The sequence below is a fragment of the Haplochromis burtoni genome, unplaced genomic scaffold, assembly GCF_018398535.1.
Source record: "Haplochromis burtoni strain Fernald_Lab_line unplaced genomic scaffold, NCSU_Asbu1 Contig_31, whole genome shotgun sequence".
Taxonomy (NCBI): domain Eukaryota; kingdom Metazoa; phylum Chordata; class Actinopteri; order Cichliformes; family Cichlidae; genus Haplochromis; species Haplochromis burtoni.
In genome coordinates this window covers 3,238,271-3,299,095 of record NW_024582392.1, presented here as the reverse complement: position 1 = coordinate 3,299,095, position 60,825 = coordinate 3,238,271, and the positions used below count along the sequence as shown (strand labels likewise).

Genomic DNA, 60,825 nt, shown 5'->3' with positions numbered 1-60,825 from the left:
GGGGTAGGAACGCCAGGCCTCGAGTGCTGGTGTCCTGCAGGTTTTAGATGTGTCCTTGAACCAACACAGCTGATTCAAATGGCTAAATTACCTCCTCAACATGTCTTGAAGTTCTCCAGGGGGCTGGTAATGAACTAATCATTTGATTCAGGTGTGTTGACCCAGGGTGAGATCTAAAACCTGCAGGACACCGGCCCTCGAGGCCTGGCGTTGCCTACCCCTGATATAGACAGTGCTTGAAGCAGTTATGACCTTCTTGCCATATTGGCAGAATAAATGACCTGGAAGCTGTTGCACTGTCTGCACCTGTAAACTCCAGGACACGTTTACAAACAATTTTCGTTGTTATTTGCGCTGCAGCTGCAGGTTAGGGTGGAGTTACTGTGTGTGTGTTTACAAGTAGTTTTAAACCTTGTGATCCACAAAACAGCATAACAGTAAAAGAAGAATTGACTGCGTTACAGTCAGTGCGGGAGCGGCGGCTTTGCTCGTGCGCGATTCATTTGCAGTTTGGACGCACGTGAACATCTCCTGCCCTGATAGCGGCTGGAGGAGGACTATCCTCCGCCTGTGAGCGCTTTGGCACGAGCGAGGTGCCCACGGCAGCACCCGTTGCTTGTTGAGAGTAAGAGCAACAAGCGCTTTCACGTCAAAAGTCGTCATAAATAAGCCTCCAATAACACCAGAAAAAGCCGCCAGATTTGTCGCTAGTCGCTTTTTAGAAAAAAAAACGACGCTAAGGGGGGTTTGAAAACTCCCTAAATATAGCGACAAAATCGCTAACCTGGCAACACTGTTTGGACTGTTTTCAGGGTATTTAAAAAAATTCAAAACAAAACAAAACCGTGCATCACAATGGGTATTCTCTGAGCATGCGCAGAATTACGCACAGCTGTCATGTGATCCTGTGATCGAACAAAGGATCAAAGGCTCAAAGAGCGCTGACGTCAAATTCGCAGCCACAAAAGTCTATAAATACCCCCTCTTCACCTTTGCAAACACAGTTTTACTTGGAACATTTTCAGAAACAGCGAGTTGTGTTTAGCAAACCAGAAACCTTTCAGAAAGGGACTATTTTAAACTTAAACAATTAAGCAAACATTTTTTCTTGTCGACACTTTGCATTAAGAGTTTAAAGAAATGTCAAACGAAGCATTTAATAATTCACAGTCTGACGGAGAGATTCGAGAGGAATCACAAAGACTGTATGGGTCGATGGAGAGACAAATACCTGACCCTATGGAGCTTCAAATGAAAATTCAACAACTCCAGTTGGAGTTGAGCACCCTAAAGCTCAAAAAGAATTATTATAAAGATAATTTCCATGAGTCAAGAGATGAGCTAAACAAATTAAAAACAGCGAACACAACTCTCAAAAACTTTAGGAAATCTCGAGCAAATCCGGACAGGAAAAGACAACAAAAGTCTGATCACTGCAAATATTTTGGCTGGAAGAAAAAGTCAAAAAGCAAAATTTCAAGATTGTTCATAACGAAGATCTCATAGATGAACTTTATGAACATCTTAAAATGAAAAGAGAAATAATTAATAATCTTAAGGATCAGCTGAGAAGGGAGGAGGAAGAAGAAAATATTAGCTGCTGTTCACAACATCACTGGTGAACCTCTGCAGCTGGAGAATCTTGCTCCTGAACCCGAGGAGCTTGTTTCTCCCGTCTCAGAACCATCTCCTGATGTGGTCCGACACAGGAGAATTCTTGCTCCTGAACCTCGAGGAGCTTGTTTCTCCTTCTCAGAACCATCTCCTGAGTGGTCCCGACACAGGAGAATCTTGCTCCTGAACCCGAGGAGCTGTTCTCCTGTCTCAGAACCATCTCCTGATGTGGTGCCGACACAGGAGAATCTTGCTGGCGCGAACCTCGAGGAGCTTTTTCCTGGCCTGGGAAACCATGCTTCCTGATGTGGTGGCCGACACAGGAGAATCTTGCGCCGGAACCCAGAGCTTGTTCTCCTGTCTCAGAATCATCTGCCTGACATGGTCCGACTAGTGCGTTCAGGCGGCATGGTGGCTAAAACGCCACTTAAAAAAGGTGAGGGTTGCGCAGTGGCCGTATAGACCTGCAGCTTGACTGGGGGCTTGCAGATGCTTAACAGTGATTGCCTATTACGTCGGCAGGCCTCCTTGACTCACATTGCACCTTGGTGAACGATGAGCGCCTTTAAAGACTAGTAAGTGAGGACGTGCTTAGTCAGCCACAGTCCAGAAAACCATACGTGTCAGTTGAGGCCTCATGGTGTCTTTCTTTGTGGCCTCTCACCCCCCACCAGTCGCGACAAGAGCTGCCCCTCCGGAGCCTGGTGTCTGTCAAAGGTCTCCTGGTAAAGGGAGTTGTCCTGCCACCGGCCCGAGTGCTTGGCGCACAGAGGGATCATTTGATGTTGGGGTTAATTGTGAAAAAACATAACAAAAGGGAGAGGTCACATAATAGAGACACAACAAAAAAACTGACAAATTTAAAAAAATGTTGTAGGTGCAAATCAAAATAAAGACAACAGTGTCTGAAAAACAGCTCTGACGCTCTGGTATTGCGTAAATGAACACTTAGGATTGGGTGCAGAGTAAGAATAGACATTGTCACAGTATTTAATCATTAAATTGAGCCCTTCGCGCAATGAGATTAAACACAGACGGCTGCGCCCCGGCGACGGGAAAAGCCGTCTGCAACCGCCAAAGGAACCCAGGGTGGAGGAACGCGGCAGTCGCAAAAGGAACACAGCAAAATGCGGAAGAGCTGGGAAAAGGCCTTGAAATGACATGCTCCCTACCTGGCACGGGCGGGCAGGGGACCATATGTGGAGTGGGATGAGGGTGTGGTGCATAGATGGTCTAGCGCTGGTGGGGCGTGGGGAGAGAGTGGAGGAGCAGTGGAGTAGTAATCGATGAGTTAGCGGGGAGATGATGGCGAGGGTGGTCTCATGGGGGCTGGGAGGCAGGGTCTAGTCGCCGCGCGGTCCAGTCCGCGGTGCTAGTGAGGTGAGTGGCCGGTATGGAAGGAGCTATGCAGGTGGCCAGCGGCGAGCCCCGATCGTGAGCCCCAGATCGCTGCCCAGCTGTGTGCCCCGCCGGTGTCCATCCCGAGGACGTTCCCGGATATAGAGCCGCGGGGGCCCTGGCTTCCCAGGTGCGGCATCGGACGGTCGAGGATGCCTGTGTGGGTGACTGTGCAGGAGGTGGTGTGGCACGACCCGGGTTCAGTGCAGTTGGGAATCTCCAGCCAAGAAACAGCTTTGAGGTGGAGTTACAATGCTGTGGGGAGCCTGCAGTGTGGGCCGTCATGTCGCCTCCGCCCGCGAACACAGAGCCCGTGAGGAAAAGCAACTCGTACCGGGAACTCGCTCTCGGGTCGGCCTCGCCGCGGCAAATGAAGCCGACCAACCCCTTGACAGTGTAGAAATGGGAATATGCAAACCTGCACTGCAAGAGGTGGGCAGGACAGGAAGGCGAAGAGAACGAATATCTATCTCTCACGAAACCGGTGAGTAAAAATCGGCTACGGAGAAAGGACAGTGGGAGGTGCCGTGCGGCACCAGGCACTGTCGGGCACAAGGGGTGCTGGGGGGGCACCAGGGCTACAAGCATCAGGTGGAACAAGCAAAGAACCTGTATGGAGTGCCTACGCGTGTGAAACGGCACACGTAACTGACATGGCTATGGGGAAGGTGACCAGAGCAATGGGCAACTAGAAGTTATCATGAAACAAAAAAGGGGACAACGCGAAACCCCTACAGACAGCGACAGAGAATACAAAAGGAACAATCATAGTCCGTCTATCACAAACCACATCGCACACGGGACGGGTGGAGTGAATGTGCCGGTGCAGTGAAGGGCAGTCAAAAACAAAACCTTGTCAAACGTGGGGAGGATCAGAGCACTGCCGAAGTAGTGATAAGGCAGAGGTAGTCGAGGAAAAAAAACATAAGTAAGCAATGTAGCATTTCAAAGAAAAAATGAGCCGTGGACGGTCTGACAGCCGGTGGGCACCAAAGGCTGACAGAAAACCGGCTGGGACGAGGGCCGAAAGAGAAAGAAAGATTATCAGGGATGAAAATGTGGGACAGTAATGCACGCCCCCAATAATTACTACACACAGGGACCCCACACACTTATCACCCAAAGTGAAAGATTGGCCGAGAAAAGTGAAAGCCATGAAGTATACATATAATCTATCTATATAGCTGAAATGAACATCAGGAAGCAAGCATCAGGTGTCAGAGGTAGTGAGAAAGGAGAGTGGTGAAAAGAGTGGACAGAAATAGGCATGGACGGCAGGTGGGTCTCTCTAGGGGAACTGCGATGTAGTGCACAGAGTAAAACAAGTCAGCCTCCAGTGCGGAAATAAACCGAAAAGAAAAAAGCAATGAAGCAAGAGGAACACCCTGAGGAGCAAGCACGTGTTGGACAGGGAAAGAAAAACGCCCGGTAACAGGCAAAAACCGCCTGGCAAAACCAGGCGCAGAGAGGCGCAGCTGCGGTCACCGGGTGGGGAGAGAAGAACAGGAGTAAAACATCGGAAGAGATAATCAAGAGATGACAGATGAGGAGTGAATGCAGAGAGGTCGGGGGGATACCATAGTGAGGGAGAGAGAGACGAAGGAAAAAAGCAATCATCAACTCCCCACCTACAGCGAGGCAGCAAGTAACGAAGAGAAGGAGGCAGGGCACCTGGGTCCAGCCCTTAACGATTATGCTGACCAAAAAGAAAGTGTTAGAAGCCTGAAGCTGGAAAAGAGAGAGAGCTGGCTGGCGCCCGAAAGCCAAACTTGGAAGCGGGGCCATCAGAAAGGCCGGAAAAACGAAAGGCGGCCCCTGTCCCAGGCGACGGGAAATACTCTAGCAACAAAACAAGGAGGCCTGCAGAGCGAGATCGAAGTGCGCAATAGAGAGGGGGACAAGGCACGAAGAGATTGTAGGCCGGCATGATGCAAACCGGGGGGAGCGGAGCATGGCATGGGAACGGCAATGCTGACGTAAACAGGAAAGCCAATGAAGGCAACGCTCAAAACAGGAAAACTGAGGCGCGCTTCGCACCGGTCAGGACTCGGCCGCAGCATGGTGCGCATAGCTTTAAAGCGTAGCAGCGAGTGGGGGACAGCCTGTGAGAATGAAGGAAAGACAGTTAGTCCGAGCGGAAGTAATTAAATGGCAGAAACGAGGGGGGCCAGCAGCCACGCGGAGACAGATATGGCTTAAGGTGAGAGAGGTGGCGCAAAGGAAAGAAAGCAGTCACAGAAGGTGGTTAAATGGGCGGGGAAACATGGCCGGGTCAAAAATGACTCCAAGGCCTCACAGGGTACGTGGAGCAAGAATGTGCCAGCCAGAGAAAATGCGGTGAGAGACCAGTGTATGTCGAAATGGCAAGCGCCGAGGACAATAACCGTCATAGCGGAAAAACGCCAGAAAGTGACGGCCACCAGGCGAGCGGCGGAAGACATGCCTGCAGGTTAACTAAGTGGGTGGTGATCGCGTCAGGACAATAAGGGCACGCAAGCAGGGAAAATGTAAGCTAGGGCTCAAGATACTGCCGAAGGAAGCAGGAAATGGAAAACAGAAAGCGGCGAGCACGTGAACCGGGGGAACGCAAATGTAACCGCAGGGTGGAAAGAGGACGCGTCGCAGACATCGCACAAAGGGGAGTCTAGAGCAGAAAAGGAGACAAACCACGGCCAGCGCAGTACCGCTTGTAAAACCACAGACATGGTCGACGCGGATAGGAAGGTAGGGGCAACAGGATTTTGAATGCTGCACGAAGGCGTACAGGACAAGCAAACAGAAGGAGGTCCATGCAGAGCCCAGTAGAAGACAGTGGGAACCGCACTAAAAGGCGGGCGGGGTGCGGCGGAGCGCTGAAAAACCGACGGACAAACAGCGGTCAAAAGAGAACCATGCCGCTCCAGAGAGCTGGTAGCGGGGACAACACTCGGCAAGAGGGAGAGTGAAAGGCGCGTCAAGGATAGATGGGTCCGTAGAAGTGAGGCGAAAACTCGCTGCGGTGCGAGACCATGCGGGGTTGAGAAAGGGCGTGAACTAGCGTAGCCACTTTGGCAAGGCCGGGACATAGTTCCTCACTGAGGAAGATAAGAGGAGTCAGACGGAAGAGCGTGAAGAATAAAGTGAGAAAGGGCGCAGAAGCTGCTTGAGCAGGGTGGGAGAGTCAAGTGTCGGCGAACAAGACCACGTGGTGGAGGGGGAAGAAGTAAGTAGGGAAGTGAAAACGCAGATAAGATCAATGGGAAAAACAAGAGGCAACTACAGCATGTACTAAGAGAGCGGAAAGCCAGAATAAAGCGGAGGTAGAGTGGGAAGGGGTCCAAGGAGAAAAAAGTGGAGGGAAGAAGCAAGAAGGCAGAAGGAACGGGAAAGGAGCGGGGCGCAAAAGAGCGGAGTGGGGCAGCAGTGCTAACAGGACCGGTCCCTTTCCCAAGCAGAAAGCCGTGCACAGAGGAGCAAGCGCTAGAGGAAGAGGAGCAGAGAGGAGGGGAAGGGAGCGGCCGCCCGGAACCCGACCAGACCTGTGAGAAATGGCGAGACATACAGAGAGACCGGCGGAACCGGGCACCACCACCAAAAAGAGAACGAGGGAGACGGGAAGTGGTGACTGGTCTATATGATCTGGTCAGAGAGGCTGACTGCATCACCGCTGATGATGAGTACTAGCGGTTAGTGATGGCCAAATGAAGCTTTCCGAAGCACTGAAGCTTGTATTGAAAAACGGTTCATTACTCGAAGCTTTTCAACACAGTCCTCTCTGGTGACATCTGGTGGTGAAACTGTTGAAGAGCAGCTTGAATCTGCAAAATAAAACGGACTGCTCAATTATCACTGCTCACACAAGAGTAGAGTTCTCTCTGATATTGGGCCACCGTTCCGTTGCTTTGAACATGTAATTGGTTTTGTTTTCTCGATTGGGGGGGCTGAAAAAAATGTAATGCGTATTTGCGTAATACATTTTGATCAATAAACTTTCCCTATTTAAACATGCACTATGGTGTGGCCTTTCTTTGCTCATAACTCCTTGATGTTGGTAAATACAATAAGTGAGCAATATATATAATATACATATGAGAATGCACAGCACATTATGGAGTATGCCCCTGCTGTGGAGTCCTGCCTCCATCTTGTCATTTAATCACTGGACAGCTGGACAGGTTCATACAAAATATTAGATGAGGCCAATTGTCCTATACATATTTTTGACCTAGGGGTGGAATTGATTGTGAATTGGAAAGGGAAAATGCTTAGGGGGCTGAGTATGGCTGCATCGTTGTGAGTAAACAAAGGTCAGCGATTAGCTAATGAACCTTCTAACGATGGCGTCAGTGAGCAAACAGACATCAGGTGCACCTGAATGCACGTGATGTCCTCTGCTTTTGCGGGTTCACAGATGTTTCTGCAAAAAGCCTGGAAGACAAAACTGAGACATGAACACACTGCAGGTCCGCCTCAGATTTAGACCTGCAGCCGTGTGTGTGTTTTAAACCTGTGAATAAAGAGGACTGTTCTGAAGTCTGGTGTGAGTCTGTGGCTCTGTAAATATAATTTATCGTTCGTTCTGAGTTTCAGCAGCTTCACACTCTTCTGCAGTTTTGCTGTTTGTGCGTGGGAAATAAAACGTGCCTTAAATTTTATCTTTCCTGTACAAACATTTATATTTTGTGCTCTAACAATGAGAACATGTGTCTGCAAGTGTGGCTTAGAAATAAATAAATAAATCATCATGTTTCTATTTTTGTCACTGGCTGTCATTTATGGATTTCAAATATTATTATTGTTATTTTATTTTTTGTGTTCACAAGTTTCCCCGTACTCACACGGGGCGTGTGAGTGTGTGTACGACGTTGAAAAAATCAACTCACTCACAAAACGGTGTCTAATTTATACTATATTAGGGGGGAAAAGACAGTTTGGAAATTTATGACAAATATCTGTAAAATTCTTTTGGAAAGTCTAAACATTTTAAGTCAAGGAGTAAGATCTATGTATTTTATTTTCAAGGTTATAATGGAAAAATGTAGACATTTGAACTGCTAGTAGAAATAATTAGTAAATATAGTTTTATAGAACACCCACAAATTAAGGCTGACAACAAGCTACAAGCTCATCTGCTGCTCACTGCGAGAATAGTGTGCAGGGACCATCTACAAAGTGCAACACCCAAATATGTAAAACATGCATATTCAGCAATAACCATGGTGCCTTGTAGTGTTACCACTGCACTGGGGTTTTCAGACTAAAAAGTCTGAATTTTACCTCACTTTCCTTAGCCCGGCCGATGGCTTCAGCTGCAACATAAAAGTGACTGGGGAATTTCAAGACGTACATCATAGACCTTTCTTATGCTACAAACCGCAGGTCCTTCGAAAAGATGCCAAACGGCTCTTAAAGAATGAGGAAATTTTGAGAAAATGTCCTACAATCCTTTGGCATTCAGTAAATCCATATTTTAAAACACCCCTGTGGAAACGTTAAGAGTTCACAGATTGTCCAGCAGGGGGCACCGTTACATTTAAATGTGATTTAGAGCGCTTCACCAATCAAAACCTGCCCTTCTTCAAGAGATGTTTTATCTACAATTATAGCAATCTATAATTTTTTTCTTTTCCTTTTTAATGACATCGGACCCATGATTTTATACGAGCGATCTTTATGACGCACATTTCCACGAAATTAAAGTTAAGCTATATATGTCTAAGTAAGTGACTTGCGGTGGTCTTTAAAGCTCCAGAAGCCACTTATCAGTAAAATTATTCTTGGTTTGGGTGGTGCTCCTTCCCCGTGTTTTGTTTGTTTTGGAGGTAATCAGTTTAGTACACTTTATGGTTATTTTCTTTTAACCAGTTAAACCCTGCCCACTGCTCACATTTAGAGCAGTCTACAGACTCAACTTTTGATTCACAGAGATTAAGCCTATATACACCAGCCTCATTATGTAATACTTTGGACATGTTTAATACATGCATTCAATTCTCAAAGTACATGTGACGGTAAATAAAGAATAAAATGTCTTTTCAATGCTGCATCAACAGTACTGACAGGGACTAGAAAGAGAGAGCATATTTCTCCTATATTGGCTTCCCTTCATTGGCTCCCTGTTAAATCCAGAATTGGATTCAAAATCCTGCTCCTCACACACAAGGTCTTAAATAATCAGGTCCCATCTTATCTTAATGACCTTGTAGTACTATATCACCCCATTAGAGCACTTCGCTCTTGCCCTGCAGGCTAACTTGTTGTTCCTAGAGTATTTAAAAGTAGAATGGGAAGCAGAGCCTTCAGCCTTCAGGCCCCTCTTCTGTGGAACCAGCTTCCAACTTGGATTCAGGAGACAGACACTATTTCTGCTTTTAAGATTAGGCTTCAAACTTTCCTTTTTTGCTAAAGCATATAATTAGGGCTGGACCAGGTGACCCTGAATCCTTCTATAGTTATGCTGCAATAGATGTAGGCTGCTGGGGGATTTCCATGATGCACGAGTATTTATTTTTTAGTCACCTTTCTCACTCACTACATGTTTATACACCTCTTTGCACTGAATCACACTTGTTATTCATCTCTGGCTCTCTTCCACAGCATGTTTTTCTTCTCTCTCTCTCCCCCAACTGGTCGCAAGCCTGGTTCTGCCAGAGGGTTCTTCCTGTTAAACAGAGCTTTTCCTTCCCACTGTTGGAAAAGCTCATAGGGGGTCATATGATTGTTGGGTTTTTCTCTGTATGCATTACTGTAGGGTCTACCTTACAACATAAAGCGCCTTGAGGCGACTGTTGTTGTGATTTGGCACTGAAAAAATAAAATAGAATTGAATTTAATGTAACAGCAAAAACAATCTACAAATCAGTTTTCCAGTAACTGCTGTTAAAATATTTGATGCTTCCAGGTCTTGGTTTGTTTAAAAAACGAGAAGTTTAGAGGGAAGAGGTTTCTGTAGTGGATCAGCTAACACAACACACGTCTGAAACTTGAAAAGGAGTCCAACTAGACAGGGTACCCTTTTTGTTTTTTTCTGCATGAGGGAACAAAGGCAATGAAACTTCACTTTATTTAAATCACAGCTAATTCTGACAAATCCAGACAAAAAGCTGGAGGGACCAGATGTGATGTAATGTAGTTTTAGCTTATTGGTATTGACTAACTTCAGTGATCCATTGTGTTTGGAAATGCTCTCTGGTCACAGTTGCATTTGAATACATTTTTTCATACTTTAGCAGAACAAACTGTACTAAAACAGGAAAAGAAAAAATAGTTCTGCATTGAGATTTGTAAGAAATCATTTAAATTATTTTCCAGAAGTTACCTGGAAAATTAACAATGATAGCAGATTTCACAGAAGGATAGGGAAAAGACCAAACTAAAGTCATTGTTAGATGTAAATAGATTTCTCTGAACAGTCACAGAGTTTGGGTTATTCGATTTTAATCAAGATTGACAAGTATTCATGTACCGTAATTCCCGGACTACAGAGCGCACCTGATTAAAAGCCGCATGCTCTAATTTTAGAAAGAAAATCAATTTCATACTTGTACAGGCCGCACCGGATTTTAATTCACTTGTAATAAAAGATATTTACACAGAAATATTACATGTGAGGATTTTTAAAGTTTAATTTAATCCGTAAGGTAACATACAAAAATACATACTGCAAATGCTTTTTTTCCTCGAACAGCGCCTGTAACACGGCTACCTTTAAGTATACGTACGTATCAGTAACACACAAATTACGTTGCTTATGGTTTTTTTACGGAACAGTGCACAAACAACATTACAATGTCTCTTAACAACCGGTAAAAATATATACCGTATATATACTACTTATCAATTTGATTGGTCTACTGTTACCAGGCAAAATGTTTTTGGCCGCATGAAAAAAGAAAAATGCATTAGCCGCACGTCAGTATAAGCCGCAGTGTTCACAGTGTGGGGAAAAAGTAGCGGCTTATGACCCAAAAACTACGGTACATTTCCCACTTCCCGGTATAAAAAAAGCATCTTACACGCTCAGGATGCGTTCGTTTACAGCAACAAAAATCTTTTTTATTTAATGTTTCAAAAAGATAAAATACAAACCAATTTTTTCTGAAAATCTTTGACCTAAAAAGCCCAAATTTATTCATGACTAAAAATGATCAGTCACTGACTCAGTCTGTTTACAGATGCAGACATACCTGCATGAAAACTGTACACAAAGCAAACGAGTATAAAATGTGACACATCTGAAGAAAATAAGCAAGAGAATCTCCCGGTCACGGTGTTGCTCACAGCCCCATCACAGAGGGAAACACAGCAGCACCTGTGGAAGGAAGGAGAGTGCATTCAATCCATTCACAATGTCTCTCATTAACCCCTGTCATCTGAACTCACACGACGTCAAAATCAGTCTGCGTCTACTTCAGCGCAGTCTCGTACTTTTTGGGCTACCTTGACCATCTCCTGTGTCCGATTCCGGGACTTTCCAGTCCAGTTGGCGCCCTTTTTCATAGAGTCCCTTGAGGACCTTCCTCACTTCATCATTCCCGCCGCCATGACTCAGCTCCAGGTACTTCCTGTACAGCTGCAGGGCAGTGCGTGCATCCTCTATGCTGTCATGGGTTTCCCCCTGGATGTTGAGGTCTGTGGACATCAAGAAGAAAACAATCAGAAATGACTTAAGGTAAACTGTTATCTTCAGATTTCAGAAGAGAATTACATTTATTGATAACGAGTGAAATAAAATGATTATCTTTATACATTTTTAAGTGTTTCAGCTTGAAATGTGTCTATAACCTTGACAGAAAGGTCTCCGACACTCATACATCATCAGTCTACTGTAATCTGCTACCATCTGGGATTTTTTTACACTGTGTATGTTGGAAGTTGTGATTTTATTTATTAATTTATTTATTTTTTGATTGGTTGGTTTAAGACTTCAAGATTTAAAGGAAAACTCACACATATTTGAATTAGTTAATTTAATTAAATAAAAAGTACAGGATTATTTTTTGAGGCATTCATCTGTATGTCTGAAGATCATTGAATGCAAAGACTTTAATGCTGTATATAGACGCGAGTTGCAGGTAAGGCTCATGGGCTTCTGTAGAAAATGCTAATGTCAGCTGGTCCCTTGCACCACGGCATCGCCAAATGTGTTAACTACTAACCTTTGTTTTTTGTACATTTTTTGATTTGTTTGTTTTTACAGTAAGCTCTATATTTTAACCTTGACTTACCGAGAAAATACCAGGCAAGAAATCTAAGAGAAATCATCCTCTTGCGGGGCAAATGGAAGAGATGGACAGTATCAACAACTTGATCTTTTGGAACCTTAAAAAACAAAAGAAAAACCTTAAAAATCACATCTAATCACTCTAAGAGTTGTGAGATGACTGAATTTGACTTTACTGAGCTCTAAATTATACACACTAGTTTATAGAAACAACATACCAGTAAGTTGATGACACGAAAGTCTTTCTGTAGGCCGTGACCTACAAAGCGAACTCCTGTGTCAATGAGGAAGCGCAACTTTAGGTAGGTTGACTTCAGAGTGGTCAGATGCTTAGAGGATATTTTGGCATCCAGGTCTCCAGGTTTGATGCCAGAGTATTGTGTCAAATAGTCGACCACCTGGAAGAACAAATTGACCAGTTAGCAGGTGGATCCATGAAACATTATATACTCATACTCTCTGCAGCTTCTCACCTGCTCCTGAGTGGAGATGTAGTCATCGATGAAGGGGACCCCCTCGTTGGGCCCCTGACCCCTCACACAGGTGATCCTGGCCACAGACATTTGACTGGGCTTAATGGTTGATTTGGTGCCATCACTGCGTAGCTCTGCTTCTTCCTACAGACGCACACATTAAAGAGTTGAGTTTGTTTAATAACAACAAGATTACTTTAGAAAGACTCCAGGTTGCCAGTGGACTCGAACCCAGGACCTTTTCACGATAATACATCAGCTTTTTACAGCTTATGGGTAAAAAGCATTCCATTTAACACAGTCCAACCTAGGAGAGCACAGATTACTAACCTTATTAACTGGACACCTGGATTAGTTTCATGAGTTAACCATTATGACCAGTCTGTGTGACAGAGAGCTCCCTGTAAATGTCTATAATATTTTTTTTTATCATGAAAGATTATGTCTTCCCACCTTCTTCTTCAATCGGCAGGCTTTAGGGGTCACCTCCATCTCACCCTACCCATAACACTCACCATGTCTTCCTTCACTACATCCATAAACCACCTCTGTGGCCTTCCTCTTTTCCACCAGGCTGTCCAATATATCCACCATCCCTCCTCTGCACATGTCCAAACCACCTCAGTCTTGCCTGTCTAACTTTGTCGTGGCTGAGAAGCCCCTCTGATGAACTCATTTCTAATCCTATTCTTTCTGTAACACTTTTTCCTCATAACCAGGTCATCAGCTACAGGTAATACTTAATATTTAGTGTTATAGATTTCAACCTGGAAGCAATTTTTTTTAGTTATTTGGTTTAACATAAGAAGATACAAATCATGATTAAAAAGGGCCTGATGTCTCCAGGTCACTGTAAATTTCCATGTCATGGAGATTTGTGTAGACTTTATTGTCAGCTTTTCGCAGGTAAACAACTTCAAACAAAAACTTCAAAGAGTACACTGCGCTTTGAAGTCACACTGCTACAGAAAAAGCAGAAGTGGTTTAATCCCAAGGATTCCTCTTTATTATCAAAGTGTTTACACTAACCGCAAAACAATGTGACAAATATCTGGCAATTTCACTCCTTTGAAATCCCACACAATATATTATTTTCAGTTTCAAGTTAACACCAGTGCATTATGGTTAGAATAGTTCTCCTTTAAGATGGGGAATGTTGTAGTGGAGTGGGTGGATAAAACTTGAATGGGTTTTGAATTAAATTCATCCAAAATCAGAAAAAAAATTCAAAGCCACACAAAGCAGAAGTATGCGGAATTAAGAGGAAGGATCTTTTAATACGGTAAAGCAAGCAACGACAACCCGATTAATGTGGTTACAAGTGTTTTACAGGGTAATGTATTCACACAGTGGTATTGTGGTTAGAGTTACCTGATTGAGTGTTACAAACTCAGCGTCCAGCCCCACCAGATCACCAGCCTGCGGCATCTCACTGACCATGAGAGGGATAAAAGTGGCATGTGTCTTCCTCTGCTTCCGAGCCAGTGACGCCTCTGTGAGCAGCACGCTAGCATCTATGGGATTTTTAACTGAGGCAAACAGCAGAGCATGAGCAGTTCGATCAATAAAAAGAAAACCTTCAGATTTATTATGCTGAAACTTACTGCGGAGGTCGTATTTGGTGTGGTAGTTTCTCCTAGCGTAATACAGAATGGCTGGCACTTTCCAGCTCACATCAAACTGTGCAGCCTCAGTCTGAAAACAAAAACAATAAATCAACAGATAAAATAATAAATAGCTTTAGGTGACTGCACACGTTTACATTAGCAAAAATAAATCCTTACTTTATCAATCGGTTCAATGAGGAAGTCATTGAAAAGGTACCACTGCTGGTGTGTGACTCCCTGAAATAATAAAATCATTTTAAATGTTAAAAATGTAACTTTTCAAAGTGAGTTTATCTCAGACTGCAATTTCTTATCTAAGACTAACGCACCTCTTTTCTTTGATGGTAGGTCTCACCCACTTTAATGTGTGCAACCAGATTACCACCCGTGCGAGCATCCAGGATGTGCGGCACCGTGACCACCAAGTCATACAGAGAAGCTCCCTCCGCCTCTTCAGCAGCACTTAACTAGTAACAGATAAAGTAAGAGATAAAGAGAAGATAAACTTTTTTTTTAACCACATGCTGTTACAGCAGCCAAAACAGTACACCCAATTTAAGATAAATAACCGTTAAAATAGAATACCTCAGTAACTCAAACTCTAATCTTTCTGTTTTTGTTTAAAAAAAACAAAAACAGAAAGGAGCACAAATGAACAGAAAAAAATGAAGTAAAATAAATACAGGGGTTAGAGATCTAAAACTCTTAAGTTAAAGACAATAATGGTTTAAAATTATCTAAAAATTGAAATAAAATATAGCTAAATGCTATATATAAAAAATAATAATATGGCAGCAGGTTATTCCAGAGACTTTCCCCTAATACTCTCCAGTTACTCCTGAAGTCCCCAGATGGGAGAGCAGGCCAGATGAGATATATAATGTTTTCAATGGTTTCTGAGACATCCCGGACTACACCCATTCGCCTCAACTAACACTTTTGGTAATAACCATAGGTGACTTGGAGGTGCTTATACCAGCTGTTTCCCACTTGACTGCAAACCACACCAGTACATGCTAACAGTCTCACTCAGATGAAGCCCGCAGAACCAAAAAAAAGGGATGCTATTCTGAGCTTCCCAAAGCAGATACCCACCCCAGCTACATCTGCACTAATTCAGGTTTCTTCCACACCAGTGAGGGAACATTCCACATCCCAATGAACAGACAGTGATGCTTCGAGTCAACATATCTAAGCCCCTGTCTTTTCTTGATACCTTGATACCCAGGTCACACTGCACCTGAGCCCAGCGTCTCTCCCTGCATGTGGTGGGTCCATAGAGGGGCAGATCTGTTTACAGGTTTTGCCCCGCTCAGTGCCCGGCAATGTGGATTTTCTACATCTCTCTTAGTCTCTTATCCCTGCCCTGATAGCAGTTAGCCTTGGAACATGAAACAGATCCCTGGATCAAAGGGATGTGCAAATCCCTCTCTCATCAATAAGGTGTCAGTTTGTCAGGGGTTGTAAAAAAAACTATATAAAAAGTTACATAATATATAATATAATGAAGTGTGTGTGTAAAGTAAAACAAAATAAGAGATATAAATTTAACAAAGAAAGAATAAAGATGTCTTACTAAATGTAGATTTACTGCTCAGAGATACTGCAGTGAGTGGACAGGGAGGAAAATTACAGACTGAAATTATTTCAAATTATTGTTAGCTCAAGAAGCTCTAAAGGCCTCACCTCCTCGGTCTCAGACCACCTGCTGATCTCTAGTCCTTGACTTTTGCTGATGGACATCTTGAGAGTGGCGGGGATCCAGATGTGCCGCAGATCCTCTGTGCGAGTGTCAAAGGTGATGCCCTCCATACCGCAAATCTCCTCCCCACTGCACAAAGTTTAAAGTGTAAAGTTCAACAACATATTTAATCACAATTTAAGATAAAGTGCAATTTCAACAGCACATTTCAGTTTTTCTCCATGATCAATGTAGAAAATTACAGAAAAAGATCTGATAGCTCAGTGCCAAAAGACTGTCCCATATTTGATGTTTCTTTTTTTCCTACTGAAACTTTTCTGTCATTTAAATGTTTATCCAATCCTCACTACTTTGGTGTAGTATGAATGGACACAGGGGGAGGTCTTTATCGGGAGGAAAAACTATAACACAACAAACACAGTTAAAAGTCCAATAATTTATACCTACCTTCATTTTTCCAAAGTTGTCTACCGGACCAGATTGGAGTCTTTGTCAAGCTCATTCTGGCCCAACTAAGGCCTCCAAACCTTATGTTTGACACCCCTAAAGCTTCTCAAAGTGCTCCTTCCAATGTACAGCTGTGTGTGTGTGTGTGTGTGTGTGTGTGTGTGTGTGTGTGTGTGTGTATTTCTTTAAAATGAAAAGGGGTCTTACTCTACTTACTCTAAGCACCACTCAGTGGGCATGGGAGGTGGTTCTTTAGGTTTTGCTGGTTTCTCTTTCTGCTTGGCTTTATTGAAAGCATACTATAAAAAACATTCATGTAATTAATAACAAGTTGAAGAAAACCATCTTGGTTTTAATTTTTATCTTTCTAATGACAGAATCAATGTCGCTTACCTCGGCCTGAACCTTCCAGAATTCAGCCTCTTTAGCACTGTTCACCTCACAGTTTATCACCAAAACATCTGGTAGACATCGAATGTTTCGTGTCTGCACCTACAGTGTAACACAAACACACTATCACTCTGCAGCACGGCTAACAATCTGTTATGTATTGACAATATGAGTGAATAAAAGCTGTAACTCACTGTGGGCTGATACTTCTCACAGTTTTCACACCATGCCTGAGTGCTCTGCTCCAGGCAGATGCTTTTCTTCAGGATCTCAGCAAAGTCATACTCCTTTATTGTTTTTTCTGAAAAATATCAGAGTCAAATTAATATACTGGTAACAGATATAGCCTACTGCTCACTCAACATTAAAACTACCCATCTGTAATGGAGGACATTCAAATATTTAAAGCTACAAACACAGAACAATAAAATATAGTAGCTCTGGAAAAGGATATACAGAGGAAGATAATTAAATTTCTAAATACAGGATTAAAAAAACATATTGGAAACTGATAAGATAAAATTATCATTATTATTATTATTTTTAAATGCAAGCATATGATATATATACACACGTGTAAGAAAGAGGAGATATGAGTGTGAAATGCACACCTCAGTGCTCTCAAACTGACCTTGAGTGTTCTGCTCGGGGTAATGCATGGTGAAGAGCAGCGTGAGGGAGGAGCGGACCGTTTCTTTGCCACAGCGACACAAACTACTGTTCTCAACTTCACAACCAAACAGCTTTCCAATGACAGACTCACCAGAGGAGCCCAGACAACTGCAACACAAACAGAGCAGTCACATTTGTTACGCAGACGTTATCTTTTAAACGGTTTCTACTTTTATAAACAAACTTAATAAGACTGGAAATATGTTCAGTAAGACTGCAGGGCTTACTAGACTCAGAGCAGTTTTTGCTCTGTGAGTAAGAAATCCTGCAAATGATTCACTTTCTCTCAACAGAGGTACAAGTTCCTGTCAAGGTACCCGTCTGATCTTTTATACAGTCTCATGTAACAATAAACTGGACGTTAAATAAATCCAGGTGATATGAGGTGTTTTGTAATGTTACTGTCACTTAATTGTTAGATGTATGTAATTATGTCTGTAATTGTGATGCCTTTTTTGATGTGGTTGTCTTTATCGAACAATCACCACACTCAGAAAGAGAATTTCTCAAAGGATAATGACAACATAACAATTGAACTATTTCCAAGCATTGGTCCCCAGGCCTTGATTAATCCAAATTGTCACTAGGTGTGAATGTGCGAGTGAATGTGAGTGTGAATGGTTGTCTGTCCCTGTGTGTTGGCCCTGTGACAGACTGGCGACCTGTCCAGGGTGTACCCCGCCTTTCGCCCTATGACAGCTGGGATAGGCTCCAGCGCCCCCCGCGACCCTGAAAAGGATAAGCGGAAGCGAATGGATGGATGGATGGTCCCCAGGCACAACACCCATATGTGCTTTGGCCAAGGCCACAGTGACGGGAAGTGTAAAGTAACCATGTTAAGGATGGAAGAAACACCAACTCAGAGGAAACCCACAGACCCAGGGCTCTTTCTCTAAGCAGCCTAGAACACATCCAGACTGATGTATTATACCTGCTGCTAGCACCTCTGTAGGCTTGCGGACCCTCCTGCTCCTGTGTCTCCTGGTGAAGCTGGGTGAGGATGAAACGATTCCAACTTTGGATTAAGCGACCAAGCCTAGCCTTCCCTGTTTGCTCGTCCGAGTCTGAGAGGATCAGGCCCAACGCCGAGGCTTCAGGGATGGTTCGAAATGCTCTGAGGAAGTTACTGGCCTTGAGGAAGATGATAGGAGATGGTACTTTGGGAAAGCTACATAATAAATTATTGTCCAGTTGCAAAGAAATGAGGATTCAATTTAAGGGTTCTGTATTTCCCAAGAGGCTGAATCGTTATTTCAGAGAAATGAATGGAAAAAACTTACCTGACATGGATCTCCTCGTGACAAATCTAACATGTGAAAGAGGAAGCCAAGCTCACAGGCCAAACAAAACTCTTTCTGGCACAAATGATTCTGAACAAGGCAGCGAATCGGCTCCAGGAAATATAACACCTAAGACAAAAAACCAGAGAGCAACTCTTGATGATGTCTCATATCAAAAACTAAATTTTTACCAAACACATTGTAAATCTTCAGCTTCTTACCTGGATCATGCAGTTACAGTAGGCATTGGGAATGTGTGGCTCCAGGCCAGCAAACAAGGTCCTGTTGTAATGTTTGAAGTCAAAGTCCTCCAATCCAAGTTTAGAGTATTTAATTGTGACCTGAAGCAGAACAAAGACATCTTCATCACGTGTTTTGGAAATCTAAATTTACAGTAAAACTTTATAGATTGTGATACGTCAACAATAAATCTCATCTCTATATGAGAACGAGAATGAAATAAAGTCCAACCTTTCTATACTTTTTGGGCACCATGTAAAGATGTGGCTCTTCATCACGTCCTATTGGTGACTCAGGGACCTGGTTGTAATTATCATAATCAGGCTCCACATCTTTAATCTTATAAGGAACCTGAAACCAAAACAGGGACCACAAAAAAAAGTTACATTATGTTGAAAACCATGTGTTTAACTGGTTTTCAGCCTTAAAATAGAAAGATTGTTAGGATTTTGTGAAGAAGGACAATAAAAAAATATTTTTTCCCCATTTAAATTAGCATAACCAAGTTCTTCACATGCCTGGTTCCTGGGGCGGGTACGAGGATTTGCTGCGTAACCAATGAAGCCAACAGTTTTCATAGTGCGGAGGATTTCTGGGTCCACCGGAGGGGCTCGTCTGTTTAAAAAAAAAACAAAAAAAAACAAACACACGTTTTAGATTGTAAAGCAGTTAAGGGGAAAAGGGGGAAGGGGCAGCTACAAGCCATGCTTCTCATTCTGAAGTGCCTTTAATAGTGAAACAGGAGTAAATTAATATATTCGTTCAAAAAAAAAAAAAAAAACTGCATCACAAACTTTACAAAATCTGAACACGAAAAAAATCCAACCAATTTCAAGCCATAGTTTACATGTTTTAATTAGTGTCATAAAATATGGCGTGTCTCTGTCCCTTCACATAAAGTGTGTAACATATGGCTTCAAATACAGATGTCATCATTTCCATAGGTAATGTTATCAACTATGACTGCAGAGAAGAGAAATTAACCACTTCCAGATTGTCAAGTAATATGTTTATGGTATGAACAGTTATGTCATGCATGAGATCGTACATCTCCACTGATCCAGCTTCTCTTTCCTGGTTTGGTTTTACCATATAAATTCAGAAAAGCTTGAAAATGTTTGATATTTCTCCACACTGTTTAAAAACTTTTTTTCGGTAAAGAAAAACGATCCTTAAAAAACTGAAGTCAACAATGCTTTACTCTGTCTCTCAATTCTTTCCAACTTCCTTATTCTGTCTGTGGCATCCAGCCCCGAGCCCACAGGTTCCTGATGAAAATGTAAATTTCTTAAAAACACGTCATAAACCTATAGTTTAATTTTCCACCGAGGCTAAATAAATTCCTAAAACAGCTGGGAACTTAAAGTCTTGGCAATAGTGTATTTTTTGGAACCACTTTCTGCCTTTGATGTATTTCTTTGTATTTTGAGAAGTGTGACAGTGTAATGTGGAGTTCGTTTGAGATAAACTATAGTGACCCTGATGAACTTTTAAAGACAAAAACAGTTTGGTTTTCTATCCGAGTTACTTTCCAGAGTGTGTGTTTCAGTTCAGTTTTTGGTGACTTATTTGTTTTTAATTTTAGTTTTTAAGTACAACAGTTTTGTATATACTATTAATAATTGTGTTACCTGGGGCTGGGTGTAGCCAGGGCAGTGGGCCAGTCTGACAGCAGAGGCTCAGTGCTCGTCAGCGGCATGGGGATCAGAGAGAGGGGCAGTAGGTCGTGATTCCAGTCCAGCTGAGGCAGTGTGTCCACGAGGCAGGGCAGGGCAAATTCCGTCTCCCGTGAGTAGTCGTTGAATGAAACTTCTGGAGCATCGGACCAAAGGTGCACACATCCCCCTGAATCCCCAAAGGCTAAGGCTTGTTTGCTTGTTGACACGTCAAAACTCATGAGCAACTGGCCCACTGTGTTGACGTGAAAAATATCTGCCATGTTGGCAAGGCCGGTGGGCTCACAGAACTGGCACTGACCTGGAAAAAGAGAGAATACAGGCGGTTATAGTGAAGCTAAATGTACCATCCATCCACTCTCTTGCACTTTCAATTCAGGATCACGAGGCGGCGGGGCTGGAGCATATTCCAGCTATCATAGGACGACAGGCTGTCGGACTGTTGCAGGGCCAGAGAGACAGAGAGACATACAACCATTTGCACTCACATTCACACCTATGGTCAACTGAGAATCACCAGATAACCTAATGCCACTAACTGCATGTCTTTGAACTGCAGGAGGGAGCCACAGAGAATGCAAACTCTGGCCAGAAGGCGGATTCATACCCAGGACTAGCGCTAACCCCCACACAACCATGTTGCCCGGCTACATGTACCAGTTTTTGGAAGCATAAGAGACTGCGGTAAACTACTTATCAGATGTCAGTTTTGTTATTGACTTTCCTAATGATAATATATAAAAACTAAATGATGACTCCTATCATCAAAGTGTTCTGCTTTAGCTCTTAAAACCATACAAGACCAGAAAACTACAGTCATTGCATGAGGTCCTGTGCAACAGCTGGAAAGTGGAACAAACACATCAGGAATGCCACAACAGCTCTTGCTGGCCTCACTGTACAACATTAAAATGAAAATAATTGTGTACATTGCTTGTGTCATGAGCACACTCTTCTATAGCACTAAGAGCTGGACAACATACTCCAGGTGGGAAAAAGACTCAACCCCTTTTCAATTATGATACCATAGTTACAAAGAGAAAAAAATACATTTGACTGTAATGTCGAAATTTAATTCTTCTTGGTATTTCTTGGTATTTCACTTACAAACCAAGGAAACTAACAAGCAATCAGACTAAAGAACTCTAAAATTGACTAGACTCTTTAGTTCATACCTGTCTGTGAGAGGATTGCAAGCCGTGACGTGTAGGTAGGAATGAAGCGCAAGAAGAGGGGATCCACATGCACCTGAAGGGGGGTTACAGCACGCATCATGCGGAGGTCATACACCATGAGGAAACGGTCACATGCCAACCCATTCAGGCCTCGGCTGGAGAATCCACATGCAGCCAGAAGGTTTCCGTGAACATCAAAGTCTGACAAGCTGCCAGAAAATGCATCAAACTCATGCTCCATCTTAAAGGTACGCAAGTCACGAAGGGTCACCTGTTTTGAACGGAGGGTAAATGTGAGAGTCATGTAAAACAAACAAATATATTTTTTCAAAACTGATATAATCACATGAGACTTACTTTGCCAGAAGTGTGTCCACAGAAGAAGAAACGATTGGTCTGACGCATTATTGCCACTCCAGGTACCTCCACTGTGAACTGGAAGTACAACCAACACAGCAGACAGTCAGACACTCGCTGTGAAGTGCTATGTTGTGCCAGTGGTCTATGCTTATATCAGGCTTAATAAATGCAAGCCTGATGTCTTACTTTTTGAGTTTCTTGGACTGTATTCAGGTCAACTTCAGCCACATAGTTTTGCAATCCACCCATGAGCAGTGTGTTGTTATCAGTCATGAGGAGGCTGTGCATATCAGCTCCTTCCTCCATCCTGCAAAGCACCAAAAATGGCCATTAATTCCATAACCGTAAAAATATTTTCATATCTCCATGTCATAAACAATCAATATGAGCGCAAAAACATAGAGGAAAAACACATCCCTATTTAAGATAGGTAGGATTCACAATAATATCTACTGACAGTGTTTCTTCTGTATTTTTGCAGAAAACTTCACCAGGACACTTAATGTTGTATTTTCTCTAATTTCTCACCAATATTGTGCAACATATCAACAATCAATGTAAAAGTAACACTTACGGATAATCAAACATGACGAGACCTCCACGAGTGTAACATCTCAGGTTGCATTTAGAGAGGAACAGCACGCCTGTTTCCAAACTCTGAATATGTCGGATGTCATCGGTTGCGTGGACTTGGAAAGAAGAGTAGCGTGCCATTGTTGGTCCAAAGAATGATGTTACATGACCCTTAAAAGAACACAAAAAAGGAATATTACAAAGTGTAACGGCTGACGAAACGATCTGTCCTCCAATATAACTCTGGTTCTCACTCTGTGGTTTCCCATCCAGAGCATTTCCTCCTGCAGGTCAAAATGTGTTGCAGTGACAGGGATGCCAACTTCTGAAACTACACTGTGCAGCTCAGAAAAGATCCCCTCCATCAGGTGTACAGGCTCCGGGACGGTCACAGCCTGTCCCTCTGGGTATAGCTCCACACCCTGGAGTAGTTTTGGGTTTAGGTGTGGGTCCATGGAGGGTTCCAGGCCTGCATCTAGAGTTCCATGAAGGCTGGCTGAGTATTCACCCATCCCAGGGTCAAGACCGTCAAAGTTCATCATGGATTCAGTTAAATCAACCTAAAGAGAAACGCCAACGCATGTTAATAGGGACACCGGGGTCATGTTAAGGTGTTGGATTGGAACCAGTCTGTCTTTGTATTTTTGTTGCTGGGTCTGAAGTGCTCTAATGTTAGGATGTTAGGCTTGGAGAAGGTTCTTTCGAGTTTTTCCTTTTCCAAGACGGTAGTCTTGTTTTATTTCTTTTTGGTTAAAATTTGGGGTTGTTTCTTTGACTTAACACTGACTTAATATACTTTTAGAGTTGGAGAAGGAATTCGGATGAGAGGTGAAACATCTTAAAAAACCTAAGAAGAAGTCCAGTAGTCCTAAAAGCAGGCGCTACTACAATGACCTGGATTACTGAGAATCTGCAAAAACATCCTGCAGCTTTGATGCTAGCTTTGACGTAGCTTTAGAGTTCGCGTTTGTAAGCTAACAGGGGGAAAGACCCGAAAGACGATTCTCTGGTATCCATTTCTAAAACATAAATAGGGTAGATAATCTAAAAAGTAAAATAAAATATCTCACACACAAGAGTATTGTCTAATTCAGCCGTGTTTGAACGCTGTTTGTGTCCTGTATCTAAATTAGCTAATGTTAGCAGCGTTGTGGCTAACCTGAATTGTTCATGCTAAACTGTACGATACCTGTGATTACTAAACAGGCCCACCCATTTCTTAAACTTAAAAATATACCGATTTAAGGTCATCACCTACCTAAGCCTGAACTGCAAAGGTGTCCATGCTCACACTTCATTCACAACAACAAACACACGGATACTGGAAAACGTTTCCGGGGCACCTCTGGTGCGTTTAGGAACCGCGCTGGAGCGTAGGCTTCCGTTGTTATGCCAAACGCACATTTCATTTTAAGAGTACAGTAGGCCTATTCATTAAGTCTTTAAGTTGATTTAGCTAGTCATTCAGTAAAACACTAGTAAATTATCTTATTAATCATAGTTCATAGTTTATGTTTTTCATTGACAAAAACACAAGCACATGAGATTTATAGGTCCTTTTGGAGTTGTTTTCAAACATCTCAGTTATCTTGACAGCTAACTTGACAGCGCTAAAAAAATATATATATATTAATCTAATACTAACATCAATTATTCTCTTTGTATGGCTAGCTCTCTAACCCTAGCGCCGCATGATACGTGAATGCACCGTGAACTCCCGTGTGTGTTTGTGAGTTCCTGAGTTCGACTCAGGTCGGGTTCCTTTTATATAGAGTTTGCATGTTTTCTTTGAGGCTACTCCGGCTTCTTCCCACGGTGATAAGACATCCAATTAGCGGGGTTAGACTAACTGATTGATTCTAAATTTCTCATAGCTGTGAATGTTGGGTTACTATGGTCACTATGGTAACTGCGAAAACGCTCCATCAGATTAAGGTATGCCAGAGTTCAAGGGAAATTTTAAAATTACGCATTGTTTATTTCATCATCAGAAAGGTGACAATTAAAAGGTTTTTTTTTTCTATACTCAAATTTCCATGCCATCATGGGTGTGATGACAATTCGGGCTAATTTTATATCATAAGGTCATGAACAAACATTAACAAACAAAGCCAGTCAAAGCCAGTAGCTGTATTGCATGAGGCATTTCTGGAAATATGAACATATTGAAGTCAATGAAAGTGTTAACATCATGTTTTGGTTGTTTTTCGTTGGGCTTTGCCAGTGATTACTCATCCTGATAGTTTCAATTATCGTTTGCTATGTCAAATCAAATTTGCAGTGGTTCAACCAATATTAAAAACAGCTAATAATAATTCAAAATATGGTATTTCTTTATCTACAGCTGGGATAAATGTGTAAATTATATTCAGTGAAATATATGTAACCTTGCTATTAAACATGGGCTGTTTCTAACATAAAAAGCAGAGTTTATAACACGATTTTCTTCAATGTAAAGATTAGTTTAAAATAATTCTTTAGCACTTCACTGATGGCCAGCCGTTCAGCGCACTTCGGGAAATAATCACGACCTTTTCCCCCAAGATGAGGGACTTTTCATCAATCCACTCTTATCTGTGTCCATCGACATAAAAATAATATTTTCCAAATGATGTCAAAAATTCCATATGATGAGTTTGGAAGCGGTGGATTTAGACTCATACACAGATGTTCACACATGGCTTGTATCAATTCAACTACGCAGTGAATTAAAAATATGTCGCTTGGTTAAATTTAGGAATTAAAAACTATACTACCTTGGGCTTAGAGAATATTAAAATTCAACAAATTCCCAAGTTTTAAATCTTTGTTTTAAACTTGGGAATCATCATGTTATCATGGTGACGCAACCCACAAAGCGTGTTCAGTGACACTAAAGACGTAGGGGAAAAGTGATAATTCGTGTCCACGGAAAAGCAATCATTTATTTAAAATAAATAAATAAATCTTGTCTCTTTGTAGGGTAATTGAGGTGATTACTGAACTACTTGTGCTTCAAAAGTTCTTATTTCTTACGCTTATTTCTTATACTGCTTGTCAGGGACCAAGGCATAGGACACAGGTGTTTAATTCAAAAGTTGGATTTTATTTATCCAAAAATATGAAAAATAATTGACAAAGCCAAAACCTTAAATAGGCAGACCAATAAAAGAGGTCAACTCAATAAACTCAAAATAACCACTAACAAAATCTCAAACAAAGATAAGAAAAACTGGTCTCCTGAAATGACGCAAGGGAACTTACTGGCTTAGCTAAATTATATGAAAGACAAGGGGAAAACAAAGTGGTTGCCATATAACCAATTAACACAAAACAATTAAACAAACTCCAAACACCCCCGAGGCAATGAAGCATGTGGTTTAGTCCAATGAGGCTGTCAGCGGTATTTCAGATCCCCCAGCCCTTTGCCAAACCTTTTGCCAACTGGAAAGGAGAAACAGAACCCCAGGTAACTCAGCCAAAGAAAGCTGCTGTACTATACCATAAAACAGAACTTTGGCCCTGCAGTGTTGATATGTGCGCAGTCCATATAAACCTTGGAAGGTGTGATGGAGAAAAATACATTTAATAAAGAAAAAATATATTGGACAATAAGTAAAATATATTTAAAGTATTGACTGCAGAGTAAACTAAAGTGAAGCAACTAGTGGTGAGTTGTGGAGCTTGCCATCACAGAAAGTGAATAGTGAAGTCGATCAGAAATCAACGTGGAGTGTTAAAAGAAATTATATATTTAAATAAATATGTATTTGTATCAAATTAAAGTGAAGATATTAAAATGAATGGCGCAGAAATAATAAAATGTGGCAGTTAATAGAAACTGTTATGATGGAACCATGATGGCTCTTCTTTTTTACAGAAAGGTATCCGTGGTGTTTCACCTGCATGTGTCGAAAAACTGTGGAAGTACGAGTTTATGATCCATCACTTGCAAACTCTGTGAAATGCAAGAACTCCCTCCAATTTTCTTTCTTTCTTTGTTTAAAAAAAATCATATTAAACTAAATATCTTTGAATCTTGGATTACTGCCTTGGTAAAACACCTGCACCTACCGGATGTGTTCCAATATTTTCTAATAAATAATTATTGCCATACAAATTATTTCTAAACGAAATATTTAGTGTGGATAATAAAAGTAATTGTTCGCTGCTACTGAAAATAACAAAGAGGACTGCACCATTTGATAACAGCACAAACCGACTATAAACGACCTGAGCAGGAGCTTTTTCTGGACTTTTATTCCTGGACAAAGTGTGATAAGAATTATGTGCATAATATGGTTTTCTCACAAGCCTAAAGTGATGAGCTGTAACGTTTATGCTTTTATTGGTCATGTCTTTGCCGTATTTTTGAGTGGTTCTCAAACCTTTTCTGGCATGTCCTCTCCCTCCCCCTACAGTTAAAAGTAATAATAATAATAATAATAATAATAATGATAACGGTCGCCTTGATTACACCAACACACTCTTGTTTATTTCCCCTATATCATAAGTTTAATCAGCTTGGTTTCAGTTCATATTCTTCCCCTGGTCGTGTCACAGTGAGTGCCTATAGCATCGCGTGGTTTAACTGCGCAGCCACAAGTTAGAAGTAATTAATCCCAGCAACAACTAGGACACACAGAAGTGGGACTGTGCGTGATCCAGGGGTTTACATAGCAGCGTATGTTGACGTTGTTCAGGGGGAAATCTCCCATAGCAGCGAGAACATCAAAGCAACAGAGAGTGTGTGAAAGAGATGGTTGACCCGCAATTTTCGGATCCTCTGTCTTGTTAATCTTTCTCGATTGGACAAAAACGCCATATATGTGTTTATCCTATCAGCTGAGGATGAGCTATTTGACAGAGGTAGGAGCTTAATGCATTTTTCTGCTATTCTGAAATAAAGTCTCTAACCAAAGCTTTTTAATTGACAAATAAACCCATAGATGGTCAGTAAATGTAATAGCAGGACCAAATCATTAGTGTTTGTGTGTTTTCGCAATAACGTTGAACAGAAATGGGAAAGATAAAGGAAGTGTATATCTTATGTCTTCCCTGAACTTTTTCTTTCTCAGAAAAAAAACAGACGATTTGGTTTTTCTCTGGTAGTGAAGAGGGGCAGATCATGGACACAAACGGAAAGTTTGCCCAATAAGAACTCACCTCGTTATCGCTCTGAAATACAAAGGTTACTCTCACTTCCTCGCCAGATGTGAAACTTTGATTAGAAAGACTTTAGTTGGTGTCTTTTTCCTTGTAATCTTTCGCACATAATAAGTGAAAAATGTGGTCATTGTGAATGATTTGATATTACACGATTAAAGCGACCCATAAAGGGGAAGACATGAACATTGTCAGACTGAATAACATTGTTGCTAACCTGGATTTTTTCTTTTGTCTTTCTTTCATTGTATTGTTTACGGCGCGGGACATCTTGGGCTCTTTAGCGTCATGGTTTAAAGCCCACAGCCTGCCGACCCGAGTATTTTTGCTAACCGTGTACCCATCTTCTGATAGCTGATGGCAGCAGCCTTATCTGAAACATGACAGTGAGTTCACTGTACTCAAATGGCCTCCACAGCCACCAGATCTAAGTCGAGATTCGGGATGATGGAGAATCACATCGTGGTTAAGCAGCCGCAACAACTATTTGATGCTATCATGCCGATATGAACCACAATCTTTGATAAATGTCACCTTCATCTTGAGGTTTATATGACACGAAGAATTAAGACTGTGCTTAAGGCACACAAAGGAGGGCTCAACCAGGTCTTGTGCCAAAGAGTGACAGTCTGCAAATAAAAATAAAAATGACGTTGTTGTCCTATAACCTGTCAAACAAATGCCAAACACATCTCTCATGAATGATATCAAGCCATTTTTAATCAAAAAGAACATTCCTATCACCAACCAGTTAGTTTTACATATTGTTTTTATTTATCTGGTAAAAAGTGAAATTGATGTTAAAATACTTCTTTCAAGAGAGATCCTGCCAAGAGGGCGGCAATATAGAATTCATATAAAGATATTTTATGTGCCCAAAAAGGCTTGGTTGATTATAAACCTAAAAAGTAGGTGTTGTACAACAACGCAGTCACAAATAGCTAAACTTGCAAAACAGGTAATTTCTTTATTTTATATATAACATATATATTTAACATATATACATGGCATTTATTAACATGAGCAAAGATATTAGAAACAACAAAATCGCAAATCACTTTCAGCAGGCACAAGGCTGGTACGAGTGAGGTGTCCCCGGTTAAGTGACCTGTGAATGCAGTTTTCCCTTTGAGGGTAACAGCATGACTGTGCCCCGATGTGAAACTTTGATTAGAAAATGTTTAAGCGAGTTGGCCTTTTTCGCTTGTAGCCTTATCACAAACAGTAAAGCATGAAACTGTGGTGGCGCTGACTAATTTCATATGATGTGTAATTAGAGCAACTCAATAATTAAAAAAGGGAAAGACGTGGATTTTGCAAGCCGACGAATATCATTGTTATGATCGGAGTTTCGCATTCTTCCAATGAATTCGACCTGAATTACCTAATGCGTTTCCTGTCTTCCTGTTGCGTAGTTAATTGGCTCACACCTGAGAGGGAAGCCCTTGGGAAACCCTGCATTGAGTCACAAGTTAAAAGCATCCCTCGCGCTCTCATTCTCAAATCACACTCAGACGGGGCGAGTTCTTTTTAACAGACGATATTTAAGGTCCCAGCACCTCTCTCACAGAAAGGATCTCACAGCACAGGAGGCAACTAACTAACCATGGCGCACTCTTTTACTTTTGCTGTTCTCTCTTTAATGTTTTTTTCCACCGCGTCTGCTGCTCCAGCCGGGCATCAAGAATCCTGCATTGACGTACAGACCAGTTCGCTGGAACTTAATAAAATTGCTAGAAATGTATCTCTGGAGGTGAGTTGTTCAATTTTTTCCCCCAAGCAATTTCTTAATTTCGCCTTTTTAACCACTAGTGGAGGGGAAAACAAACTTTTTACTGCGCATTTGGAATATGTTTTGCTCACTCAAACGCATGCTTAGACGATGCCAAAGCAATAAACACATTTAAAAAGTCTAGTTTTAAAGTATGAAAGGTTTTCTCACAGGAGATACATTACATTGTACCACGATGTGCTCATGCTCATACCGACTGTTTCCAAATGTTCTGCAGGCACGAAAGGGATTAGTTACGAGGGAAGAGATACAATTTAGCACCTTACTTGTGTGGATGAACTCAAAAGACATGTGTGATCCTGGGACCCTCAAACAGGAATCTCTGGTAATATCACCTATAAGAATTATAAACTGTGACATGAATTTAATTGAACTGATATTGACATAAATCTGTGACTTCAAAATACGATATGTTATCTGATTAGGTGCGATTTCTAATCCTTTTTGTCTATTCTTCGTCCTTAGCCATGCTTTGGGAAGATCATCAAAGTCCTTGACCGTTACAGAAGTCTGGTGAGGAGGATTTCTGAATTTGAAAGCTGCTCAGAGTTTGCCAGCCAGGTGGTGCCAGTGATAAATAAGCTGCACACTGACGTGACGAAGTGCGCTGATTCGAAGGGAGAATGGGGAGCAGTGGTAAGTTTGGTCATCAAAGTATTTGCTTTTGACAACAGCACTGATACAGCATGGTTACTGATCGGTCTGATTCTGCAGGATCTAGCCGTCGAAGAAGTAACAATTCCGGAGTGGGAGAAGCCGTATCTGTGTCACTACATTCTGGACAGACTCTTCTCCTTCTCCATCTTCACCGCTCGCGTCCTTTCAGTTGGAGATCCGGCTCACCACACAGAGGGAACGACTCAGAAATGCATGTAGAACCTCACAGTATTTTAAATACTCAATGTATTGAGCATCTTTTAAATTGATCACAGTGATCGCAGTTTGTAGTGCAGTTTTCTGTAGTTAATAATTTATCGATTTTTAATGATCTTTCCGAAAGGTTTGATATATTTATTAAAGTTTTTATTTATTGTATTTATTTTATTCATAATAATCAATGGATACTTAATGTATTCACCACTGTATTTTTCATTCAAACTGTATACAATATTTATTATAATAAAAACTGCTACGCATGATAACGTGTTTTGACCCTTAAATTTATTTATATATATATTATTTATCCTATGGCGATTGTTCTTTTTGCCCAAACGATCACAATAAATGCTTACTCATTCAGGAAATTTATGAAGTTACCTGCGCTGAGGTATCCCTCTTCTCATTGAATAATTTTGAATAATAATGTTATGGTGCTAAAAGGAAGCTGTGCTTTCCTAAAACATTCCTGCTGCACTACTTCCTGCATATTTCCTCCCAGTCAACGCCTCTGCTCAGACCTGTTTGTTTGCATTCAGATGATGCAACGCATGTACAGCGGTAATTCAAAGAAAGGGGAAAAGAGAGAGAGAATGTGACACCTTTTTAAGGGGAAGAGGAAGTATTAATGAGCGTAAAGGCACTATAGGCTGCTCAACAAGGAAGTCTCTCCTACTGTGAGTGATTTGATATCCTGAAATTATTCCGCCTCCCTCGTGTCCCACCCACCTGCACTCTTTGTGAGTTCGAAACTCCATACTCTACAGTTTCCATCCACTGCTGGAGAGCACAACTTATTTTCCTGGCTCTCGGAGCACATGAGGAAATTATTTACCTATTGAGCACATTTGCAAAAACTGAAATGTTCAAGTAATCACGTCAAATATAACACACAAAGAAAAATAACAGATGTGAACCCACATACAGCATTTAAGGTGCTACACTAATCAGCAATGGATGCTTTTGATGTCTGTGGGTAGGATCAGTTTTGTTTTTTGTTTTTTTAAAATCACCTGCATGGTTTATTGTTTGAGACGTGACGTTTACTCTGCAGAGGATTTGTGATGCAATCAGGAAGTTCAGAAATGTTACGATTAGTCACTCGAGAGATTTTGTAATTACGGTTATAATTTAAAAAAAATCCTGGGCGGTGTATTGAAGGGATTAGGTCAAAATTATTTCCTTTAAAAAAATCTTGAACCAATTAGATTGCAAAATGAAAAGATCACCAAACACGACACAATATACTCATGGCAATCAGATGTAATCACATGATTTATATACAATAATTCAAGCTTTTCCTTTTGATAACGCTTAGACTGGGGAACTTCCAGTGATGCACTGAGCATTTCTTTCCTTTTCCCCTCATTCATCATGCATATTATTAACTCCTGTCTTCTCTCCCCCTAAGTCCATTGCTTTATGATAAAAATCTAAAATGTAAATGTTAAAAATTTCAGTCTGGATTGAAGAGCTGCCAATGTGACTCAAAATGTTTTGTTTTGTTTTTGTTTTTTGCTTTTGCGCACCAGTATCAAAACAGCAACTGTTTGAGTCTGTTATTTTGCAGAAACTGAAGATTTTCAGTTATTCCTTCCCACCTTTGGAAAGGACAGCTCAAGTTAATCAATAGAATTACTGCTGAAAAAAAACAAAAAACAAAAAAACTAGATGGCTGTGTAAAGATGTTTGACCATACTGGAACATATTGTACAGTCTTTCTTTATTTATTTAAACTCAAACAGCAGCTGTCAAAACAGCAGCTCATGATCCACTTTTTTTTCTTTTTTTGTCCATACTGTGAGTGTGCTCTATTATGTTGCAAACACTTAAGCTGTTCAGTGTCCCTGATTCTGAAACGCTCGTCGTTTATGACAGGGGTCCCCAATCCCAGTCCACGAGGGCCGGTGTCCCTGCAGGTTTTAGATGTGTCCTTGATCCATCACAGCTGATTTAAATGGATAAATTACCTTCTCAACATGTCTTGAAGTTCTTCAGAGGCCTGGTAATGAACTAATCATGTGATTCAGGTGTGTTGACCCAGGGTGAGATCTAAAACCTGCAGGGACACCGGCCCTCGCGGACTAGGATTGGGGACCCCTGGTTTATGATTATGTCGATTGGTCAATCAGAGGATTCTTAGATTAGCCTTTATTGTCTCCCTTGGGAGAAATTCACCTTGGTCAAATGAGGCAAACATGTCATCTAAGAGATCAGACACATAGAAATCCTCATTACCACATGCAGCCACCCATTGCCATTTAATAATATGATTGATAATGGCACTATAGAAAATGTGGTTTGGTCAGTGGTTGTTGATCAGTGGTCATGAGAATTTGCATAATCATGATGAAGGAACTGACCACCCAGCCCATTGTTCCTTCAGTGGGCTGGTTTCAGTCACTATGCGAATGTACTGTTTTTAAGATTTGGGGAAACCTGCAGTCAGCTGAGACTGAAGAAGTCACTTGGATGAGTGACGAAATGTTTCTGCCACTGAAAACGCTTCGTCCACATGAACAGAATCAACTTTTGGAGAGTGGGGTTTCTACAATCCATTCAAATTTGGCTTACATTCACTGAGAATTTCAAGGTCAGCTTAATTTATTTAATTTAGTTGTCAAAGATTTGAAAACAAAATACATTGTAAGACTTTTTTGCCAATATATACAGATATATTAAAAAAACAAAATGAATTTGTGATCAAAAACTTTATTCACCTGATATTTACTAAAAATGTAAGCAAATTTTACTAAACATTAAAATTAATGCTACACATTTACTATATCCACAAAAATAACAAATAAATATACTCAAAATTATGTCAGGTATATTAAAATAGGTTTCAACAGAGCAAATAACAAAAGCTTCTACTGTGTGCTTCTTTTTACTGCACTACAAACTCCTTAAAGTATATGTAAAAAGAACAAAGAAAACAAAATGAACATGTCCATAATACAATAATTCATTTACTACTATAAAAGTAAATACTGCCCAGAAAGGGACCTGTGTTGGCGGATATTTGTGCTCTCAGAGTGCTTCTTGTTTAATTGTGTGAAAAAAGTGTGACGCTTAAATTCATCAGAACATAGTGTACGGTAATCGTGTGGTAAATAGCAATGACATCACTTCTCTTTTTATTTATTTATTTAATTATTTAACAACATGCACATGCTACTGGGAAACAATATCCTCAGGATCCTCCAGCACTTGGAAGGGGGAAGTGGTTTGAGTGCAGTGATGTAGTGAGTCAGAAGGAGATAAACACTGCAGCCAAAACAGAAAATCTCCAAGTGGTAATTGTTAGCATATATGTGAACAGTTTGGCCACACATTGCAGCAGAGACCATGATGTGGCCACCTGTAAATATAAGTAGTAGTAGTTTGTTTTTGTTTGTTTGTTTCTTGGGGGGGGGGGGGGGGCCTCTGCCTGTCCTAAATATGGTGTTTGACTTGGACAAACTCAGACACATTAACAGTGCTGGGAGGTAGTCAGATACATATTATATTTGACTGTGTTGACATTTCCTACTCTTTTTACTATGTTAATACAATAAGAATAAAAGAAAACTGAAGTTTTTTTTTTTTTTTTGTGGTCTCAAATGATAAAAGTCACTGGGATTCAGTAAGGATGCATGCACAGACTGACATACCTTGGAGGAGGTATGGAGCCATATCTGACAATTTGGCCAATTATGAAACAAACATTTCCCCCCTCTGTGTGAAACTGAAAAACAATTCTAGCAGAAAATGACAAAACCTCCATTTCTCAGTATATTTCTTGGTGCTTCATTTTCCTTTCAGTGCTTTCCATCATATTCAACAAAATCTGCCAAGTTTGTGACTTTCTGTTGACTTGTAATTTTCACCGATGGGCATAGCATTAGAGAGGCTAACCTTCATTTTACTGCAATAAAAATCCTTCCCTTCACAACCATTGGGTGGAAGCCAGACTTTAGAAAAGTGCATGGTCATCCAAATATGGGACACTTAGAGAAGGACATCTGGTCACCTTAGCTCTGGCTTCAGTATTCAAGCCAGTGCCGCTGTTAGTTATTTGATCCATATTTCTTTGAGGACAATGAATGTCTTTACAAAATTTCAGTCTAGACCAAAGAAGAGGTTCCTTAGAGCTGCTTGCTTTTGGATAGACATTCTCTTATTCTGAGCCCCTCTATGACTTCTCATTTACATCATCCCCTAAAATGTACTGATAAATATACATTTTCCACTCAAAAAAGTTTGTCAGAACACCCTGAACATTCAGTCAGTGGTCATTAGGAATAACATGATTTGTGCTTTTTAATTGTTTTCACACAATGCTGGGAAGCAACCACATCAGAGTGACATAACAGGTAACAGCACTTCTGCTTTATTTCTCTTCAATCATTCTACTCATTCCCGCTCTCCAAGACGCTTCCCTTACTGCACCATCAGACTCATCAAATCAAGGTTGAATTTCCACACTTGAGTTTACAGCTCATTGTTAAGTACTAAGTGATTATAACCCATCAACTGCTGCAGATGATCAGACAAATTCTGTGTGGACAATTCAACTATTGTTTAATAAGGGCAAATAAAAGACTCAGAGGTAAATATTAAATTTCCCTAAAGAAAAATGTCTGACGCAGCAAGCTTAAGTTTTTCAGAATATCCGAGACATTCAGCCAGTTCAGTAACAACATCACTTCCGTTTTCTCCTTTTTTACACAGCTCTCGTGCTACTGAAGAGGAGTCTCCTCAGTGTGACAGAATAGCAAACAGTACTTCTGACTTTGTTCCCACTGGCATAGGCTTACTTATTTCCCTCCTAAGAGGTATTCCCATTTCCATAAAATCAAGCTTGTTAAATTAAGAATGAATTGCCACACTTATACTTAAACACTTTACTGCTCTGAGCATTCTGAAATCACAATGCATCAACAGCAGCTACAAAGAGATTCTCTGTTTACTTCACTTCAGCTTTATAATAGGACTGCACTGGAGTTTACCCAATGGCTAACTCAGTTTTCACAAAGTAAAAGAGATCAATAAATCATAATATAAGCCCATTTTATGAGTTCTGCATTCAATAAATAAAATCTTAATAGGCTATATCAACTGGAATCATCAGAAGTACTCATTATGCAAAATTATGTTTTTTGAAGCTTGGTGGGATTAATAAGTCACGGGGCTCTGGCACAAAAAATACGCTCCAACTGATCGACTCACCCAACTCTTTGCTTACTGTGGAAGGGGCATGCATTGAATCACAAAGCTTGACTAAAGGAAATGAAATAAAAAAATATGCATCTATTAGAGACCTGAAACTGATGTTTATGTAAAAACAAAAATAAATGATTAAATAGAGAAAAGGATGGTCAGGTGACTGGCTTACTTCCAGAGCTTTTTTTGCAGTTGTGTTGTGTAAAAATAATACTAATAATAATTATCCTTTTATGTGTCAAGATGATTATGACTGCTGGTGCCTGTGAATCAAGCTCATGGTGAATCAACTGATGATTGTAAGACCGTCACTGCAGACAGTCTTACAATCAATCATCAGTTGTACAATCAGTGTTGTCTGGGTTCAGCTGATGAGCATATTTCTCTTTCTCACTATATTTATAATATAACATAAATGCTATAAGAGTCAAAGCATTTGCCCTTTTGACTGCTCAAACCAAAAATGCAGGTTAGTGATGACTGATATCTAAAACCTGCAGGACACCGGCCACTGAGGCCTGGAGTTCGACACCTGTGACTGTTAAACAAATTCACAAACTTGATACTAAGAAAACAAATGCAACTTAACAAGATGTCAAAGTGAAATAGATATCGAGTTTAACTCTCGATTTATCAGCATAAACTTGATGGTCTTAGGGAAAAAAATACCACTTCCTTTCTCAAGTGAGAGCTGTGCATTCACAGCCGGACTGAAACTGAAGTATCTGCTCAGAAGGAACAGAGAATCAAAACAGGCCATTTGTATGACTCAACTGAGCAATTGCTCTTCACAGAATAAATTCAGATCCTCCAAGTGAAGACATCCTGTGTTCAAGGATTAAAAAACAATAAGTCTGTGAACTAAGAACATCAAAGTAGCTGGGACCTTCCTGTGAATTCACAAGGTTCCTTTCCAGTAGTCCAGTCTTCCTACACAGTCCATTCATGTGAGGCTAACTGGATGTGAGGTAAATAAAGTGCATAATGTGTAGAACAAAGTACGGTATAATCAAATGAATGTATCACTACATGGTTAAATGTGGCCACTTCATACTACAGTATAAAGCATTCTGGGTAGTCAGAAAGTCTAGAAAAGACTATGAATGTCAGTTCACTCCATTTATGTATTATTTTTAATTTCATGGCAAAATTAATCAATGCCCACGATATCATAGAAGCTAAGAGTGTAATTCTGTAGTTCACTGGTGGCTTTGTACAAAAAAATAGACAAAGATATAGCTCAGAGTTACAAATGGAAAACATACTGAGCTGCAAGACCCGTTTGTAGAAAACATGATTATATTATTCATCTCTATAGTAGAAAAGAGGAATACAAAGGTTACCTAGTCATAGTTTTAAAGTAATTTCCAATACTAGCTTCATAATACTTTTACACTAGACTAATATTTCATCTGCTGGCAGAGTGGTTTAGTTTTACTGCATAAAACACTGTCAGCTATGAATATTTAAAATTCAGTTTCACTGCGTTCCTAAACAGCACTAAAACTAAATATTTATGTAAACCATAAATAAGAATTTGGGGTTAATTAAGGGTGATTTGGACAGATTTTAATGTCCTGCTATTACAACACAAAACAAAAATATATAAATGTATTAAAGAGGATGACTTATTTGAAGGAAGTCAAGTGAATTTTGATGACACCTGACGATTGCATTCAGTCGATGATTTCTTGAAAGGGAAAAAAGTTGTTTGTATACCGACTATAGTTTCCCTTAAAAAATAAATAAACTGAATTACCGAGCACTGTTGATGAAAATATTATTGATTAAAAATTATATATTGGAAATACTTTACATATTGTTAGAAATAATATTTGAAGCCTTAGTATCAGAGCTAGCCTTCTTGCCTAGTAAACAAAAATCATTGGTTATAATTTAGGTCTTTTATCTTAAAATCTGTGAATTTTAGAAATGATATAATTTGTTATAATCTTTGGCTGCCATACATGAATTGTCTATTAAATATTATTCCCACACATACTAAATTATGATTTCTACAGGCATCCAAATCTACCTTCAAAGACCAAACATCCAAATATCTTAGGGACTTCCATCCATCATGCTGCAGTAACTTTAGCTACATTCCCAAGATTCCACATTAATAAAGCCAGGAAACCTTCCATTTTTTTCCTATTTCTTTTTGTTTATTTTGTTTTACAATTCATATTAAATGTACCTTTTTCCCTTTTTTTTCAATATTTTGACAAGCTGTGAGGAGGGAAATTTTTTATTAAACACGATGAACTGAGATGGAATTACCCTCATCTGTTTGATGTGAAAAGGTCATATCATGTCCTCCTGAGAACCGAGGAAATCTTTCGGTTTAACTCTTTTGTCCACTACAGAGGACATAATGAATAGACTGGGTCTCAGAAGGACATGATCATATCATATTCTGAACGTGTAACCTAAGCCAAAAACTTTTTTGGAAACATCTGGGTGGTTTGAACAGCAGATATTTATCATTGGCTTACACTAGGTTAAGTACTTTTTTGTACAGTTCCGTTCATACTTAGTTTATAGAGTTTTTTGGTCATAATAGTTCATGTAATCATGTTTTTATCATTATGAATTTGAACTCAACTTTCATTTCTTTACTGTAAAAACAACGCTCTTACCAATAGATGTGTGACTAGGTATTTGTCATGTCATGGCTTCCATCCTCACTTTAGAAAGACCCACTGTTATCATTTGTGTCCTGTTGCAACCCAGAATGGGGGAAAGATCATTACCTTATAAAACCACCTGAGAAATGGCCAATCAACATGCTAATAACTGAAGTTGGAATGGGCATGATGCATTATTTCAAAAATAAATAAATAAAATGAAATGAATAATAAAAGAAGGCTACTTCTTACAGATTTTCTGATATGCACTAGAAATTGAATTATATTCTTGTTGTTGTTTTAGAGGTTGTTTGGTGTTCCTTTTAAGATGCAGTGGGTCACATCGACATGGTCCTTTGGCTTGTATTTTGCCTGTATATTGTTTATTTGATAAATGAGAGAAGGTACTTTTGGCTGCTTTTTTGGCCCAGAAGCTAGCTTGTGACCCCCTGGGGATTTCTAGCAAATGTGTTATTCACTACACCAGCAAGTGTTATTATTTTATTGTAACGTTGGTCCAATATGGCTGTAGTTAGCATGAATCCTGAAAAGAGGGTTAGAATATCTCATCTGACAACATTCAACCAGTTCATGAACCTTTTGTTGTTGATCTGGTGTCGGCACATATGAAGACCCACTGATATAGAGTCTGTTGAATACTTTTCTATTGCACGGGTGATAATTACTTGGTTTGGATGATCTAATATCATGTTCCTAAGATAGAGATGATGATAAGAAAATTTACTGGTTTCATCATGTTCACTATAATCACTTATGTAATATATTTGATTAAAACTAGCTTGTGTCATTTTCCTCTGCTTTTCAAAGTCAACTTCCTCTTTGATCCTTAACCACTACAACATGTCATGTCACACTGATGAGAACATTATAGTGACTCTAGTGGCTTAACAAAAACATTCCACTATCAATCATCGGACAAGAAAACCAAACCTATTATTACTGTGCTTTTCAATCTTATGTTCCCTAAATTCACCCCATTTGTTGATTGTTAGTGTGAGAGTTATTGTTAATCTGCAGAGGATATTGTGCTGACTATTTAGATTAGTGCATACAAACTCACTACATACTTTATTAGTACACCTTGCCAGTACTGAGTCAGAGCCCCTTTTGCCTTCAGAGCTGCCGTCTTTGTGACTGAGATTCAAAAAGTTCCTGGAAACATTTACAGATTTTAATCCATAGTGACAGGATAGCTTAATGTAGTTGTTGCAGATTTATTGGCCGCATATCCATGATGTGAAAACCTTTTATTTCACCACATTCCAAAGATGCTCTACTGGCCTGAGTTCTGGTGACTGTGGAGGCAATTTCCATGCAGCGAATCCTGCTGGAAGCAGCCATCAGAAGATGGGTACACTATGGTGATAAAGGGGTGAACATGGTCAGCAACACTACTGATTCAGAGTGTGTTTAAATGATGCTCATCTTGTACTAAGGAGCCCAAAGTGTAACAACAAAATATCCCCCACACCATTACATTACCACCACCCTGAACTGCTCATAGGTTTAAGTTATTTACCCTATTTTTGACCCCTCCAATCCATCTGAAAACCTTTTCCAATCTTTCATTATCCAATTTTGGCGAGCCAGTGTCCAGCAGGCAGCAGGTAACAAGATCCCTAAACAAAAAGAAAAAGAGTCACGAGGGAAACTGACAAACAGTATGACATGAGAAGAAACTGAGACAAAAGTAAACACAAGGAAATCAAGGAAAGTGGATGCTGGAGAGCGACAAGATACGGCTAAAACTAATTACACAAGACAAGAAGGTCAAACTGAACACAAGGCACAATAAAACATGACTATCAAAATAAAACATGAAAATGGATACAGGGATCTTAACTGTATACAGGGAACACAAGGGAGGCAGGATAAACTACAAGAAGGAATACAACACTAACAAACTGCTACCACGGGGGGAAAAAAAACAAGATGGCAAATCAAACTGCACGAGTATATAATTCACAAACTCAACTTACAAAAGAGAAAACAAATGCTCTCCGATAATAGGCAATAAAAGGCATAATAATAATTCAGAATAATTATAGGAAGGCAAACTTAAGAAACCAACTGAAGATATTTAATAACAAACAGAATGTGAAAGCTCAAAAACCACAAAACTGTGTAAGATGACAAAGTGGTTATTTGAGTCACTGTTACCTTCCTCTCAGCTTAAAGGAGCCTGACCGCTATCCCATAACTTCTGGCATCAAGAAGGAATTTACCCACAGAGCTGCTGCTCACTGGATACTTTCTGTTTTTCAGACCATTCTCTGTAAACCCTTGAGATGATTGTGTGTGATAATTCCAGTAGATCAGCAGCTCTGGAAATACACAAGCCTATTTGGCACCACATCAAAGTCTGTTACCTTACCTTTTTTCTGAATTTTGGCGCTCTGGTCGTCTTGACCATTTCTACATGCTCAAATAACGCCGTTGCTGCCGTGATTCTTAATTACATTGATGTGTTAAGAAGCAGTGGAACAGTTGTACCTAATGAAGTGCCCATCGAGTAAGTGTATAAAGGTTTTTTTTTTGTTTGTTTTTTTGTTTGTTTTTTTGTCCATGTGCGTTCCTGAAAGATGATCTTAAAGCTTCTGCATGCCTGCAGCCACCCTGATATCTAGGTAGTTATATGGGAATTAACAGTAGCACTAAACACATTTACTGGGGCATCTCGGGAATTTCTTGGACAGCTGATCTTTAGTGTACCTCTCACAGTTTTCCCCTTTCACCTGTTTACCTGCCGTTGTTAAAGACAGGCTGGAGTTTTGACAGAGGAACCAGTCCAGCTCAAGCGAAGGCGGGGTTAAGAAGACAAAACAAGGAATTTCCTGGTGAGCTACGACAACACAGGAAGGTAAAGTTTTCTCCGGTGAAATGTAGCGCTTTAAATCTAGAAATACCACACGAGCTAGATTTGTTACTCACCGCACGACGGAATCGGTTTACGTCCTCAGTGCTTACGTATCGTGTGAAACGATTAATTGTAATTAAAGTACATTTAAACTGGTGTTAGCTTGTCAACCTGTAGGTAGCGGCTGTTAGCTAGCCCGCGAACGTCACGTGACTCGTATTTAGTTAAATAATATACTCGAAAAGTCTGAGCATTTTCTGAAAGGTTGTCTGTGTTGTTCTTGTGGTATATTTAACACTGTTCGAGTCTAAGGAGTCTGAAAATTGCGGTGAGACGACTGAATGTTGGCCCACTGATGTTGGGGACGGCTAAAAGAGGAAGCGTGTGTTTTGGTAACCAGAAGAACTCAGTCGGGTGGAGTCATTTTTCCCATAACCTCAACATGCTAGTTATGTTGACCACATCTAGCATGATAAGGCTTTGGTGCATGTGCTTTGTTGCATCTACTTTGAGAGGAAGCGTGTATTTTGGCAGCGAAACAAAATTCATAACAAGTCATTTTTCCCCCCAGCACTTTTTCCCAAAGCCTCATCATGCTGCTTACGTTGACCACATCTAGCACGATAAGCCTTTGGTGCATCTACTTGAGAGGAAGCGTGTATTTTGGCCACCAAAACAAAATTCGTATTAAGTGTTTTTTTTTTCCCCCCCAGCGCTTTTTTCCAAACCCTCATCATGCTAGTTGAGGCTTTGGGGATTGTGTGCATTTGAAACTGTCATGCCTGCATGACTTTGAGTCATCCGCACCAACAAAGTGCTGTGTTTGCAATGTGACATATACTCTGAACTTCTTTCATTTAAATTTTAAATGCCCCTGCAAAGCATGTTTTAAGAAAAGAAAAGAAAAAAGATTAACGCGAAAGTTGCACAAGAAAGCCCACTCTGGAAACTAACTGGAAGTTAACGAGATTATAAACAAAAGGCAAATTGATACACTTGACTGAAATGTCAAAGTAGGGTTATTCCATCTCAAATCGTCACTTTTTTTGTAATATTTCTTTGTTAAATTAGCTCCGATTTGAGATTGAGATCTAAGGCAGTGTTTGAACATGGATATATAAAAAATAAGACAAAGGTTTGAAATGCTCACTCGCCTCTGTTACCTTGAATTAAGATCTCTGATTTGATAAAATACATTTAAATATCAAGTAGTCCTGCAAAGTCCCACATGAATAAAAAAATCACTTTGCAAAAATTAACTAGTGAGAACCTCTGAATGGTATGCAATTGAATTTCACACTAATGCAAAATAAAACTTTTTAGCATAAAAAACGTCACAGAAATGAAGACAATGCTATTTTCATTCAACTGTCATTGTGGATTGAGCAGTTTTATTAGAATTCTTGCAGCACTTATTCTTGTACAAAAAATTACAATCAGTAATTACATTCAGTTTGATGGTAAAAGAGGCTAGTGAACATTTTTTACTTCTATCTTTAAAATTTTTGAGAGATTCATGTTCAAACATTGCTCAGGTTTGAAAGTCTGAATATGCTAGAAGCATGTTAACGAGCCATTTAGCTGGCTTTGTAGAAGAAGGAAAGTTTTGGGGGTTTGTTTTTTTTCCTACCAGAAAACATTGTATAGCAGGTTATTAATAATTTGTCACATTTGAACTTGAATTTGAGCCAGACATCGGCCAGGTTGGCTGATACTACAGGTCAGTGGAGAACAGTTTGAACTGTTAGGAAGGCAACAATAACTTAAAAAACAAGTTACTACATCCAGAAAAGCACCTCTGAATCCACAACACGCAGGAAAACAGACAAAGACACGCTGTGGAAGAGAGCAGGGGATTAATAATAACGAATAATTAAACACAGAGAGGTGTTGCTGGTGTTTTGGTGTGGGGGTGTTTTCATGCCACATTTCGGTTGATTTGTGCCAACTGATATGGCGGCTCTGACAGGTCAGATGCACTGCAACCTAAAAAACACCAGTGAATAGCAAAATGCTGCAAAAGCACACAAAAACACAAAGGTTGAATAAAGCACAACAGAAATTGAAACCAAAAAAAATCCAACTTGTAAAACACAAGTGTTTTGGGGAAGACAAAATGACAGAACAATTGCGAGATTGAATTCCAGTGCTTTTTCTGTGCTTGCGTAGAATTTCTCTATTTGCTGATCTTTTATTATGTTGTGTTGCATTCGACCTCTCAGGGTCGCTGTAACAGAGCATCATTTAAATGACATAAGCAAAAGAGAATGTACCCCTCCTCTGATAGCTGCTTCCAGAAAAGCTGAAAAGAATCTCCAACAGAGTCACCAGATCTCAATGCAAACACCAGCTTTGGGATGTGGTAAAAAAATGGAGATTAACATCATGGATATGCACCTGACAAATCTGCAGCAACTGCAGGAAGCATCACGTCAGTATGAACTCAGGTCTTTGAGGAATATTTTCTAGCACCATGCTGAAATTAAGCCACAAAGAATTAAGGCAGTTCTGAAGGTGAAAGGGGTCCAACCAGTATTCGAAAGGTGTGCCTAATAAAGTGAATGGTACATGAATAAAGTGAAACCAAGTGAAGGGTTTTTGTATGTGAATAGTTCATATAATGTGAGCATTTTCAGGACTTTTTACAGCTTAAACAAAGAGGAACATTTGGATGATGATGAATGTATAATTTGTTTGTAGTGGTCTATCTTGTTTCAGATCAGATTGGGCTGTATAGGGGCCATAAACCACCTCTTGAAATTTAGACTTCAAGAAAGAGGGACTTCCCCCAATTAAATGCCTCCCACAGGGGGGATTTCTACACTTTGGTGGGTTATAGCCAGTTCTAGATATAATACAACCTGAAAAAGACTGATTTCAGAGGTTTCAACAGATAACCGATAACCTGAAGCTTGTGGATTTGAGTCATTGTTGAGATATTGGCTTCTCTGAGATGACCGAAAAACTTTTTTTTTACCAGTGCTACTGTAAGTGAGCTAGCTTACTTCCAGTAAAAGGAAATAATTAATGAGTGTCCACTAAAACAAAATAATTTCACAGAGCATCTCTTCAAAGGCAGGGAGAAAAAAAGTGTTAATAAGATAAGCAGATAAGCTTCTTTACACATTATTAGGCTGTTCTTGTTCTTCGATGCCATAAGTAACTTCTAATTGAAAAGTTTATACTTGTTACCTGTATGTGACCACAGTTAGGGCTGTGCAATATGACCAAAATCTCATATCCCGATATAAGAATTCTATCGTCCGATAACGATATAAATCACAAAAATGTAACATTTTCTGTGAATTCTGTGAATCTCGGTCAGCTCGACTTGCTTGAAGTGTTTCCAGCTGCGCGTCATGTAGCTGGAGACGAGTGTTTTAACCGATGCATGAAAGATACATTTTTAGACATAAGTTGTAACAGCCGCCGTTTTCTTTGTGAGTATTTATTACACAGCGTGCTGCGGGGAAAAGCCTGTTCTAACGTTTGAGTCTAAGGTTTATTTTTTAGCACCTGTCGGCTCTTTTTTACTTCTCATCCGTAAATAATCTGCTCTTTCACGTGATTCAGTTTATTTTGAAAAGTCTCAACAGGATCTTGAGCTTTATTGTGAAAGGTTTATGTGGTACATAAACACGTAGACACGCGATGGTGTTACCGTCGTTGTTGCTAACCACAACATAAAAACATGCGCTTGTCGGTCTGTAGTGTGGTTATATTAAATATAAGAGAAAGAGAGAACTTTAAGAAATTAATATAGCCACTACAGGGACCATCAAAACGGTGAAAAAATATTGCCGTAAACAGTTTATTTTGCGACACCACGAAACAAACGATAGCGTAAAATGAAACATAGACGTTTTTATATCATCATCCGATATATATCGTTATATCGAACAGCCCTACTTGTTACCTGTATGAAGTTGACTGGGCTTAATATTATTAGATTCAGTTAATTGTGTGGGGGATTTTCCCACATTATAAGTGCTATATTTGCAAGATTGCGTCACATACAGTTTGCACAGTCCTGCACTGATGAACTAAAATTAGTTTTGATAGCCCTGCTTCTTTTTATATGAATGAAATGAGTAGCTAACATGACAGAAAACATTTCCATGAAAAAATATGGACCCACCCCTTACCTCCTCAAAATCAGCAAAATATCTTTCTAAAATAATCTAAGCATATTATGAAAGCATTTAAAACAGTCACAGACCCTTGGAGGTCATAGAGGACATAGTGGGAGGGTAAACATTTTGTACTTTTTAATTGGTGTGTAATTTTATCTCTTATATTGAAGAAGTTATAAAATATACAAAAATAATTTGAATTAAAATAAGGATTTCATCTCTCTCCCTACTTAGCATACTTCATGCTGCTGTAACTTGGAAAATGTTGATAGTATGAAAGTAACATTTTGCACGAAATGTACTAAAGTGATTGTACAAAATGAAGAAAAAAAACCAGCTGATTCTGACAGGTCACATGGGATTGTTGTTGGTTTTTTTTCATGGAATGGCCCAGAATAAATTAAAAGTATTATTTACTGATTTAACTTCCTTTTAGCTGCAGAGCAGATCAAGATCTTGACGTTATTGTTGTCTATATGAAAGGTACAGCAAGCAAAACTCAGGAACAAACAATGTACTGAGCTTGCGTGCAAAGGTTGTAGTCACTGCTGTAATGTAAAGCTTTTTGAAGCTTTTGTTGCATAAACAGATACCTTTGTTGCTAATTGGCATGTTGATGTGAAGATAAGATTTACATTAGGTATCCCAAATATCTGGAAATTCCTGTGTTACACAAGCCAAACCATTAAACAAAATCTATAATAAAATAGCATAAATAAAGTAGACTAGCTGAAAAAAATAAATACAATATGATGAGCTCAAAAATATAAAAATGACCTAAGAGAAAAAAGTTCTGTAAAATATAATAAAGGAGATAAATGAATGAAAATTTAAATAAAATAATAAAATGCAACGTAAAAAGATGATTCGCAATACAGCAACAAAACAAAAAGCAACTGAAATTAGCCACTGTTATAAAATTACTACTGTTTAAATTGTCCAAGTTTCTGCTTGCTTACGTCTCGAAGCTGGAACTCTGTGGGGTCAAATGTTTACATTTCAGTGCTTCTGAAGCATGTGGGTTTTTGTTTGGTTTTTTTCCATTTACATTTTCTTTCCTTTTCTAGATGAATGTGGGCGTCGCTCACAGCGAGGTAAATCCCAACACACGGGTGATGAACAGCAGAGGGATATGGCTTACCTATCTGCTGCTCACTGTCGTCTTACACATTGTCCTGCTCAGCATCCCTTTCTTCACTGTCCCGCTGGTCTGGACACTAACTAACGTCATCCACAATCTGGTTAGTAAAGCCTAAACAGCTGTGCTGTGTAGAAATGAACATTTTCATGCAGTTCATCAGTTCATTTTTCTTTTTTTCATGAGCCTAGTTTCAGTTTTTATTTCAGTTAACTAAAATCTTTTTCCACACTTAGTTTCAGTTTTTACCTTTCAGCCGTAAAAGGTTGATGGGCTTCCGGATGGGCAGGCAGCGTGGGCACGTCTGTGAATGTGATAACTCGAGAGCTTCAAATTGATGGTGTAGCTACTAAAAATCTCTGACAAGTTCAGATCTCAGGGACCTCAACTTACAGGTCAGAGGTCAAGTTTTCTGAGAGTCTTCTGAACATGATGGTCGTGTCCAAATTCATGGGCTGCATCCTCCTGAGGACCCGCCCTTCGCGGTCTACGTGGGCCAGGTCCTCAGAAGGTCAGGTAGGCCGGAAGTAAACGGCTGTGAAATTGGACGGTCTAGCCTTCAGATTTGTGTCAACGCTGTCTCGGTGGAGTCTAATAAACTCGACCATCTGCTCCTTGCTATCTAAAATATAACAGGACACTGGTGTAAATTCTCGACCATCTCACGCTTCTGTTTAATCAGTTTTTGGTTTGACATTTATTCAGCTGTGTGAAAACCAAGGAGGAACCCACCTGGGGGATTAATAAAGTTTTATTTTATGTAATCTAATAACTTTAATCTCAGCCAAACCGATTTACTCACGAACAAATAAAACACTGAAAAAAGCCAAACAAGAACATTTTTAGGTTATCTAAGTGACTTATATATTACGTTTAACCTGAGTAGCGAAAGACCGCGATAATCTGAAAAATGATCTGCCGGGAGTTTGCGGCTCTCGGCGGCTCTAGTGACCCTCGAGCTCCCGGCTAGCTATCGAGCTGGTGGATAACAGACGTCTCTGAAAACGTCAGAGCACTTTTGCAAATATGCAATGTCTTGATAAACCGAGCAGATATTTGAAGTTTACAGACCCACATTCTCGCCTGAAAATATGTTGAACATTTATTTTGTGACCCAGAGTAATAAGAGTAATATTAAAAACTTAGTAGCCGCCATTTGTTTTATAACTGGAATTGGCTGGGCCGCGCTATGAATTCTGGGATATGGTGGGCCACGAAGGATACACCTGACCCATCCTTTAAATTCTGGGAAAAGGAGGACTCATTTGTCGGTTGCATTCGGAGGAGTGTACGACTTTGGACAGCCTTCGTCGCGTCGCTGTGATGTAATCGGCCTACAAATGCAGCCCATGAATTTGGACACGACTGATAACTGTGGGACAAGTCGACATAGGATTTTTAAGTTGATACAATAGTTGTGTACTAGGAGTCTGAGCGTTGTCACTGGCAGTTGCTAGTATTTGTAGTCTAGCAGTCTAGCAGGTGACAGGTATAGATACAGATAATATCAGAATCTAATCTGATTAATTCATAATTTAGCTTCTATATTTTGTGAGATCATAAAAACATCACAGTATTAAACAATGCTATTACACTAAACTGACAAATAGATGACAGTAAAACCTTTTGGTATATGACGTCGAAGACAGTGGACACTTGCATATTTAATCAGCTTTTCTTCAGTTTTATCATGACTTGTGCTGACATGTTTTTGTGTGGCACCCCCGCCTAACAATATTGCGTGATCCTGGGATGTTATTCCATTTTACATGCTGAAAGGTGGCATTGTCTGTTTTACTGTAGGGTGCGTATGTGTCGTAAAATATCGGTTTATCTGTTTTCAGGTGAAAAGAAACTGAAATTGTGGTCACGCTTTCATTTGCATTTAATCTGCAGATCAGCACACAGCACTACTTTCCTTAACACCTCCCTCCCCCAATATCAGTAAAGCGTGCTGGTGTCCAGAGTTAATGAGAAAAGTACAACTTTGTGAAGTACCATGATCTTGGTTGTTCATAACAGTGCTAAACAGTTTATCAGAAGTCGTCTGCTTCAGAGATAAAAATTTTTTGATTTTGATATGCTAAATTCAAATCGTGTACAGTTGTTTTTTTTTTTTTTAATTTTCACCAATTTGCTGCTTAAATGAGTTTTACTTCTAAATTGTAAGCTTATGTCTTCTCATCTGTTTATAGTTTTATAAATTAATACAGTTAGGTCCATAATTTGTTGAGTTAAGACTCAGTTTTTGTAGTTTTCTCTGTACACTATCACAGTGGATTTGAACTCAAACAGTGATTGAAGTGCAGACTTTCTGGGGTTCCAGAAAACTGCATTAACTGTTTAGGAATTGTTGCAATTTTTATACATAGTTTGTGGATGTTTCCGCAACAAAAACAAATTATTTATCGCTGTAAAGCCCGAACCATTAAGTACTTGCCAGAATATTCAATCGTTTTGAAACTGGAGTCTTTATTGATTCTTCTGAGAATTTAAAACAAAGCTGAGTTAAAAATGTGCATTATGAGTTTTAATTTGGATATTTTTTTTACTACACCTGGCATTTTCCGATCCCTGTAGGATTATCCATCACACTGATGATGTGTGATGGATAAAGAGATATGAAAGAATTCAAATGTGATGCACTCTGCATTACAGGGTTAAGAGTGAAGGGGATCAATAAAAGAAAGTATTTACTTAGTACTAAGTTTACATGCATTTCGCTGGTACAATTTCCATTATTTACAGTACTTTATACAGCATATTGTGAAAGAAAACTAAAAAATTTACTTGCGAGATATTTTACATCTAATATTTTAATATGCTTTAAGAAAACATGTAACTTTACTGTGTGGCATTAGATTTCCTGCTACTAGAAAGGTCAAATCTTGCTGCTGTTGTTGAAAGTGTATTAGTTGTTGTTTTAATATCTCAGGGAAGTGCTGTTCTTTAAAAAACAAAACCAAAAAAACCACCAGTTTTGCAGTGCACATCAGACAAAATGTATGTTGTTTTTCTTTTCCCACGGTTTATACCTTCAGTGTGGTTTGCACCTGGGGGAGGTAATTTTGCTCTCCACAATACTGCTCTTACATGTCAGAGCTGGGAAAATTTGTTGGGTCACTTCCAGGGTTAATGAAAACATCAGCTCTCCGGGCAGTGACTGAAATGTCTCCTTGATTCGTTGTTGCACTTGAACTTGCATTGAGTATTACTTCTTCTTCCCCCTGATAATGTTTGTAGATGACTGTTGTTATGTCTCCTCCGCAGGTGATGTACCTGTTTCTGCACACAGTGAAGGGCACTCCCTTTGAAACACCAGACCAAGGCAAAGCCCGTCTGCTCACACACTGGGAACAGATGGATTACGGCGTCCAGTTCACATCTTCACGCAAATTTCTTACCATCTCACCAATTGTTCTGTAAGTACATACACTGTTCACAACAGAACGTCACAGATAGCTTACAGTTTCACTTTCATTAGGATGAGTAATTTAACATGTAAAGGTTGCATAACTGCTGTATGTTATTTGACAACAATTTAGGCTTTTAACCGCTTTTTAAAGGATTTGTTAACAGTGATCAGCCGACAGAAACAGAAATATCAGCCCAAATAGCGACTGGCTACCCCAAGAATTACCCGTTGCCCTTATCAGTGGATAGAAAGTTAAACTTTGCTATGTTCTTTAGCCAACATGAGTCCTACATGTGTTTCTGTAAAGTAATTAAATTAAAAAGTAGTCTGCTTTTATAATAAATAAAAGATTTGGCAGTTTAATAGTTCTCCAAAGAGTAAAAGTAAAAAAGTACACCAGTTTCAATATAATTTTGACTGCAGTTGAGCAAATTAGTAAGCCAGCAGGGATGGTAGTGAAAGCAAGTGAAAGCAAACAAATCTGTCAACTCACTGTTAAATCCCCTGTTTTATTCTGTGACTGTTTTTTTTTTTTTCCTTTTGGATTTCAAAACCATAGTTAGGGACGCTCGGGAAAAGCAATTTGCATGTATTCATTCATGCTAACCACCGCTACTGAGGTTCAGTGAAACTAAGAGGAAAAGGTCTGAGGTGATAGACGTAGGCCGGTGATTCCCAAAGTGTGGGCTGTGAAGGCATGGACGATGGGGCATGAGAGGTCATTTATAATAAATGCAGTTTTTTTTAAACATATATATTAAATATATATATATATGATTTTTATAGTAGAGGTTAAACTTGTATGATCCCCTTTTATAGGTTGAATCCAATGATAATTCTTTTGGCTTTGGTTCCAGAAGTTTGTTTTTTTCTTTTTGTTTTTAGATTTGTAATTTTGTTTAAAATTGTTGTGATGAATATGAGTTTCTGGGATTGAGGTTGGCCAAAAACTGAAAAGCTAAAGCCAAATATTCTCAGACTGAACTTTCTGTGTGTCATGTACTTTTGTTTTATCATGTATTTGTGTGTGTGTTATAATCCTGAAGAATTCATGTTGATGCTTTCTTTCTCTCACTCTCTTTCTTTACAGATATATTCTTGCAAGTTTCTACACAAAATACGATCCTACGCATTTCCTCATCAACACGTGCTCGCTCCTTAGCGTCCTCCTCCCAAAGCTGCCTCAGTTTCATGGAGTACGGATATTTGGGATCAACAAGTACTGACACAACACTGGATTTTAAACTTCAACACTGGACTGTTTCAATTTTAGAGGCTGCAAAAGAAGAAAATCTGTTTAAATGGTCTGAACATGTACACATTGTTTGGAGTATTACATGAAAGTTGCTTGCAGCCTGGTGAAAGTAAATGCACTGCTGCTGTTTAATCAAAGTAAACGATGACATTCCCGATGTAAAGGCCAGACATGTTTGCTCTTGTCTTGGAGAAAGAGCATATTTATAACTGCACTGCTTTCACATGTAGCTTTTCTACAGATGTTGGTTGTTGTCATGAATGTAAATGAATATTTTTGATTCATGTTGCAAATGGCACTTGAAAGTTTTCTTTTTCTTAATTTACTATGAAGGATTAACATGCAGCATGCATTTACATGCCCATAATAATAATAAACATTTTGCCATGATAAACATAATCATGTAATGTTTGATTCAACAGCAGGGTTATCTTTATTTCACAGAATCTAGTGGGAAAAGTGCAAAATCCCATTGTACAGAGGTGTGCAGGAATCAAATCCTGCCAAAATCTCTATTATAAATGATCAATTGTAGGTCAGTGTACAAGCTCCGGGGAAATCCAGACACTTTACATGAAGCAGCCATGTGGGGGCCATCACAGAGATTGCAATATACTCGTATATCCAAGGGATTCTCCCCCTTCCACATGCACCGTGGTCGCGTTTGCATTGCAGCGAGGTTTCCCTGTTTGTGACGTTCTTTGGGGAAGTTAAAAAAGAAAAAAAGAGCGACGTGTGAATGTGATTACACTGCCAAACAGTGCCTGGGAAACACATGCAAATAACGTCAGCTGTTTCAAAGAGTTGTGTAATCGAGTGTAATCATTTGCAAAAGTGGTATTTGGGTTGTTCCCTGTCTCCAAATGTTGTGAGGGCAGACGTATAATGTAAAGAAGCCAGAGATGGAATGCACAGGGCAGTCGGGTTTAAATGTCAAAATGTCCCCAATACATCAGAAATGGTTCACTGAAACTAGAGAGTGGGAGAGAAAGAATGAATACAATGTTTTAGCTCTAACGTATACTTAAAGCTGCCTGATTGAAGATAACACTGTGTGGCTTTAACAGCAAGTTAGGTCCACTGCAGTTTTTCCCTGTTCTGTTTCCACTTTCAGTTTATTGTGAACTTAGTAAAACCTTGAAGATTCGTACCGTATATTTAAACGCTTGACTCAACATTGCATATGTAATGCGAGTGTTTGCCAGTCATGACTGGATTACATAGAAGGTTGTGTGGCACGATATGTCGGAAGTAATGCGAAGATATGAGAAAGGTCGCACATTCTTACTTTACAGCTGAGTGGTGGTTTCTTTGAAGTTAAGGTCATATTTTAACAGATTTAAAGATGCCCCTTTAAATGCGAACACCAGCGAAAATCATTTGAAAGATGCATGTTTCAAACTGAAAATACTGTTTTGCTTGTTTTGTTTCTAGATAAGTGAGGAACAACAGAAGATATCGTGTCTAAAGTACATTTGAATCTGCATACTGGACAAATGAATCACTCGACAGAAACAACAAAAACAGTTTCTGCAAATGCTGTTTGATTCAAATCACTCCATTGTTGTCTGCAAAGTGGGTTTGCTGCTATGACAGGAGTTACCAAAAGAAGCATCAATGATTTACAGATAGAATCTACTTATCCAATTCAGGGTGACTGAGGGGCTGGAGCCCATTCCAGCTACCCACAGAGCAAAATATGCTACAACCTGGGTAGGTCACCAGCCTGCTGCGGGGCTAACAGCAGGCAGGTTAACTAGTGTTAACCCAACACCACTACATGTCTTTGGACTGTGGGAGGAAGCTGGAGTGCGGGGACAACATGCAAACTCGACACAGAAAAGCCCTGCCAGGTGCAATCCACTACCTGATTTTATTTTCAAAAAATGATCCGATCTTTAGTAAATCCGTTGTTAAACCTGTTGAAATGTGACCTGGTTGTCAAAAAGAAGCAGGACAGAATTGGGCTCAGACATCAAATTGGTGGAAAAGAAGTATTTTATTAAAACAAGCAGGTCCTCTTAAAAGATTCCCATGCTAATTTCATTCACCGAAGTCGTGGCATTTTGACCAGACCACCAAACAAACCTGGCACCAACACAGCACCACAAAACTGCTGTGACCAAATTCAAACCGAAATGTGGGTTGCTTCCTAAAAGGCATCAAGGTAGAACTGGCTCTGTACCAGGACGGGGATAGAGCTGGTAGAAAGGCCACCTACTAAACAAAAGTGAATAGAAGTAAACCAAGAAAGACAGTAGCACAACCTAAATAATCAAGAATTATAATCCACACTCACACCATATAACTGAATGCTTACATTATGCCTGCTTTTTTTTTTTCTTTTCTTTTTTTTTAAAAAGGCCGCTTTATTCCCCTGCGAGTGACCCCAAATCCTTGTAACATCTAGTCACTGCTAGATGACTAAAATTCAAATTTTACATTCACAGGTATCTGGCATTAGGGAATACACAATTTTCCCTTCTAGAGGCCTGTTTGACCGGGGGCTTTACCTACATATGGTAATATGTCATTAATGATGACACGTCATGTGTTGGTGTGATGGAAGGATTGTTCAAGCGCAACACAACAAAATGTTTTATATGATAAATAAGTATTGTTACTGCATTACTCATTTTCATCCAGCCCGAACTTGGCCCCTCGAAATCTTCCTCCCACTGATGCCAGATGCTGCTAATAAGAGTTCATTGCATCCTTGAACTTGTCTCTCTGATACTACAGAGTCTTTACTTTGCAAAAATAAAGGTGCTTGACATGACAATTGTGTCAACCGACACTAAACAAGAAAAATAACTTCTTTTTTTTTTTTGCATCAAAGGCATATGATAAAGCCATGCTGACATTACTTGGGGACACTTCTACTGATGGCTTTTGTTTAAAATGAATGAAATAAGTCAAATTTAAAAAATGACATCTCTTTCTCTTCCCAAGCAGGAAACTACAGTAATAACTGGTAATAGTGATCTACAAGCATAATCTCATTACATTCCACAGCAGAAAATCCAATTAGAGCCAAAGGCTGTAAACAAAATATGTTTAGAAAACTGAAAACTTGTCTGGGCCACAACTGGGCACAAAGAAACATGCAAGTCTCAGCTTTCACTGTCTTTAAACCTCTCAACAGAAATCTTAATTCCCTGAAATAAAGAAGTATTACACATTCTTTGACAGTACTTTGTTTACTTTGCCTGTGGTGATACAAAATGGCTCTTTATCCTGGAATTCAGGGATGCCGCTAATCCCGCCTCCAAAGAAGCCATTTAAAAGTCAGTCTGGGTCTCCCATCACCTTTCTGAAAGGCAGTAATAAGTGTTTTTGTTTCCAACACTGCGGCGTCTCACTCTGGTTTCATCACAGGTACAATATCGTTGTCATCTTCGTCGTCTGTATCAAAGAGTTCATCCTCAAAGAAAGATCCTCCAAAACCGTATTCCTGAGCATGGACGGACACCTCGTTAGGCATCAAGTGTGGGGAGCCTTCGACAAAATCAGCAAACCTGTGGGTAAGCATGACGACATCGTGGACCAAAACTGAACCAAAGCATGCTGCAATACTTAGTCTTTGTTATACATGTCTCTCTCTCTCTCTCTCTCTCTCTCTCTCTCACACACACACACACACACACACACACACACACACACACACACACACACACACACACACACGCTAGTTATCCCTTATTAATGTCAACCTCCTGTTTCTGACAGGACCTGTTGCCAATTAACCTAATTAGTTGCCAAATCCTAAAGTACCACTTACTTTTCCAGCCTTTTTTTGCCCCATCTCAACTTTCTTGAGACATGCATTTTATTTCACGAAATACTGAAATGTCCCAGACATTAAAATGTTTAAATACTTGATTTTTCCATGCTCTGTAAATACAATAATGGTTTATAATCACTGCATTCAGATCTTTATTCATTTATTTATTTACATTTTACACAGGACAGGCTACCAATGTACCTTGTATTTAAACCCTTGACTCAAAATTGCAAATGTAGTGTGAGTGTTTGCCAGTCATGACTGGATTACATAGAAAGTTTTGTGGCACGATATATCGGAAGTAATGTTAAGATATGAGAAATGTCGCACATTCTTACTGAAGTTTAGGTCATAGATTTAGTGACGCCCCTTTAGACAGCAAAACCAATGAAGATCATTTGACAGATAGGTGTTTCAAAGTGAAAATACTGTTTTGCTTGTTTTTCTTCTAGATAAGTGAGGAAAAACAAAAGATATCATTCATAAAGTGCATTTGAATATGCATACTGGGAAAATGAATCACTCAGCAGAAACCATGAACTAAAGCAGTTTCTGCAAATGCTGTTTGATTCAAATCATTACTTTGGTGTCTGTAAAGTGGGTTTTTCAAATGTTCTTCCTCCAGGTTTGTTGTTTAAAACATTATTGCACAAGCAGTGCAGAAAAGGCTTACTGATAAATAAGCTAGATAGAAAGTTCTTATATGATTTTAGCAATATTTGTAATGTTTCTGGCATAAAGTAGCAATTTTAATGGTTGTCATTTATCCAGACAAGAAGCCTAAAATTTGTGACATTAGCTGATTTATTGCAGTCTTTGTATTGCAGATATTTTTTTTACAGATTTTAGAAATGATCTTAAAAAAATATGGTTACAGCAATTTACTGTGTAATTAAGGGGTGTTTGTATTATAAACAGTGTCTAAAGCAGTCAGCTATTGGTGATCAATATTGTTCAATATTGAGTCTCCCATTAGTTTTGTATAGATGATTTCAGAAAGTTGCAAGGCAATAATAAAAATGAAAACTTAAAATAAATTATTTTATAAGAAACATAACTGAATCAGAAAACAATTAGTAGATATAACACTCCTCTCTTTATTTTAGGATTAGGGGGAAGTTAAGCCAAAATTGGCTTAATTAGCAAATGACAAATGTACGAGCATAAAACCCACCTTTTTGGAGACTGAATTCTAGAGACTGTCTTCCACGGGCTGAACTCTGGGCTGTTACAATATTTCCGCAGCTCCTCCAGAGCCCGCCGAGTCTCTTCCTCAGCTTCCTTCTGATACTCCTCCTCAGTCAGCAGGCGTCGTGGCTGTGGCTTCCAGTGGATGTACTGCTTGATTTTTCTGCAAAAAGAGTATTTTCATGGCTTAAATAAATCCATATTATATGAACTTAATATGACTATTGTTCTTTATTCTACAACAAGCACAGTATCACTACTTTTAGGTTCAGCAGTTCACATAAAATAATTTACCGTGTTAAGAACATGCAATAGAAAAGTGTTTTTCTTCATTTATTCTGTGAAACTAAGTGTGTGTTTACCACAGAAGTCAGATTATACTGCCTGAGGAACAATTATCCACAGTACACTGTGCTCTTACGCCACCTTGTGTCAGCATTTTAAAATGCATACCTCCATGCAGCAACCAGCAGATAGACTGGGTACCCCAGGTTTTTGGTAAACAAAGCAGCTACAATAAGAGCGAAGGCAACTTGCTGAATCTGAATTCCTAAATAAACCAGGAGCAGACCAAAGAGCTGCAGGGTCCACGACAGGATGTTAATGCTCTTCTCATCAACCAGAGGGCCATAACGGTAACACACAGCAAAGCTGATGAATCCCACAATTGCTACATAACCTGCCAAAAAAAACAAGCAAACAAAGAGAGAGAGAGAGAGAGAGAGAGAGAGAGATGTTTTTACACTGCATTAAAAATAGTTAAATCACTGCAAAGTTATGTACCAAATGCCCATATGCTTTACTTTTAGAACAAAGTTTTACACTTACAGCCATTTTTATACAATTTCCCATTTTCAAATGCTATGAAGTAATTGGATTATTGACCAAGCAAACAGTTTCAACAACAAGGAGCAAACCGCAGGTTACATTCCAGAAAAAGAAAGCCAGATGTCAGTGTGTCACAAAACATTTAAAAGAACTTGCAGAGGCTGCCAATGGAACTGGGTCACTAGTGTTTATTGATGCTGTGATTGTTGATAGATGTAGCAAGATGATTTCTGAATGTAAAGGGTTTTCCTTTTTGCTCAGAAACTGGTAAGACAGATCTTCAGTTAAAATGATAGTGCCCCACAGCAAAAGTTTTTCAACACAAAGAAATTAGATATTCATCAGTCACCTGATTTCAAATTAAAAGACCATAATTTTAGTTACTGAAGAAAAAAAACTGACAAACAAGCAGCAACTGGAGACTGCTGCAGTAAAGATCGAACGGAACATCTTAAGGGAAGAAACACAGCATTTGGTGCCCCCCATGGGTTCATGAAACATCCAAGTATTATACAAAATTGTTATATATTTTTTATTTTTGTTAGTTTGTCCAATTCCTTCTAAGCCTCTGAAAATGGGGAAATGCAAATAAAAATTGCTGTAATTTCTAAACAGTTAAAACAATAGTTTTCTTAAACTCCATGAATTAAAGTTTAAAGTCCCTACTTCAATCACATAGTGATCGTTTGCTTTAAAATCAAACAGTCACTGATTTTGCAGCTGCAAAATGACAAAATACTGGTAGCCGCCAGTGCAACCCCTCAGCCTCATAGTAGATACAAATATTTCCCAATCCTACATCATCTTGTGCTCAAATTATTAACATTCACAAGATTTTCAGAAAACTTGACCTCTGACCTTGCCCTTGAGGTTGAAGTCACTGAGATTCAAACTTATCTGAGATTTTTGGTAGATACAGCTATCATATCAATGTTTACATTCGTATGTTGCCTTGTTCTCGCATTCACCTACCCCACCCGCCCAGTGGGGTGATAACAATGACAAGTGCATCACTACCAAAAGAACATATGGACCCAAGTGAAAACTCCTCCATGACCGACGAGCTGCTTTGTTGCTTAGGTTATATTTTTAACAGTCTAAAACCCTAAATAATTCAAAAATAATGCTTGATTTTTATAAGGTTAAGCGCACAGATAGAAATTTATGGCTGATTAATTATCTATCACTTTAAGTTTTGATTAGCGGAATAATCAGAAGCTGTAAAAATATATGTATGTGTGTATATACGTGGCAAATCTCTGTTAATGAGTCACTGCGGATCGCCCCTTTTAACATGTTGGCACCGTCCAGCAATCTGTGATAACTCGTTAACAGAGATTTGCCGCGTTAATGCAGTTATGGCGTTAACGTCATTTTAACTAGATTAACACTGACAACACAATTTTTTTTTTTTTAAATATTAGGATATTTGCTTTGGTCCTCAGTTATCAGCTAGTCACAACCTGTCCATGAAGAGTCTGTACCTAATGCCACATGCCAGTGCTCTCGAAGAATAATGCTGAGGTTCCTGAACACAAGCTGGATTGCGTACACAGAGAATGACCAGCCTCCAACTATCAACACATAAAAGGGGCTTTTCTGTGTGAAGGAACAAACACAAATGGTATAAATATCAAACATATTAGAGATATTCAATATTTTTTAAAAACTTGGATTTTGGATAAAAATTAAAAACTTTACCTTTGGTAAAAAGCGTGCCAGAATGAAAAAGAGGATTATGAGAGAGGCAATCATGCCAGTGCTCATACCGGCAGAATAGAAGAAAGCCTGACTCCTTCATACAGGTGGTGAAAAAAATATATCAATTACTATGATAAACCCAACAAACCTGAAAAAGAAACTTTAGTCCATGAGAAAAAATTACCTGCTGAGTGAGTCTGCAAAGAAAAACAGCAATGCTCCAGCGAGGAATAACGAGAATAGATATATATCAAACTCTGCAAGGGAATGAAGAACAGTAAAACACCCATATTTTAACTGCCAATAACCAGCAAATTTGTTTTATTCCATACCCCCATCCCACTTACTGCGAATGGGTTTGACAGTGTATTGCGCATTGCCAATAGGATCAACCTTGAAGCATGTCTTCTTGCTGAACAGGCTGACGTTAATAACAGTCTCATTGTGCTTCTCTCGCAGCAGGCTCTGGAACCAGCCCCAAAAACTGAAGCGATCAAGCTCCTGCAGCTCCTCCTCACCTTCCACAGTGTCCACCTTAAACACCTTTGAACTCCACACTTTGACCTGTCAGATATTGGTAATATTATATCACTCACAAATTTAATCCAGAGGCTCTTTTTAGCTGACTGTCAAGCTGTAAATAAAATTTGAAGTATGTTAGAGTAGATTACATTAGACCACTAACATACCCAAACTGAGGGATGATTTTAAAGAAAGAAAGAAAGAAAGAAAGAAAGAAAGAAAGAAAGAAAGAAAGAAAGAAATTTCAGTATTTTACCAGTTGTGGGCTGGCAGATTCACCTACTTGAATTCTTGTCCATGTCTGCCTCCAGGTTGGCAATACGGTGTTTCTGTAACAGAACCGGTTGGATCCTGACATGACATACTCGTCACCATCCCGCAGATTAGTTATTTCATGTTCTTCACCTGGGATGCATGCCAATAAATAGTAAGACTGCAACTGCCATTGTACCTTATAAGCAATATTGTTTGTGCAAGAATAACCTTTGACCAGAACACATTTGAACTCTCATTGTTTACTCAGTTTTTCTCAGGAAATATTTCCGTTTCGGGACAGAGTTAATAATAATTTGCATTTACTTTAAATTATAGGCTAAGCATTCAAGTTGTTAACTGAAACCTCTTTTCGGGCAAGTTCATGCAGGTTTCTAGGGTTTCGGTTCGACAAATTTAAACCTAACAAATCTGAAAGAGCTGCATAAATAATGTTTAGTCTAATTTATTATTTATACGAACACACAACCGGAGCCAGGGAATAATCAAGATGTAGGAATCTTAGAAAATAGCCACCAATGTTCACCATACAATAACCTTTCTGCGGTCTCACTGACTCAAAGACTGAACACAAGCTAACAATAATTAGCCTGAGCAAAACCAGTTCGAAATATGCCCCCGTGTAACTCGCGGTGTATGTTTCTGCTTCACAAGACCGCTTCTTACCCGTATCCTGTTGTGAGATTTGAGGTAAACACATAAGGAGCACCGCAAGAACCATTAATCTAGCGTTTGCTGAAATAAAACCGTTTATGATTTTCATGCATCCCGCCATGATAATTCCACTGTACCCCGCCTCTAACGCCTTGTCCCGCCCCTTCCGTCTCCGGAGAACTCGGTTGAGTCGCAGGCCGATCAGCCAATCACCGCGTTACACTGGATCGTTCGTCATCGTTTTTAGAGTACGTCTCTTTATTTTCCCGAAATCCACTCCTATTTGCCCTGTATGTCTACTGTACAAACTGAACTGGAATGACTAACAGTGCACTTTACAATTTCAAATAAAGTTATAAAAAATCTTCCTTAAATCCACAAGAAAAATTGTTTTGATAGTTAGATGTTCAGGGCCGTGCAGAGAGGTTTAAAGGGGCGGGTGCTCAAAGTTAAAAAGGGGCACATTGAACCAGGCTGAATAACAACAACACACATTCATCAAGAATCTAATATGGGAAGGGCTGGGCTGTGTTGATCTGAGACTGTAGACATTAAAAAGTCCACAGGAGAGATGGTAGCTGATTAAACAAGTGTCATGAGAT

The 60,825-nt window shown here is 39.7% G+C and overlaps 3 protein-coding genes and 1 long non-coding RNA gene across 6 annotated transcripts; 1 reads left to right on the top strand and 3 right to left on the bottom strand.

Moving 5' to 3' along the window:
• Nucleotides 1-9,815: 9,815 nt before the first annotated feature.
• Nucleotides 9,816-24,664, bottom strand: pan2 (poly(A) specific ribonuclease subunit PAN2). 3 transcript variants are annotated; one of them, XM_005918941.3, is made up of 26 exons: nt 24,455-24,664; nt 23,064-23,369; nt 22,811-22,980; nt 22,423-22,543; nt 22,234-22,311; nt 21,877-22,147; nt 20,657-21,002; nt 19,544-19,640; nt 19,257-19,376; nt 19,007-19,126; nt 18,786-18,914; nt 18,437-18,636; nt 17,465-17,613; nt 17,028-17,134; nt 16,837-16,935; nt 16,660-16,742; nt 15,981-16,125; nt 14,624-14,761; nt 14,472-14,531; nt 14,292-14,382; nt 14,059-14,216; nt 12,688-12,831; nt 12,433-12,612; nt 12,219-12,312; nt 11,419-11,622; nt 9,816-11,302 (listed from the first exon to the last, which is right to left on the bottom strand). In XM_005918941.3, exons 2-26 carry the CDS (start codon nt 23,349-23,351, stop codon nt 11,268-11,270), a joined length of 3,627 nt encoding a protein of 1,208 aa, XP_005919003.1. In that variant the 5' UTR covers nt 23,352-23,369; nt 24,455-24,664; the 3' UTR covers nt 9,816-11,267. The 3 variants fall into 3 exon arrangements, with proteins under 3 accessions (XP_005919003.1, XP_005919002.1, XP_005919004.1); XM_005918940.3 differs by lacking the exon at nt 24,455-24,664 and adding an exon at nt 24,068-24,213 and having other exon boundaries at nt 9,817-11,302; XM_005918942.3 differs by lacking the exon at nt 24,455-24,664 and adding an exon at nt 24,068-24,213 and having other exon boundaries at nt 9,817-11,302; nt 11,431-11,622.
• Nucleotides 24,665-32,744: 8,080 nt separating this feature from the next.
• Nucleotides 32,745-41,744, bottom strand: LOC102308453. Its single transcript, XR_315568.3, has 3 exons — nt 41,407-41,744; nt 39,995-40,094; nt 32,745-39,831 (listed from the first exon to the last, which is right to left on the bottom strand). It is a non-coding gene; the product is annotated as an uncharacterized LOC102308453 (long non-coding RNA).
• ormdl2 (ORMDL sphingolipid biosynthesis regulator 2) lies at nt 41,208-51,667 on the top strand. The gene is made up of 4 exons (XM_005918939.2): nt 41,208-41,335; nt 46,533-46,706; nt 49,874-50,025; nt 51,109-51,667. Exons 2-4 carry the CDS (start codon nt 46,533-46,535, stop codon nt 51,242-51,244), a joined length of 462 nt encoding a protein of 153 aa, XP_005919001.1. The 5' UTR covers nt 41,208-41,335; the 3' UTR covers nt 51,245-51,667.
• A 1,586-nt stretch (nt 51,668-53,253) lies between these two features.
• On the bottom strand, nt 53,254-60,393 carry nemp1 (nuclear envelope integral membrane protein 1). The gene is made up of 9 exons (XM_005918937.3): nt 60,236-60,393; nt 59,580-59,701; nt 59,122-59,338; nt 58,959-59,031; nt 58,775-58,868; nt 58,558-58,672; nt 56,699-56,924; nt 56,232-56,408; nt 53,254-54,791 (listed from the first exon to the last, which is right to left on the bottom strand). Exons 1-9 carry the CDS (start codon nt 60,342-60,344, stop codon nt 54,632-54,634), a joined length of 1,293 nt encoding a protein of 430 aa, XP_005918999.1. The 5' UTR covers nt 60,345-60,393; the 3' UTR covers nt 53,254-54,631.
• Between the last annotated feature and the right edge of the window lie 432 nt (nt 60,394-60,825).

Coding starts and splice junctions, on each gene's coding strand:
- nemp1 (XM_005918937.3), bottom strand. CDS start 60,344: ATGGCGGGATGCATGAAAATCATAAACGGTTTTATTTCAGCAAACGCT. Junction 59,702..60,235: donor AATCTCACAACAGGATACGG/GTAAGAAGCGGT, acceptor CATGCATCCCAG/GTGAAGAACATGAAATAACT. Junction 54,792..56,231: donor AGAATTCAGTCTCCAAAAAG/GTGGGTTTTATG, acceptor GCTTACCCACAG/GTTTGCTGATTTTGTCGAAG.
- ormdl2 (XM_005918939.2), top strand. CDS start 46,533: ATGAATGTGGGCGTCGCTCACAGCGAGGTAAATCCCAACACACGGGTG. Junction 46,707..49,873: donor CTAACGTCATCCACAATCTG/GTTAGTAAAGCC, acceptor TCTCCTCCGCAG/GTGATGTACCTGTTTCTGCA. Junction 50,026..51,108: donor ACCATCTCACCAATTGTTCT/GTAAGTACATAC, acceptor CTTTCTTTACAG/ATATATTCTTGCAAGTTTCT.
- pan2 (XM_005918941.3), bottom strand. CDS start 23,351: ATGATGAACTTTGACGGTCTTGACCCTGGGATGGGTGAATACTCAGCC. Junction 21,003..21,876: donor TGCAATCCTCTCACAGACAG/GTATGAACTAAA, acceptor CTCTTTTTCCAG/GTCAGTGCCAGTTCTGTGAG. Junction 14,383..14,471: donor TCATTGAACCGATTGATAAA/GTAAGGATTTAT, acceptor TTTTGTTTTCAG/ACTGAGGCTGCACAGTTTGA.